The sequence below is a fragment of the Tachypleus tridentatus genome, chromosome 11, assembly GCF_004210375.1.
Source record: "Tachypleus tridentatus isolate NWPU-2018 chromosome 11, ASM421037v1, whole genome shotgun sequence".
In the NCBI taxonomy this organism is placed as follows: Eukaryota; Metazoa; Arthropoda; class Merostomata; order Xiphosura; family Limulidae; genus Tachypleus; species Tachypleus tridentatus.
In genome coordinates, this window is record NC_134835.1 from 83524021 (window position 1) to 83596109 (window position 72089).

The 72089-nt window shown below is 31.6% G+C and overlaps 2 protein-coding genes across 6 annotated transcripts; both read left to right on the plus strand.

Moving 5' to 3' along the window:
* The first annotated feature begins 5254 nt into the window (after nucleotides 1-5254).
* On the plus strand, nucleotides 5255-31801 carry numb (NUMB endocytic adaptor protein). Of its 5 annotated transcripts, XM_076468284.1 has the most exons (12): nucleotides 5301-5440; nucleotides 6319-6436; nucleotides 14108-14206; nucleotides 16056-16107; nucleotides 20857-20993; nucleotides 22162-22233; nucleotides 23065-23142; nucleotides 23921-24061; nucleotides 24370-24556; nucleotides 24729-24962; nucleotides 25758-25919; nucleotides 26995-31801. In XM_076468284.1, the coding sequence occupies exons 3-12, from the start codon at nucleotides 14204-14206 to the stop codon at nucleotides 27453-27455; spliced, it is 1527 nt and encodes a 508-aa protein (XP_076324399.1). In that variant the 5' UTR covers nucleotides 5301-5440; nucleotides 6319-6436; nucleotides 14108-14203; the 3' UTR covers nucleotides 27456-31801. The 5 variants fall into 5 exon arrangements, with proteins under 5 accessions (XP_076324400.1, XP_076324401.1, XP_076324398.1 ...); XM_076468283.1 differs by lacking the exon at nucleotides 6319-6436 and having other exon boundaries at nucleotides 5280-5440; XM_076468287.1 differs by lacking the exon at nucleotides 16056-16107.
* A 4842-nt stretch (nucleotides 31802-36643) lies between these two features.
* LOC143232630 (serine/threonine-protein phosphatase PP1-beta catalytic subunit-like) lies at nucleotides 36644-57480 on the plus strand. The gene is made up of 8 exons (XM_076468288.1): nucleotides 36644-36799; nucleotides 37653-37784; nucleotides 40090-40320; nucleotides 42409-42513; nucleotides 43961-44032; nucleotides 51603-51754; nucleotides 54892-55026; nucleotides 56507-57480. The coding sequence occupies exons 1-8, from the start codon at nucleotides 36748-36750 to the stop codon at nucleotides 56612-56614; spliced, it is 987 nt and encodes a 328-aa protein (XP_076324403.1). The 5' UTR covers nucleotides 36644-36747; the 3' UTR covers nucleotides 56615-57480.
* Nucleotides 57481-72089: the final 14609 nt, after the last annotated feature.

Below are 72089 nucleotides of genomic sequence, written 5' to 3' on the forward strand. Positions count from 1 at the left end.
ACCTACAGACAACAGCAGACTCCCTCTCACACTTGAAAGAACCTCTCAAAGTGCAGGAAGAAGTCAACAGAATGAATTGTAAAGTGACAGTAAATGGAAAGACCGAGTTCTACAATGCCAATCTGTTGAAGAAGGAAAAAGGCATAATGGGTGAAGCTGTTGAGGCACAGATGGATGTGAAAAGTGTAGCTGTCATAGAAGCAGAATTTGAAGACGGTTACTTTGTTATTGAAGATGAAGACATACTAGACCTGAGGTCACTGGGTGGAGATGAAATGTAAAATGATGTCAACATCCACAAAATCCACTGTGACAGTATACGTATAGATCAGAAGACAAGTTGTCTGGTCGTTATGAAGCCCTATTAGACAGTTTGCATGAAGAGGGAGCAATGAAGGAAATGCAAGTGTTGGTGCAGGCCATAGGAGAAGACTTCATGTAGAAATACAAGTGTTGGTGCAGATCATAGGAAAAGACTTCATGTATGAATTGAGAACAGTCTTTGTATACAGTATAAAAATGTTGTAAATATTTTTATTGAAGAGGGACTTATTATTGGATATACAAGACTGTTCAGATTAAGAGTTATCGTTTAGTTTATTTAGTGATTTAATAAATAATGGTTATTTAGCTTTTATAAAAAGTGTTAAAAGTTAATTATTTTAAAAGCATTTTTTTTTCAAGTTTCTTCATGTAACTGTGTGTGAGTCACACCCAGTTTAATTGTTGTTATAGGCTTTTGTAATATTGCTGATGTCATCTTACTCAAAGCTTCCTTTTTTTTTTTTTTTATACAAGTAGTAGTTCAAAAGGTTTCTGCCAAAATAACTTCCTGCTGTTTTCCTTAAGTGTCGCATGTCACACTACCTACCTCAGGGGATCAGCAAACCATATACTTAAAGTGTGGCTAGGATTGTATTCTGAGCCATGTAATACATGAGAAATACTTAAGCTAAATACTTACAAAGTACAAAGATGAATCATCCTAGACCTGCTTTGCAAGAATAACTTAAGGCCCATCCAACTGGTTACAACCACTGAGAATAGTCCAGTTTTTAAAGTTGAAGAAAGCTTGAGCTACTATTCCAGGTTAATTCACCTACCTATTTCTGACTGAAGGGTATGTATACTAGGGACAGCAAGAGCTATTGAAAGGTTTGGAAGCCACTTATTTATTGGTGCAATACTGATTGGAAAGTAATTAATATATTTATGTACTGCTGAGGGTGTGGCATGGCCAGGTGTAAGGGAGCTCAACTTGAAATTTGAGGGTTGCATGTTTGAATCCTCATCACACCAAATATGCTTGTCATTCAGCCATGAAGGAATTATAATGTGTAAGCAAATCTCACTATTCATTAGTAAAAAAGTAGCCTCGCCACGTGTTGGTGGTGTGCTGTGATGATTAGCTGGCCTCCTTCTAGTCTTACACTGCTAAATTAGGAATCTTGTGTTGCTTTGTGCAAAATTGAAAAAAAAACAAATAAACACATACTAATGAAAACGTTATGTAGAAAATCATATCTCAACAGTGAGCACTGAATATGGACAGATGAACTTAACACTTTCTGTCGTACCCAATTCATAACAGTTTAGGAATAGAGAAATATTCTTTGTTTACCAACACTAAGCATTTTGTGGATAACTGTGTCCTTTTTTGTCTCTTTTTGCAAACAATTCACCTTCTTAGAACCTCTAAAAAAAATTGAAGAATGGTAAGTGGAAGGAAATGAAACCAAGAGGCTAACAAGACCAAAGTGTGATGTAATGTGACACAAAGGTGTCTTGAGTAATTAACATCCCCATTTGCAGAAATTTCACCCAAGGAATGCTGATGGCTAAGAAGCTTTGATAGGATAAACTTTATGAGAGGTAATATAAAAGAGACAAGAACTGTCATCTCCATGCCTGATAAATTGCTTAACCTATCTGACCAAAAGTTGAAGAAGATAAAACTTATGAAGTAGAGAGAAATCATCTGGCAGATAATGGCAATCTTGATTGCTTCTTGTGAGATAAGTTGGGTAGCATTGTACTGACCACACAAGACAAATTTTATCAGAATATTAATAATTGTGTAGAGTAAAAATTGAAGTGAAAGTGAATAGATAAAACATCCAATCATTTTCTCAGTGAGCACAAGTACTGGAAAGGATGGAGTGGTCTGAATCAAGTTCAATCTGTTGCATAAAAAAGTGTGTGGAAGGAGTGTAAAGCAAAAATATCATAGTTTATGTCTCTCATATACAAGAAAAATAATATGCATCTTTATATAATAACGATAGAAGGAATAGGTGACTAAAAAATTAAATTGTTAACTTGTGAGAGCCTTGAGAAGTGAATGGAGATTCCAGTCTGGAAGAGGAACTGGACAAGAAACACAAAAGGTCATAAAGACTCTAAGAAACTTTGTAAGAACCAAAGAAAAACATGAAAGATAATTAACAAAATATCTCTGTGTCTGATAATTATAGAAAAGAATAGACTGCTCTCAAAAACCAGGTTAAAGAGTGAGATTAGGAAGAAAGGAGTTGATATAAAGTAATCTCCTTGTGTTGATGGCCAACAAGAAAACAGAGTATACTGTAAGAAAAATTTGCCCATCTTCCAAAGGACTGAAAAAAAGTAAGGCGTGAAAAGGAAGAAATTGCACATCTAAGACTTGTGACCCAAGTAATGGAAACTTGGTCTAGAGGGGAGCTGCAAAGATGTCGAGGAGAGGATTTTCAAAATGGGAATAAATTAGTGAAACTCTGGAGTTGGTGAATCCAATCCATTATATTCAGTTGATCTGCCAATAAGTTCAAAGCCCAGGGACAAGATAGGCTGAAAAACCAGGTATTTTGGCTTTGTGTTTTAAAAAGGAACTCAAGCTAAAAAGCAAAGTTCCACAGAATGAGTATGTCCATGCAGATTAATGAAATAAATTGCAGTGAGATGATCTGAATGAATTATAATGTGGTGTACAGATAGTCGTGACAGAAAATGGTAGCAAGTCCATTAAAATGCAATATCTTGAGGATGTTGATGTTCAGAAACTGTTCCTTGAGAGACAAAACATTGAAAATGAAGTTATTTTAGTTTCATCTTTTAAACTTGAAAGACATGTAATAAGTACGATTATAAAACATGTAAAAAACATTTCTTAGTAATTTTTGCAAATATGAAATATATTTGTTTTTTCTCATGTTAATATTCTCTCAAACACTATTATATGGAGATCGTTGACCTATATGCTATTATTTTTTCTAAACCAGAAATTCTACAAACGAAAGTTAACTGAAGTACATATGCTGTAACTGTTACGTTGTACACAGCAGTTTCCTTGTTATAAGTCCACCAGTGGCACGGCGGTATGTCTGCAGACCGACGATGCTAAAAACCGGGCTTAGACACGCACAGTGGGCAGAGTAAAGATAGCCCTTTGTGTAGCTTTGTGCTTAAATACAAACAAAAGTCCTTGTTATAAAATTTGAAATTGTTTGAAGAAAGTCCAACTTGACATCCACGTTTTCAACCTTGAGACATCTCTTCATTTCCCATTGAAAAAACTGCTGACTACTTTCATACACTAGATAGAAACTTGCACCTTCCTCCCCTGAGTACATCAGGTGTTAACTCAAGAGGAACAATACGGAACAATGGGTGGTTAAAGCGAAACTTGTAGATGCGTAAGATAGATGAAAATATTCCTTATTTCTAGTTACCATAAATGATCGAAAAATTGCAAATGTAGAACCAGGATCAATCAACATATTGCAAGACTTAATTCCCATCAATGTATATTTCGAATCGTAAACTATTTTTTTAAATAACGAGCTTCCAATTTTAGTCGGGAATTTTGGAATATTGTTAACTAACATTTCATGTAATTCTTTTTTTCCGTTGTATGATTAGTCATCTGATCTTCCCTATTTGTGTTCAGATTCTTGGCCTTATCCTCGGGGTATCATCCCTGATGTTTAGTATCAGATGATGTTCGATCATTATTTACAGCAGTTCATTTTTTGTTACGCTTTGAAAGCATTTTAATACTTTTTACAGGTTCTTTTTTTCTGCATATGAACTGTGAAGTGAAGATTTCAATAAATCTAAAATTCAAGATTAAAATCACGTTAATTACAGTAATTTTCTAATGTTTCTTAATTTCCCATTTTAGTTTAAAAATCAGAGGCGTGTGAAAACAATATTTCAGGACTATCTTTTGTCGGCTCCCAGTAGTTCAGCAGTATTTTCTTATTTTTCTTAATTTGCTCAATTTAGTTTCAAAATCAGTGGGCCCGGCATGGCCATGCAGTTAAGGCACTCGACCCCTAATCCAAGTTCGTGCGTTCGAATCCCAGTCACACCAAACATGCTCGTCCTTTCAGCCGTGGGTCAGTCCCACTATTCATTGGTAAAAGAGTAGCCCAAGAGTGGGTGGTCATGACTAGTTGCCTTTCCCCTAGTCTTACACTGTTAAATCAGTACTGGCTAGCAGAGATAGCCTTTGTTGAGCTTTGCGCAAAATTTTAAACAAACAAACAAAATCAGAGATGTGTAAAAACAATATTTCAGGACCATCTTTTGTCGGTTTCCTGTGATTCAGCAGTAAGTCGGTTGCCTTATAATACTAAAAACTAAACTTAGATATACGCGATGGGTGTGTATGTGTGTGTGTTTTTTCTTATAGCAAAGCCACATCAGGCTATCTGCTGAGTCCACTGAGAGGAATCGAACTCCTGATTTTAGCGTTGTAAAATTTGTAGACTTACCACTGTACCAACGGGAGGAACCATGATGGGCGGAGAAAATGTAACCTGTTGTGAAGCTTTTCGCTTAACACCACTACCACAACTATCAATGATAAAAAAACAAAAATAAATAAATTATCTTTTGTCTCTCGTAAGTCAGTGCCAAAGACTTTCGTCAACACCAGAACTTGGTTTTGAAGATTTGATAATTTAAAAGTTTCGCTCAAAGCTACATAATATATTATCTGCAGTAGCTATTTCTCACTTTGAACTGATGGATCATAAAGATTACACCAAATTGTCGGGTAATAGTGGAATGTTTGTGTCTCATTTGTATTGTACATCTACTGCTTAAAAGAGCATGTTTTTGGGCTGGGAACAATTAACCCTAAATTTATAGTTCGAGCACACAAACCACACGACCACGCCCAACCCAGGTGAAGTGAATAAATAAAAATAAGTCGAAAATAACTTTATATTTTAACGAAAGATGGTGCTATAGTCACTGGCGTAAAATTAACGCGCAAGCGTAGTTGACGATAGAGAATGGTAGTTGTATTTATCTTATGATGAGGCTGTTGGTTATGAAAATCGCAGATGTTAAAAAAAGTAGAAAATTCTTATTAATTTCGTTTTGCTTATGATTTTTTGGACTCTCTATATATAAAATTCAAAGAAAGGAACAGTTTTTTAATCTTATTTTTAAGGTAAGTGTTTTTATTCGTATATTTGAATATTTATTGTGCCACACAGCGAACATTCGAACTTGGAAGCCTAAGTCTTACTTGGAAAAATCACACCCTTTGCATTGGAAATATGTAGATAGGTTTTTTTGTTCTTTGATGATTTGCGTAACGCATGTCCCGTAGCCTTTATTAACAGAGCCCTAAAAGTTATAAAAATTTGATTGTTCTGCATATTTTTGCATCTCTAAAACCCGTGTTAATATCTCAATGTAATTTGTAAAAGTATAAAGCTTTGCTAATCAGTTCATTATTTTGTTTTTACATCTATATATGTTACCCTAGTTTTCTACTCAGACAAAGTAAGCTTGTTTAATTAAGTAGTTTCGAGTTTTTAAGTTTTGAAATTGGGCTTTGTTGGCATGATTGTATGCTTGCACACAATTTCTGTTTTGTAACTTGTAGTGTGTTGCCTTAATTTATTTACACAGAAGTTAAATTACTACTGTATGTAGACATCAGTTTGTTAATTATATTTCAGTTATAAAATTGTGTTATGAAATAGTAGGATTTATACTGCTTCCAGTAACTTTTATTGTACAACTGATATCACTATTGAAAGATTTAAATGCACTGTTACAAATTATCACTTCAAACAGTATTAATCTCGTGGTTAAAATGTTATGTTGGGTAATATGTTTTTATTTGATTTATTAGTGAAAGTTTTACTTCTTCATGACTTAGATGAACATGTATAATCTGAAAAAAAATTTAGATGAGTCATTCAGTCAGTTAAAAAAAAAAGATTTTTCTGGAACTAACCTACCTGAGTAAACATTAAAAGGTGATCACTTATGAAATACACGATGTGGTATATTAGTAATGTTTTATTTTTATTGAAGCACAAGCTTAGAACATTTGTAATTATGGGCTCTAGACAGAGATTGAAGTTACAAGGATGATAACAGATAAATCAGCCATAATACAGTTTCTATTTAAATAAAAGGACCATATAATGAGGTAAAGATACTCTGAAGATACTTTGCATTTATATAACCCTAGAGCTTTAGTAATACAGATGTAAGTGTATGTGTGCTATGGAGAATTAAGAGGGTGACAGGGTCATCTGGAAATCTGTGGTTAATTTGAAAATATTAGTTAATGAGAGAACTTGAGGTAGATGATTGGATTTTATTTAAACATAAAGGTTGAATGATATATTGATAGTAGTGCAACATGTAAGATTTTTATTTTGGAAGTCAACAGTATTATTTCTTGAAAATAAACACCTTGATATGAGTGTTTTTTATTGCCATATATACATACATGCAATATTCAACATTAACAGATTTTTTTCAGGATAGGAAAGAAAAAAAATATCAGTCCACAACAAACTTTAGAATTCAGTACAACACTAATGATTGGTATTTTTCTTCAATTTTATCCTGTTTAATCAGTTCCATTAATGAAGTAGTATTTTCAAAAAATTATTGCTCTATTTGTGTTCTTTGTTTGTGTGGGTGTTCAACCTTTTTTTTTTTGTTTACTTGTATATTTAATCAGTGTAAATTGGAGACAGCACAAAGAATATTCATATTTCAAAACTACTGTTTGTATTGCATTCTTTTTCCACTGCTAAACAAAGATCAACAACCTTTTTTGGGGGGTTAAAATAATTTAAACTGGAGCCTTTTGAAAACATTTTTCCTGAGGTGTTCAGTGACTGACATGGGAAAGTGTTATCAGGGGTTGATCTGTCTATGGTTCTGGGTAGAAAATGCCTTTTTACACTGTGCAATATAAACAGAAAGGACAATAAGAATTTCCACAATAATTTCTTAAATCTCACAGTATTGGGATGATTGGATAACACAATCTTCCTTACACTGCTGTAGGTCTTGTATCAGATTTCATTGCTAACTAGTGTTTTGTATTCCTCCACTAAATCAGAATTTGACTGATGTTACATCTATTTTCTTTCAGCATAGATTCAAACTAGATAGTGGGTAAAACAATGCTGACATCATTCTAATGCACAAGATTATCATAATCATTTGGCTATGAATTATGCTTGAAGATTTTGAAGGACATTCAGTTTGTTGCTTCTGGTAACACTATTTTTACCTCCAGTTAAACTTAGAAGACGTTCTTAGGGCTCTTTCATTGTAATATTTCCCAGTTATATGATTTTCGGTGGCAGGCATAATGCTGAGTGCAGTTTGTGTCAAGCTTTTAGACAATCCTGATAACTTTAGAGTTTGAAATGTTGTCCCTATTATAATGCCAAAACATAGGTCATGTCAATTGATAATAAACCAATGGACATATTTTTTTTGTTTTGAGGGTCGAATATGATCAGTTATACTTGGAGGAATGTACTCTATTGATTGACCCTCTAGATATTAATTTATTTAGCTGATGCATTTATCCAAGGAAACTTTCATATAATATTCACAGTACATTCAGTGAATCAGTGTAAAATTCATAGTCTACTCTAACATAAAACTTAATACTAAATACACTAAAAACAAAAATTCATAAAATGCAGTTTGCATGTTCAAATTGAACTGCTTTATTTCCATTGAGTTGGTTATGTTTAGTTCACTATAGAATTGACATAAACACAACTTCATTATCTGAACCAGACATATCATTGGATCCATCCTTCTTAATAAAGAAAATTACTCCTCAAGACTATTGTTTAAGTGTGATTTGGCATCTATCCAGCAGGCATACCTAATAATTTTAGTACGTTTAATGTTAGTGGCATAGGTGACATTTACTTCGACTCCTTTTCTTGTAACTCTGACATTTAATGGTATTTTGTGAAAGAAAACTTTATTTTGGAGTAAAAAAAGTTTTGTTAATTCCATGTTTTGTAAGTTGTGCTTGAGTTTCATGAAATCACACAAGAATTCTTCATTCTTCAAGCTACAATAGCTTTCCTAAAATATGCTGCTGTGACTTGGCATACTTACTGTCATTTTATTTGTAATTCTTTCATAAAAGAGCTACATATTGTTATAAAATCAGTTTTTCTGGCAATGTGATTAACCATAATAATTGAAATACAATACTCATGTTTCATGAACTAACCAATGAAATTGCTGGCAACATGATAGTTAAAATATATTGCTCTTAAATTTTGTGTTTGGTATATTGAGAATGCAAATATTTTGAAGTCATTGGCTCTTTTTTGTCAGAACTTGTGTTTCTCTGTAATATTAGTGACTTGCTTGATTTGTATTCCTGCTGGTGAAATATCTTTTCATTTTGGTTTTAAATTACTAAGAAATAGTATTTTTGTTATTTGTTTGATTCCATTTTTAAGATCTTGCAGTTTTCACTTTCATGTGTTAACCCTGTGCTGCACATTCAGTGGTCTAAACTTCCTGTAGCAACCAAATAACAATCTATGGATAGAGGTATTGGTGAATCCTTTTATTTTAAACATGGATTTAAGGGCATATAAAGAATATAAAAAAAAATAGTAATAATAGTGTAGAAAATACTGGGAAAAGTGGGTGTAAACCAATGAAGTAATTTTCTGTAGACAACTAATAGAACATTTACTGTTGCTTCAAGACAAAAGTGATACTACTTGGAACATTGGAAATAGCCTTATGGATATGTATTTTTAAACAAGGTTAAACAAAAGTGGATACTGGATAATCTTGAACACTTGAGAATAATGATTTTCTACTTACACATTAACTGTTCACATAATTAGGTTAGCAGTAGCATAATCTGGTCTAATCTACCATTCTTAATGCACTGTGCTGTGACCAATTAATATTGTAATCAAAGTAAGCTATCTGTGTAGATCACAACATCCTGTAGCAAATGAGTATAGCTAATAAGTATATTGTTTTAATACTTGTAGTGATTAGAATATATTGTTTTCATGCTTGTAGTGATTAAAATATATTGTTTTATCAGCTGGACAGTTTGTGATATTTTTGGCCATACTCTGATAATATGAAATTGTGTGAATGAATAACATAGTTTTGGGTCTGTACTTTGTGATTTATATGTACAATACCTAATTTGGCATTGTTATCCCAGTGTCCCAAACAAAGTTATAGGGAAATGTCCCAAAGTCAGATTAAGGGATTTGTAAAGATAATATTTCACATTAAGAATAAAATTATAGGAAACTTCTGTGATCTAATTCAGTGAGTTACATTACAGGTTTTGTATGTTCTTTATGTTGTGAATTTTTTAATCTTCCACTAAACCATAACTGAAAACCATTCACAAAGTTTTAATTACTTCCTAATTGGACTAAAATGAAATGGTTAAAATGTACAGGTAGTGAATTGAAATATTATATTAATAACGTTTGCCCAAGTATGATGTGTGAAACATTGTTAGTTTAGTTAGTTGGCTAAAGGTTAAACTTCTAAATGCAGAAATGTAAGTTATTATTCAGTGATGAGGTTCAGAAGCAGTTCCTTACATTTTATAAAAAAATAAAGATTTCTATGTTTTCCATTTTATACAACTGACCTGTTGACATTAGTTATTTTTGAAAAAAAATGTGCTATTGGCTATAGAGATTGATGTGATTTGTTTGTTATTACAATTTTTTTAAAATAGGAAAAACATTGACGTTCTATTGGTTGTGAAGATTGTGATTTGTTCATGAGTATTACAAAAGTTTAAGCTACAAATTTGTTTCTTACAGAAAATGAGAGCAATTGTAGTGTATCACATGGTGAAAGACGGAGCTATGAGACATTTTTCAATAGGGTGTTAGGCATTACTTGTGATAAAAAAAAAACCAACTAGAAACTGACAATTCTACATTCATTTCAAATTCAGTGCATGTACAAATTGGTATCTTAGAAAATTTGTCCTTAAAGGATAAAACATCACATATTTTGGCAAAATACACGGAAATGTTGGCAATATAACTATTCTTCATAAAATGTAAGATTTGGTGGAAAGAGAACACAGACAAACTTGGGAGGTTTAGGTCATGTGAGTTGTAAAAAAAAAAGTGTTTCAAGTCTTTCAGCATTTTTCAACAGGGATTTCCCTTCTAGAATCACATGTGCAGTTTATCTTTGTAATAACTGTACTCCAGGTGCTGCTTTATTACTGCAGTTGTTGAATTAATAGAAGTCAGGGTATACAGGTACTTTCATATTTACACGACATGTAGCATAGTTTGTAACAGTAAAGATCTAGTACAACAAATTATTTGGTTATTACAAGCAAGTTTGTTGGCTCTGCTTCTAGCTGTTGAATGTATCTTAAAAATATTTGTAGGTCTGGGTCCACTTTTCTATAAAGTGAAACACTACAGTCCTGTACCAGTTTTTGAAACTTCCATTTCCAAGATGTAGCTTTGGTTTATTCAAAACCATTCTTCATTTTTCCAGTATTCAGTCATGAAAGTATATAATAAACTTGTTAGTGTAAGAGAAACAGCTATTAATGTTTTTAAATTTAATGGAGAAGCTATGATATGAAAGGAAGCTTTGTTTTGGCTTTGAAGGTTCATGTATTTTTTAGTTAGAAGGTAAATGTGTTGTATTTTTTGAAAGAGTCAAAAGAAGCTGGAATCAGATTTCTTGGTGTTTGTGTGTACAATATCTGCAATGTGCTGCCCCAAACTTTGTGGCTTTATATATTATGTAATTTGTCATTTGTTTTCCTGGCAAAAATGCTCCAGTGTAGTATGTGTCTTCTTTTGAAGAAAATTGCAAAAATGCATCAGAAAATGTATACAAAGAAAACACTAGAAAAAGTGTACAGATATAAACCAATGCATATGGTGTAAGTCGTGGAAATCCTTGAAGTTGTTGTGGGACAAAATTTGAAAGGTCAGTGGGCAATATAATTGTCCCCTTCTTGATCTTGCTCTCTGATGGCCAGGAAGTAGCTGATACCCATAGGATTGGTGATACTCTAGGTGAAAGCTTTTGCCAGGTATCTAGTACTTCTGTTTCATTCTCCACCTACTTAGCTATCAAGACTCAGACAGAGCAGTCACCTCTTTCCTTTTGAGCTGATTATCTCTATGACTATAATCATCCCTTTACACTAGTGGAACTCAAACTGGCCCTTCAATGGTCTGGTAGTACATCAGGTGGACCTGATGATGTACACTATGAAATGTTGCACCATCTATCTCCTGCTTCTCATGTTATTCTTCTGATTGCTTTTAACTGGATCTGGTAGGAGAATGTTCTTCTTGATGCCTGGTGTCAGGCTATTGTACTCCCTTTTCCTGAACCTGGGGAGGATCCCAAGTTTCCTTCAAATGGTTAATGCTTGTCTTGTTTGGTTCCTTGAATCAAACAACCTCCTCTTGCCCACCCAGTGTGTGTTCCGACGATGACCCTCCACCATGGACCACCTGATTCCACTTGAAACATCACTCAGAGAAGCCTTTCTCAAATGACAGCATCTTTGACATTGAGAAGGCTTATGATACAACATGGAAGTAAGGCATTTTGCAAGACCTCCATTTATATGGGTTACGTGGCCATTTGCCTATTTTTATTAAAATTGTTTTAATGGACAGGCAATTCCAAGTTCTTGTGAGTTTGATACTTTTGCATTCATTTCTACAGGAAATTGGAGTTCTTCAGGGCTCTGTTTTGAGTGTCATACTTTTCAGTATAAAGATTAATGCCATCACTAAACACAACTCCCTGTTACTGTTACAAACGGGCTCTATGTCAATGACTTTCACATCTCATGTCAGTCATTGAACATGAGGTATATTTAGCAGCAGCTACAGACTGTCCTCTATTGTTTACTGAAGTGAACCACAGCAAATGGTTTTAACTTTTCTCTCTCTAAAACTGTTTGCATGCACTTTTTCTGCCAGCAGGGTATTCACCCTGATCCTGAACTCTATATCAAAGAAGTTGTGATTCCTGAAGCAAAGTTCTTGGGGCTTATCTTTGACTGAGAGCTGATCTTTATTCCACACATCAAGCAGCTACAGGTCAAATGCACAAGAGCACTGAACATCCTCTCTGTCCTCTCTTCCACTGCTTGGGGGGCAGATCAGTGTTCTATGCTAAAGATATCTCATGCTCTTATTCAATCAATCTAGACTATGGATCACTGGTCTAAACCCCTACCAGGACCTCAGCCTTAAAGATGCTGGACCCTGTTTATCGTCATGGATTTATGCTTTTCACCAGGACTTTCTGCACTTTCCCAGTTCAGAATTGATACAAAGAGTCTCATGAACTTCCTTTGCACCTCTGTTTGCAACTGTCTTTAGTGTATGCAATCGAAACTTCATTCCTTACCAAAGCATCTCGCCAGGGGTTGTGATTTCCTTCCTCAATGTGCCATGCTTTTTCAGAACAGATGATCTACCATTGCTCCTTTTGGCCTACGTATTCAGGAGCAGTTGGATGAATTGGGTCTGTTCTTGGATAATATTGCTGTATCCACTGGTCAGCCTATCCCACCATGGCTTCTTACAGTCCCCAAATGTGACCTATCTTTAAGTCATCTGAGAAAAGCAGACGCTCCCGATTAGAAATACTGTCTGTTATCAGCTGAACATCTTTCAAACCATCCTTCCATTCCTATTTATACAGATGGTTTGAAATCAGGTGACTGTGTGGGCTCTGCCATGGTTTGGTGGTTGTGTGCAGAATCCCTTTGAGTACTAAGCAGTACTCAAATTGCACTATTTATACTGACTCAGTTCTCTACTGGCCCTGGAATCGCTTCATATTATTTCTCACCCTGTTCTCTCTGATATTCAAAACCGACTGGCCCATTTCTCTTTAACATCTACTTCTATCCAGTTTTTCTAAATACCAGGCCACATTGGTATTCTTGGGAATGGGCTCACCAACACTACAGCTAAATTTGTCTGCTATGGCACTACCACTGCTGTACCTATTCCATACATGGACTGTAGTCCTCCATTCAAGGCTTGGCTCTGTGCCACTTGGCAGTCAACTTGGAGTGAGCAATGTGAAAACAAGCTTTTCCACATAAAACTCTCTATTGGACTTTGACCATCTTGCTTTCATAAGGATCAGAAAGAGGAAATTGTTTTAACTAGACTATACATTGGTCACAGTTTTTTAACTCATTGTTTTCTTTTACTGGGGACTGATGCATCAATGTGTTGTCTGTGTAACACTGGAATCAAAATAAGCCACATTTTACTGTCTTGCTGTCATTATGACTATCAATGACAGCACCATTTTAGCACGTTCTGTCCCAAGGTTTATCCATAACAGTAGACATTGTTGTTGATGATGGTGACACTGTCTGCCTTGGAAGTGTTTTTAGTTTCTTAAAGGCCATTATCTTTTTAATCCTGTTTTAGATTTGTAATTTATACATTAGATCTTTTTTAATGTGATTCCCTTTTAAGAATCAAAGTACATCTAGTTTGATTTGAAATTAGAAAATGGCGTTAATGTCAAATAATTTGGAACCAGGACTAGAAAGGCCAACTTCAGGTGACTGATGGTGATTTTTGAACTTAACTGTTTGTCTTCCTGGTGAATTATGATAATTACAGTTATGCTACAGAAAGTCCTTTACAACTTGTATTACTCTAGTTTTTCTCTTACCACTGTAAATTGGATGTAAATATTGATTTTAATGTTAATGTTGTTTTTTTTAAACTTTGCCTTATTTCACCTTAATTTCCTTTCATGAATTTTAATAATTTTACTTTTAACTTTTTACCAGATGTTTGGCACAGATAGCCTAGCTGCTTTGTGCCATAAAACACTAAATCAACCAACCTTCAAGCTGAGTTAAGCAGTATTGTATCTCAAGTATTTGATGGTTAGTACACTGTAGTCTTTTATTATGTTGTGCACCAAATTTGTTTTTAAAATATAGTCATTACATAGATGATACATTTTTTGTACACGTATTAGCTAATGAAATTTTATGGATGACAATTTTCAAAATGTTAGCCATAATAGATGAGTTAAAGCTTTCAATGATATCACTGCTATATTGAAGAAACCTCCTGGGTTAGAGTTATGTAAAATGGTTATTGGAGGGGTCCAGATAACTAATTTTTAAATTTCTGGATGTGAATAAAGGTTATTGCAAGAGACAATTTATTTACTTCTGTAGCAAGAGAAATTTCAGAAACCATTCACCACTCACATATTTTTACATTGTTAAATGTTCTAGCATTTTATTTTTACCATAGTGATTATATATGAACAGAGATTGGCATGTGCTTCTTATTCATGTTGAAAATATTTAAACAGAAATATTTTTTATATGCTAATGTCAAAAACAACAAAAACAGGTAGTATTAGAAGTTTTAACATGTACAGCCCTGAATAAGACTGTGTGTGTAAAGACTGCAAATCCTGCCATAAATTGTAGGTTATAAACAGACCTTTATAATTGTGGTATATATTTCTTACATTGTTAGATGGGGATTGATTAATATTTTGTTTTACACTATAAAGTTCCAGAAAAGGTTAACTGATTATTCATATGTAATTAGGTTTTGCTAGAAGAACTCAGTTACATGTATTAGCATTGCCAAACAAATCAGTTTTTCTCATTTGAGCTGGTTGATGTCGAACAAGATGTATATTTTCATGTTATTACAGCTTTTTAAAATGAGCAGTTAAGATATGCTATGGTTGATATAGTGGTTGATTTTTAGAAGTAACTAAGTCATAAGTTTACTTAGAGTGGTAGGTCATGTTAAAAACAATTTCAGTGTATATCAGATTTATATAGATAGGGGTTGATATTCTGAAAACTGTATTTGAAGGAGAGGGTACCAAGTGGATAGTCTGGATGCACTTGATGTGATAAATATGTTCATTAAATTAGAGTGGTATTTTGAAAACATTGTACATTAATAATCAGAAGACTTTTGAAATAAGTGAAAAGGTGCAATAAATGCAAGTTTAAATTCTTCATATACTGAGAACACAAGTTTAAAATAACAGGAGGCTATCTGACTACTCAATTACTGTATAATCCTACACATTTATCTAACAAAGTAGCAAATGCTCAATGGTGTTGTCTCAGCTATAAAATTACTAGGACTCAAAGATAATTTTAACAACGAATAAGTTAATGTGCAGACTTCTGTGTATTTGTGTATGTATTTGTTTAGTTTTAGTTTTAATATTACAATAAATAATAATTTGTATGTATAGTAAAATATTAATTTTAATTTAAAAAGAATGATCTCTAGTGTCAATTTGTGGCAACAGAGTATTAGTTTCATTATTCTCTTCAGAATAGGAGACTGGGTACAATATTGGTGAAATCAAACACTGTATAAAAACAAAGTTGCATGTTACAGAGAGGGATTAAGTATATATTGCAAATAGTAGTGTCTGTCCAAACATTTGTCTCCGATTTCAAAAGCTGTACATGCAGGCAAAGCTCAATGTCGATATTTGAAATGAAGGAAGAAGTGACAGGATATTCTACACTAAATTGTTAGGAATTATTGACACTATTATTCAAATTTCAAAATGTAATGTAACTCAAATAATAAAGATGTGGATTTAGTTTATTTTTGAGTGGCTCTTTTACATGACTCATCTATAAAATTACTAGGACTCAAAGACAATTTTAACAAATAACACGTTAATGTGTATATTTCTGTAGTTTAAGTCTATTATCCAATTTATTTCATATTCAGGCCTTCATTTCCAAACATTTATTTCTACCGATGAAAGGGACCATACAAACAGGTGATTATTTATTCCCTAAAACCTTTGAGACATTTTTTTATGTTCCATAGAAAATAATCCTAAAATCTTTGAAACATCTTTTACTTTCTTGAGAAAAACAATCACGAGACCTTTTTTTTTTGCCTAAACTTGTTAACATTTCAATAGCCTGTGTCTGTAATCTTTCTGGCAAGTTCACATGCTTTTTCTTTCCTCTTGTAAAGACACCAAGTATGAGGTGTCAGAAAATCATTTTACGTGTTAGAGTGACTCTTACTCAGCAGAATATTAGAATTAAGTATAATTTATGACAAGTTCATGCAAGTTTGGTGAACCTTCTGTAGAATTGAATATCTAGTTTACATATATACTTATCAGTAGATAAATTACAAGTGCATAATCTGATAGTGACAGGATTACATAAATATAGGTTTATGGTTTGATAGCTGTTCAAGGTAGGGTGAGTTACCTGACAAGATTTGAGTGACAATATGATTTTGAACTGATTAACATTTAGAAGAGCACAAAGACAACAAAATTGTATAGCTATTTGTGTATAATTTAAAATCATAATGATATAAATATAGTTGAACATTCTAAAATTACTGTAGTTTATGTGTATCATGAATGTACCATATTTAGCCATATATTTCATAAGACTAGGTCTACAGTGTTTACAGAATTTGATTTTGTGGGATAAGAAATTTAACTCTTAAATGTAAATTCTTAACTTTCCTTTGTAAAATTGGACTTTACTGGTGTTTCTTAAAAATTTTTGCCATTACTTCTGGGAGTATGGATTGCTTCCATACGGATACACTGTGTATGTTATTGAAATGTGAAAGTATTCTCGTGGTAAAAGATATAAAACAGAAGTTTTGTTTAAATTGAGTAACAAAATCATCATCATTGCAGGTGGAAAGGCTGGAATTGCATTGTATTAAATTACCTCAATATGATGGACCTAGTATCTTGTCTATTTGTCTATCGTTAATATCAAAATTATAATTACTAGGCAAAACACTAATAACATAGGTAGAAATAATTGCAGTGTGATGGATTTATTAATAAAGTGTAAACTGATTATAGAAATTGACACACACAAACCAGCTTTGTGTGACAGCAAGAAAGTATCTTATCATTGCTTGAGGCAGACCCTCATAACTGCATAAGTAGGTTACCTTAGCACTTCAAACTGTTGAAGCAAGCAGAGGTTTTCACGTGCTCAGAAAGTTAAATATGCAAATTTCTGGTTGACTGGCCTACTTCTTCCCAGGAAAGGACTGTAAAGTGTAAGCAGGCCAAAGATTTTCAAGATTATCATTTGTGACTCCCTTGTTTAACTGACACCTGTTACACTACCTTTGTTTGTCTTTTATTATTATTATTATAATTTTTATTATATTTTTATTATTATAATTGAAACATCTTGCATAATTATATATTATGACTATGAAAAATTGTAATAATGCTATAGTTTCTTTCTTTTTAATAAATATATGTATCATTGCATAAATAAATAGTTTTAATAACTTCATCCAATTGTTTATTAGCAAGTTTTGAACTATTTTAAAAACATTTTCTTAGCATCTTGTAGCTTTTGTTCCTTTCATTACTTGAGAAAGTGAAATAAGTTTCTGTACTTAGACATTTTTAAGTCAAGAAACAATTGATAAGAACAAGTTTATGTCCAGAAATGTATACTGATTATGTTCTATTTACTTAGAGTACCCAAAAACAAAGCTTTTTACGTGACTTTCTTAGGCCATTGCTTCTATATTTTTTCTGATGTTATTCTATTTTCCTACTATATACTACTGAATAGAAAAGCACTATAGAAAGTGTTTAATTCTAGTCTTAACTTGGAAATATTTATCTATAGACCAGTTTTTCAGGCATCCATTGTTTAAGTTTGATATAAATTATTTCTATTACATCTGAGAAATTAAGATCTGATGACAAGGAATCCATTTTTTAGAAAATAAAGTCATACAACTTTAATGGGTAAGGAATAAAACTATTATAAATGTACAACATTTTGACAACATTATATCACTTAAAGGAGAAAAGAGGTTTCTTGATTGATGATGCTAAGTATAGAATTTCTGATTCTGAAAAAACAAACAGAAAAATGACCATCTTTTTCTTTTTTGATACAAATATGTATTTTATTCTATATAATAACTATGTTAGTAAAGGTATGACAACACTGAAAATAATCCTAATCCACGTATTAATAACTGGCTTGATAAGGGGTTATCCATTAGAATAATATGAAATGTTTGGTGACATATCAATTATTATAAACTGTTTAAGTAGATAGTATTATATAAAGCTAGGTTTACTGTCATGATATGAAAGACGTTTGGTTTAGATATTCATTAATTTATTGTGTGAGTGAATATTTTATGATTGTTTGGTTTTGTTCATAGCAAGAAAGTGAGAAACAATTATTTTAAAGTAACTGTTATGACAAGTGTAGTTACATAAATTGGTAAGAGTCGTTTGGTATTGAGATATAGAATGTTCTGTGAAATTTATTGATGTTGATATATAGTGAGCAGTAAATTTAGTAATAGACCTATGAATAGTATGAGATGAGAGGAAAACAGCACACACACAACACAGAACAGATGAGAAACAAAGTAAAATCATGTAAAAGATGTTTGAACAGAGAAGAAAGGCCTAACAGTTAATACAAGCCTAATGGGAGATATATTACAGTGAGACTAAGACTGTTGTTAAAATGTGGTAGGAAGAATAGTTTATTTTAGCAAAGAGAATTTTAAACTAATTGAATCTGTCTGTGTGGACTTTGAAGAAAAACATAGACAATTATTTGGAAGTTAGCCTGTGTGCAAAAAGCAGATGTTGGTAGTAGGCCTAAATACAAAAAAGGAGCAGATATTCTTGATGACGGGAAACCCACTTGAAACACAGAATATATGAGCGAGTGGATGTAGTTCTAGAAGTGTAGGATACAATCATGATAACTCAATGAAATGTAAGTGAACTACGCTACAATAGTTTGGCAATGGTAAAATAGAAAACAGTTTGGCTTGTCAACTGAAATTCTAAAGCAGTTGAATGGGCCTAAATGGACCTTTGCAAGAAGATGAGAACCCTATAGTGTTTACGCTATAGATGTTCATTTGTATATCGTAAAGAATTTGTTGTACATGTGTTTAACTAGTTCTGAATGTATATATTATTTTGAAAACAAGCAAAAGAATGTTTGTTTTTTTTCGAATTTATTGCTAACAAGTGATAGATACATACTGTAGAAAAAAAACCAACAACAAAAACAACACTGGATATTTTAATTTGTGTATACAAAAAGTAAGTTTCCTGACACCTTATCAACACTCACAATACCTTATGTGGTGATTTCCAATCTTTAGAAAATCAAAAGTTTGAAAACTATTCAGTAAATGTACAATTTCATTAGAAAAGATGAAATTTAGATTAAAGTTTGAATTTAAAGCATCAAATGAAATATAGGATCTAGAGTACACAGTTAAACATTGTCTTTATAATAGCATCAAATGATATGTAGGATCTAAAGTACACAGTTAAACATTGTCTTTATAATAGCATCAAATGATATGTAGGATCTAAAGTACACAGTTAAACATTGTCTTTATAGTAACATCAAATGATGTGTAGGATATAGAGTATGTAGCAAGTCATTCTTTTTTTGGTAAGCATATGTCATGTAATAGAGATGTCAGTTCTTATTATGAACAGTTATAATACAGGTAGTTCTAGATAGGTGTAGGTATATGGACTAGTTATATTAAATTGGTCACACTACCTTGAATGTGCTGTATGATATATATCACGTAAAACCTGAAACATGTGCAACAATGATTTGGAAGTTTTCATACTGAAAAATTACATGATTCTGTATGACAGTACCATTATTATCATTATGGTATTTCACAATGTTTGATCTTTATAATTAAATGAATAATGTCTTGAAAGATGAACATAATCTAATCTGTAGAAAAGCAAGCATATCATGTAACACCATGCTTCATTTGTTGAAATAGTAGAAGTCATAAAAGCCAAAATGCATAGTTTGGTTACTGTCTGCCTATTACAGTTTTACTGACAGAGGTGCAACATGGTTGTAAAACTTTAAGGGTAGTGAGTATTGGTGTAATAAGCTGAAGATTTGGGATTGCCTACCCTTGAGCAAAGTGCATAAAATTTATCACAAAAGTGAATCATTTCTAAATTAAGCTATTTTCTGTTATATCACTAATATTTTCAACAAGAATACAAACATCTTTAAACAGTAGAGACACTGAATTAAGAAATCAATAATTTTCAAGTTTTGTAGTCTATACATTTACTTTTATACGTTCAGTATGGAGACCATTAATAATATTAGGTTATACTTTTGTTGCTAAGTTGCATGACATGAAAAGCAGTGTTATCAAAACACACTGGCTTTTCCATATAAGTTGTTAATCTAGCTGGTTTTTACTAACCATTTTAATTGTGATTGGTTCACAAAATAATTTACCAACATTTACTTGCTTCAACTGCATGTTTCTGTCTTTTTGGTGGCCAAGCTCGATTTTGCAAAACTTCTTTATTTCGGTTAGCTATGAAATGTGAAGTTAGAGTATACTGTGGGATAAGAGTGGTTGTACTTGACCCATCATGTTTAATGGGCTGTATGCTAGTAATTTTTGAATTTTAGTGTGTATAATTAGTTATGCACTTTAGTAACTGACATTCAATATGTACTTTACTTTCTAGTGATGGATAAGTTAAGGAGAAGTTTTCGGGACAGTTTTCGTAAAAAGAAAGAACACGTTCCTGATTCCAGTAAACCTCACCAGTGGCAGGCAGATGAGGTGGCAGTGAGAGATGGAACATGTAACTTCCAAGTAAAGGTTAGCACCATTCTTAATTTTCCCTCTGTCTGATTATTAGAGTTCACTTAATTATAATAATAATAATCTAGAGTATAAAATGTTATGCCACTGAATATGTATTTTACTATCAGCCATGAGCATGTTATGAAAGTGATAGTCAATCTCAGCAAGTGCTGCTGGCTGGTTGTTTTCCCTCTGTTCAGTTTATTGCTCAAAATTAGGGATATTGGGGTCATGATCTGGCTTCTTAGTCCATGTATGTATAAAGTGACACTTAGATTTAAAATTTCAGTCACACTTAAGCTAGTTTCATTAAAGAGGTATCATCAGATTTGTAATATTAAGATATATATATATATATATTAGTGAAAATAATTACATTTTAATGAAATTAAATAGTAAAATAAGTTAAATCATAAGGAAGGACTACATTAAAAACAGCAAATCCAAACCTCTGACTAATTATATTAATTTATTTTATCTTAAAAACAAGTCAAAACAAAAAACTGCATCAACTGAAAAGATCCCAGGGTACAAGCTACAATGTGGGATTATAAAATGTACTCTTGGTTTTGGAGGTGACTGTAGAAGTAAGACCCACGTAGTGGTGGGGATACACTGTCAATCAGTCTTAACCTTCATTTGCCAGTTTCACATAAGAAATAAAGGTGTAGCAAATTGTTAAATGCTTTGTTATTTTAACTAAAAATAAGCTGAAACAAAAACAAATTTAGTAAAAAATGCTGCACCAACTGAAAAGATTTCTGATTTCTTCTACATCTATTGCTATTCTTTATTTCTTATGTGAGACTGGCAAATGGAGTTTAAGACTGATAAACGATGTATCCCCACTTCTTTGTGTGTCCTACTTTTTCAGTCACCTCCAAAACCTAGGGTACATTTTATAATCCCACATTGTAGCTTGTACCCTGGGATCTTTTCAGTTTATGCAGCATTTTTTGTTTAATTTGTTATTGTTTTGGTTTGTTTACACACATGTACACATATATCTTAAAATTATATTATGAGGATATTAAGATGAAGCCTTTTTTGTGACCAGTTGCACTGTTGAAATCTTATTGAATGTATGTATGCATGCACACACAAAATAATCTTATATAGTCATAAAATGTACTTAATTTTTAGATCATTAAATTTTATTTTTATTTCATTGATTAATTTTCAGTACTTGGGTTGCTTGGAGGTGTTTGAATCAAGAGGGATGCAAATTTGTGAAGAGGCACTAAAAGTTCTGAGGGTGAGTTTAATGTAAAATATTTTTAATTAAATTTCACCAAAGCATAATATATGCTGTGAATAATCTATGAAAAGGCAGGAACATTTCACAAGTTAGATTTAATTATTATGTGTATAATGAGTGAAGTAATTTTCTATTTCTGTTGCCTTATTTCATACAAAATATATTGAAAATATAAGAAGGTTTAAAAATTAAAGGGTGAGTTAGACTTAGTTATGTTAAACATAAATATGGATGGATTTTCTGAGGTTAACATTGATACTTTTATATATTGGAAGTTAATACAAAAGCATTAAAGATGGCTTGGATGTGATGTGTTAGGCAAATGATACATTAAGAAAATTCTGAATCATAAAAGTGGGTTTGATATAAAACAAAGATTTTATAATATACGTGTATATAAAAACAGTGTTTTAAAGTTTCTAATGGCAAATATAATAAAGCACATTTGGATGTATAAAGTGAGGAGATAATTTTAAAGTTTTTTTTTAAAGTTGCATGCGAGTCAAGTGTATTTCTATATGTGAGTATTAGATTATGTAACCCTTTGTGATTTTATATGTCAGATTATTGTGCAGTTGATTACAGATGTAGTTACATGTAAACATATTATACTATTCAATACTAATTACATTTCCACTTGTGAGAAAAATAAACTAAGCATCATTAATATGCATTTGTGTGGGAGAATAGAATAAAGCTATTTAAATAAAATATTAGTTTTTAAAAACCATCAAGTTTAATACAGATGTGTGTTAGATAATGTAGGAGTATTAAGTGTCAGATGTGTTTAATACATACGTCATACTTTTATGCTTTTGCTAATTGCAGAACTCCAGGAAAAGGCCAATAAAAGGAGTACTATATGTGACCGGAGATGGGTTAAGGGTTGTTGATGATGACACAAAGGTAATATCGGTTGAGAGTTGTAAATAGTGACACAAATGCGAGATGGGTTGAGTTATATATTAAATGTGACAGGAAGTGAGTTGAGAGTAGAAGCTGATGGTATAAAGGTAAGACAAGAGTAATAGTTAGAAAACCTCCATCATGCCCCAAGTTCAACAGTATGTAGCCTGGCTAACTAATGAACCAATATTTGCAATAAAATTCTTACCAATAGTATAAGTGTAACCAGTACCAGTTTGGCTGCTAATTTTCATGTCATTCCTTTGAGTTGCATGCTCACACCTTTTTCTCTCACCTGTGTGTTTGGTGTTTTTTATTACATTTGTGTAACATAGATCAATGCAATCCATCAATAAACCAAGATTCTTTATTAAAAAAAAAATATGGGTTGCATTGTAAAAGATATTTGTATAGAACACCATGTTTATCTTCCATATATGTCATTATGCTCTTCGATGGTAACATTATTATGTTACCTAGTTTAGGTCATTTGCTTCTCTTGTTTTGTACATGAAAAATAATAAAGTTCAATTAAGTAGGTTGATGTAATTTTTGTATATATATTAGTAAACAGATAATAAAAAATGTTTTTCTTGACAGCATCCACTTGTGAATCATAAAATATAATAGGATGTTACTGTGTAACTAACAGTGATCATGTTTTATATAGTTAGGGATAAATTAACAGTTTAAACATCCAAGAAACTATTTCAGTGAATGTAGCAGTAGTCATGATTAATTTTCTACATAAATGTTCCTTCTGGTTTTTTTTCTTCAGGGTTTGATAGTTGATCAAACTATAGAAAAGGTGTCATTCTGTGCACCCGATAGAAACCATGAGAGAGGATTCTCATATATTTGTCGTGATGGAACCACTCGTCGGTGGATTTGTCATGGTTTCTTAGCCATCAAAGACTCAGTTAGTATAAAACAATCTTTTATTGTTTAGCTTTCGATATACATACTTTTCTGTGTCTTAGTGTGTGGTGTAGGTAACATCATAATGTTTAAAACATGATCCCAAGGAGAAATTTTTGACCCAATAATGAAGGAGTATTATAATGTGGGGTTGATTTTAAACTTCTATAAACAAAGGTTTTTGTAGTGATGCAGAATTTCAAGCTGTTACTATTTAAATGTTTCTCTGCTATCTCAGATTTTTATATGAAATTGTATGAACATTTAATATTTACTTTTACAAGTTACTTTTGTTGTTTTCCTTCAAAGGGAGAAAGATTGAGTCATGCTGTGGGATGTGCATTTGCTGTTTGCTTGGAAAAAAAACAGAAGCGTGAGAAAGAGGCTGTAATGATGAACTTCGATCCAAAAACAGCAACCTTTACTCGTATGGGCTCTTTTAAACAAGCCCCTTTTACAGAGAGGTTGAAAGATCCTCAAGAATGTAAACCTTCAGGTAAGTTAGTTTGGGAATAAACACAGTTTCAAATTATAGGTACTTACTGTTGTCATTCATTTATTTGCTAGATACATGTGTTAATGTAAAATAATTCAAGGAGGTATTTCTTGTAATTGTAAGTTTTACCTCTTAAAATATTTCTTCTATAAATGCATTTTTGCTGTTTCAGAACCTCCACCAGTTAAACCAGTACACAATCCCTATGCAGTGGAAAGACCTCATGCCACTCCTGTCATGCTTGAGCGTCAAGGGTCCTTCCGAGGTTTTTCCTCTCTTAGTCAGGTGACACCCTTCAAGCGTCAGCTGTCTTTACGTCTGAATGAACTACCCTCTACTGTGGAACGTCAGCGATCCATGTCATTGGAATCTACTGATTTATTCTCTCGCCAGAATGGACCAGTAGGTGAGACAGGAAGAAGGAACCAGTAATTAGTTTAAGGATTAATTTGTATAAAAATGAAAATTCATAATGATAGTTTTTTAATGCCTGCTCAGTCTACAATATCATTTTTATGGTCACAGGATTTTTGAAGGTAGTAATTATTGTGTGAATGTCTTTTGAGAGAATAATTTCTGTATAAATATTCTTACTGTTGGATTCATTGCTGTTTAACCTGTTCCTCAGGTTTTTACTTCTTAAACATTCTATAACAAGTTTTCTGTTTCATTTACATCTGTTATAAACAGATTTTTAATTCTTGAAACAATCTTCAGTGTCTCCTCTACAGTTACGTGTGCACATTCACTATTTTACTTGTAAATTTTCTGTAGTATATTCACACCCATTTATGAGATCTTGTACTTCTCAAATGTTCTGTCATTTGTCTTGTAGTTGTAACAACACACTTGTTCCTGAGAGTTTTAAATTTAAAACTTTCTGTGTATCTCCGATAGTTCAATATATATTTCTCACGAGTTTACTTAAACATTATAATGTTTCTTCTGTAGTTTAATATACACAATTCTAGATAGGTACTTCATTGATATTCTGTAATTTCTCCTTCTGAAGATGCATATACACTGTTTTTGAATTTTTACCTAATAAACTTTCTAGAATATCTGCCCTGTAATAACATGTTTAGCTGTTATATTTTTTAATTTTCAAACATTTTAGAAATCCTGCTAGTAGTTGCATGTATATATATATATATATATATAATTTATACTAGTTAATAATTCCAAAATATCTCATCTGTAGTTACACCTATTCCTGAGAGTTCTCCAGTCCCAGAAAAACAAGATTCTATCAGTGCTATGTGTCAACAGCTTTCACAAGGGTTGTCCTTTTTGTCCAGCAGTGACAGTCCATTTATACAACAAGTAACTGAACAACAACAACTGCCACAAGCTCATTCTTCAGGTAAACGAACTTAAAATACTCCAAATCTTTTTTTTTAGTTGTCTAGATACTATGAATATGCTGTGTTGTATAATCCTAGTGTGTGTAACAGAACAAACATCAGCAGCGGATTAATTTTTCATGCTGTATTAATAAGCTAGCATAATAATAGTTTACTCAAAAACCTGAAAAAAGTTAACTTTAAGAAGAAATTATTTTAGAGGACTGTCAGCAAAATGGATAATTTTAAAAGTTTATTTCTTTTGTAGTAAGAGGAGCTGAGAAAAGGTTCTTGTTATCATATTGTTTCTTATTGTTGAGAAAACAGACATTAGTATTATTATTGTATCTTCTTGAAATCATAGCATTTGAAGACAGACAGTATTCTTGTTATTAAGTAGTTTCTTCCTGCACTAAAGTGATTGAGAACAGATAGTTATTAATTAATTTGTTGTTTATAAGTAGTTCAGGTTTGATGTCATTTTTGTTATAAAGTATTTTTTCATTTTTGTACATGTTGGGCAAGACGTCATGGAATTCATTTTTATAAGTAATTCTTCGATTTCATAATTTAACATTGAAATACAGAACTTTTTTATAGCCAAATGTTGCACATTGTTAATTGAAGAGAAAAAGAATCTAGTATATGTATAATGTTAATTTTCTTATGTTAAGTTGATATGGGAAAGACTGTTCATTTTATCAAGAAGTTTCTTTAGATTTTATGTATACCAGTTTTGTATGATATGGAGTTCAAATATGCTTATTGCTGAAAGAAATCTTTATGTACTTTTGCTTTCAGATTTTCTTTTACATTCTTGAAAAAGACATTTTTGCTGCCCTTTATGAAACAGTATTTTTACACAAATCTTTTAAAAAACTGAAATATATTTTTTGTTGATAAATAAGATGTTTTCTATTATCTAATTTTAAAAAAACTTGTGTAAATTTTTGTTTGTATAGGCACATTATTGAAATTTGTTGGTACTTAGCCTTTCTTGTAATTCTACAGTAGCTAACTTAAGGACATTCATTAGGTTATTATCCCTCATTTTATTGTATAAGAAATTACTGAAAATTTTAATTTTTTCTTAAGGAAACCCATGGGTTGGCAACAATCATTCCCAAGAATCACCAGCAGAAGCATGGCTTACATCCAGCACTGCTGCATTACAGGGTAGCCCCGGTAAGGCAGCTGTAAGAAGCCATCCTAACCCTAGTGAGTTAGCTTTGTCTCGCCATAACATTCCTCATGGAATGCCCCAACCCATTGTACCTCCTCGACGTAGCAGCCCCAATTTCTCTCATTTGCGAAGTCAATCACTTGATTCTGCAGATGTTTTTGTCACCCCACCCAGACAAAATACTAGGACTTCAGTTGAGTCTTCTGCTAGCCCCTGGGTAAATGGTAGTACATATCAACCGAACCAGAGAACCCAGTCACATTCTGGAGATCCCTTTGATGCTGAGTGGGCTGCTCTAGCCAGTCGAAACAGTACAAGCACAACTAACCCTTTCTTGGAGAAGACATTTAAAGCTTTCGAAGTTCAAATGTAGGAAATTCATCATAACCTTTAACACTGAAAATATTTAATAATTAAATATTAAAGCTTGCTGCTCAGGCAAGAAGTAATGATATCATATGAAACATACTGGAATTTTTAATGTTATTCGTAATATTTGGAAAACATGTAGGATAAAAAATTAGATACATCATAATTCAAGAAACTTTGATAACCCTTGCAGTTTCAAAAGGTAATTCTTTCGTTGTAGACGTTATGGGAAAACTCTCATGTTATTAGGTTTCTTTAATCATTGTAGTGTTGATGTATAATTCATTCACTGTTGTAATGCTAGACAGAAAGGTTTCTTAAAATAGGAAACATGTTTAATATTGATGAAATTTTTAAATATTTGAATGCATTTGTACTTTGTATAAGTTTGTTGTTTGAGTTATGAAAACCTAAAGCAGGTTAAAGCATATATTTGTGAATATAATCATTTATATAAACTAAAATTTATTGAATAATTGGATAAATATCACAGTAAAATTACATTTGATAATTAACATACTAATTGATGCTAGCTTATCTGAAGATTGAACATGAAATTGCTAATTAATCTGTAAAAATAGTGTTTTCAGTTTCATTAGGTTGTAATAAACTTTTAAGACTTTTAGTTAAATGGTATATTTTAAAAGTTCTAATTGTATATCAGAAATTGAACTTAAAAAGTTTGTTATTATTAATATTTTTGCATAACATTTATATACATTAACATGAAACCAAACATGTTTTCAGGTAGCATGAACATGTCTGTGTTCACTGTTTAGTATTGTAGTTCCATCAACTAACATAAGTTTGACTGCATGTGTAAATTCATACTACTGAATGTTTATGTGCATTGAACAAGACATTTAACATTATTGAAGAAACTAAACAAAAAACTATTTAAAAATTTAAATGAAAGACTTGTGTTCAGTATGTAATGAACATTATTGTTTTGATTCATTCATTGTGGATTAATTACTTCTGAGAAATTGATTCACTGCTTATAATATTTTACTATCTTTCATAAGTGTAGTAATCATATCATTTTTGAGTAGAATCTCATTTGGTGAACAGTCTTAATGGAATCACATGTCTATATTTTGAATACACTTCTGTTCTGTATCTTATCTACTTTGCATGATTTAACCCTCTTAAGTTGCAATGATAATAATTCTTGATAATAGAATTTTCTGTTTCTGAGAAATGAGTGTTAGGTTTGGATAGAATTAGCACATTTTTCATAGCATTTTTAATGTTTATAGAGCTATAGAAAAGTTGTATACATTTTCTGAAATGTAAATATCACTGAAAAAAAAGTGTACAAGTATCACTTCTAAATATTAAGAACAGTTTTTCTTTTACTAAGTATCTTATGTTAAAGTAACAGTCTTATTCTTTAATTATCAGTATGTAATTTATGCAAAATTATTTGATTAAATGTAATGAACTGCATGTATTCGTATGTATTACTTGATATTATTTGTGACTCTTCATAACTTAGTTATTGATGTTTTTGTTATTATTCACTTAGTACAACATAGATATTTGTTAAACCTACATCGAGTTATGTTTTATACAAGTTGTTTGTGTACAAATTTGCAATAGCCCCCAGGAAGATAAATGCTTCTCCTTGATATGCCTATTTAACAGAATCAGACTAAGACTTTTACCCATGTACTTTGGTATGTGTATTTAATAAAGTAGGAAAATATGTTTCATATTGTGTAGTTGTACATTTAGTATGTCTAGTTAATAGAGAAGATAACATCTTTGACATGGAGTTATCCTAAACCTTTATATGTCTGATTGACAGATAGTATCATATTTGACATGAAGTAATCCAAATCTTGATATGTCTAGATAAAAGAATAGATACATGTGTGACATGGAGTTATCCTAAACCGTTACATCTGTGATTAGTAGAAGAAAATCACATGTTCAGCATGAAGTGAGACAAACCTTGTTATGTTTAGTAAACAGAGAAAATGGTGTGTCTGAATTGGTTTAGCCTTAACATAATTCATAAAATTGAGCAAAATGATATTTTTAATGTGCATAGCCTTAATGTGGAATATCTGGTTAAAGCAATATGTTTACAAAGTGTTGTCCTCTTACCCTTGATGTCTTGTTAGCAGTGAACTATAACTTATCTGATTTAGTATATCTGGATAACAAGTGATGGAAGATATGCATGATATGATGTTACCATACCTTTGATGTATTTAATTTAATATTATAAGATAATATCCTACAACATGATTAAATTTTAGTATGAACAAGTTAAAACAGTTTTCAGATTGCAATGTACATAATATGCAACTTAAAATATGCATCAGTTGATAGCTTCAAATCAAGTACACAGAACAAAGTCCTTCCCTTGAAACAACTACCAAAACATTTTTAATGCAATACAGAGGGCATTACAGCTATTAAAACCTAATATTTCAGACTTTGTATGTGTTTGTGTGTATTAATACACACATCTGTACAAACAACCATATGTTGTTAAATGATAATTCTTGTTTGTTTATCTGAACCCTAAGAATATATTTTGATGAATTATGTATTGACCATCCTACATAATTCAGCATTTAAAATTAAAGTATATAGTTAGTGAGTGTATGACATGTTAATCTACATATCATAGAAATAGTATTTGTTCTAATGAAGTGTACTGTAGTACTAATTTACTGAAACCATTATTCTGGGATTAATACTACTAGTATGTTATTGTAAAGGTTTTTGTTAAATGGGTTACTTGAAATTTTGACATTTTCATTGTCAACATGAAAGCTATATTGAATGATTAAAATATTGTAACATTTTGAATCAAATTTGTTTTGGGTTGTAAATTTACTTGCAATGGTCATAAAAACATAAATGTGATTTTACCTTTAAAAGGCTGTAAATATTTAGCCAACATTAAGATAATTAAGTATTATTTAACGTAGTACTTATCTAACCTGAACAGCATTATGAAATTTGGGCTTATAAGGTTATCAGTAGATCATATGTGATGTGTAACAAGAAATCAGCTCAATGTACAGAGGGGAAAGGGATTGTAGTTTACAACAATACTATTTGTTAAAAGATAAAAAACAATACATGTAAAGTTAGCAGTTCATGTGGGATAAGCCTGACCCATGAACACAAAAGGGGGAAGTTATAGTATCATGGACATCAGTTGTAACAACTCATACCAATATGTACACTCACATACAAAGGTGCTAATGCATAATGGTTGAGATGGGTTCTAATTTATGAGATCAAAAACAAACATACATTATGTGAAGCACAATGAACCTGCCAGTGTTACAGGGGCCCAGGGGCATATGATGTTTTCAAGCAAAAAAATGCAAATGTTTTATTGGAAGAGTGTAGATTGTGTGGAAAACGTTGAATGTCATAAACAGCTGCACTGTAATTATATAAATATAATCTTTTATATCACAAAGATAAGTGGTTTGGCCACCCCATGCCTTCCATATGTGATATATATATTTAGTTATATCTTATTTCACAAATAAATCGGTTGTAAATGTTGGGTCTAAACAATATACCTAAAAGTTAGATTCTATTTTATGAAGATAACAAACTGATTGTAGCAGAAGGTCAGACCAGTTTATATATTCAAGTTAGAAACTGAAAGTTACAAGGAAATTTGATTATTTGCAATAGAAAGTCTGAATTGATGTCTCTGTGAGCTAGAAAAATTTTTTATAAAGACATGGTCACTTATAACTAACATTGTAGCTTATGAAGACAATAGTTGATCAGTTATAACAGTAAGTGAACAAAGTATGAAAGACATGACATTGTAGTTTGCAAGCTCATAACAAGTTTGCATATTAAGTTTAAAAATAACCTTAAAGGTTATGTATTCATTAGTAACCCACATAAAAAGATTTCCTTGTAGATGGTGAATTTTCAAGATACAAATTTAGGTTTACTCAGTCACAAGTTCAAAAACTTGAACAACATAAGGAACATTGAAGATTCTAGTTTATAAAGACAAGTGTTGATAATATTTTAGTTAAACTGGGTAGTCTATTAATGTAAGTAGTGTACATAAACTTAAATTTCTCTTGCTGTGTGCTATATATATATAATCGTAAAGGAAGTGTTTTCTTTATATGTACAGAAGTGTTTTGAAATTTGCTTACATAAGCACAGAAGTGGCAAGAAGTAACTCAGGTTAAAGTTATTAAAAGTTTCACTGTTAATTGAAAGCTATATATATGAACCTATTGATGCCAGGTGAAAAAATGTATGTTCAAGAAACCCCAGACCTGTAACAAATTTCTGCCAAAGTGTAAAGAACATTTTTTTTAATAAAACAAAGTCAAATATTCTTATCTAGTGTCATGTTTACAAACCTTTTTATGTATGAGTGTTATTATTAGAGGTTACCATTTTGTAATCTGTTTTGTTAAAAATGTGAATCAAAGGTGATAAGTTAGTGCATGATAAAAATTGAAGTAGAAAAAAATGATATTGCTGAATGACTTTGTGCCTTCATTGTTTCTCTTTTGTTTTTTTCACAGTAAATGTGCTTTTTGTTATAACTGTTCAGCACAAAATTTTGTCTGGACGAACATGGACTAAAACAATTAATGGAACTTTAACATTCAAGTTTAACATGTATTGTTTTGAATGGACAAAAATGATAGTATATACAATTTTCAATCAATTAAATCTTTTACATAAAATAACTAATAGTAAGATAAATTCATTTCTGAATTTATTTGTTTTTTTGAAAGAGTGGAAGGAATAAACTGCTGTATTATTTGTTTTTGTGCAAGAATTATATATGTTTCTTTGACTTTGTACTTAGTTATTTACAAACATTATTATTGGATCAACAATTTTATCACCATAAAATAGTAGTAAGGAATTTAATGGTGAAAGTAATATTATTTGTCTTGTTTTCTGAAAAAGCTGAAAACATTGTTTCAATGAATGGAAGAATGTTTCTATATTGTACGAAACTTTTGTAACACTGGAGAAAAGAGTAAATATATTGAAGTTTCTGTATGATAGATACTAACCATTGAATATGCGAAAACAATGTAACTAGTTCCACTGTTATGTTAACATATAATATTTAAATACTGAAGAATGTTTGTGTCCATTTTCATTATTTTAACGTACTTTTATCTTGAAACTTGGAATTTTATTTTGCATTATTCAGAAAGTTAAAGATATCTGTGAACTGGCTGTGGGTAGCTTGGAAATGGGTTCATGTTTGTTTAACACCAGCTGCCTTAGACATGTCAGAAATGTAAATGGTGAAAACATTTAGTAAGAACATTTTTGAACTGTATGGAACCTGCAGTATCTTCAACCATCTTTGTTTTTCTTTTTTAAACAGTTATAGCTAAACTTGGTGTATCATTGGAAATTGGCAAAAATAAAATCTCGAAGAAAAATATTTTCTTTATTTCAATTAGTTTCATGACGGACAAAATTATAGGATTTACAAGGGACAATGTCTTAACATTTTAATGATTGAGGAAAAATGCTTGTTTTGTAGCAAAACCAAATTGGGTTATTTTCTGTGTTAATATTGGGGAATGGAAACTTGTATTTTAGCATTGTAAGTCCATAAACGTACTGCTGTCCCAAAAGGGGGCAATTTAGGAAAAGATTATTATAAATAAGTATAATGATACGTTTTTGTTTTTGTATTTCATTACAGCCATGTATTTTTCATATCTCAGGAATGGGTATGAACAAAAGGAAAGAGTCACTGTTACTTCACAGATGCTTTTGAAAGAATGTTATTATTTGCATAGATTTGAACGAGTTTATCGTGAACTTCTCTTCGAGGTTACTGAGGAGAAATGCTATCGTTAAAAATCGATTCAACCTAGAAATATATTAAGGGTTTCTTACGACACCAATTTTTATTGCTCCCGTATTTATTTAAAAACAGCATGTCATGGTGTAGACCACATATAGGACGTAGATTACAATTTGTATAACATTTAAATTTTTCAAGATTAAAAACGAGAAAGATTATTTTTAAAGGAATGACCATACGCAAAACGTTATTTTTATCTTAGGGCCGGTCTTACCCAACACGAAAATTGGTTTGATGTCAATAAAGAAACAAATATAAACATTTAATAAACAAATAACTTTTACATATCTTGGATTAAGTGGAGAAAACGAATGACAACAACGTATGATTACGTTCAAGTTTTATGATGAAGCAAAAATTTATTGAATATATTAAACATGTACTTCTAATGTCTCGGCGGTAAATTTATAACATTAGAAATCGGGTTTCAATACACGTAATGGGCACAGTACATATTTTATATTATGTGGCCTTGATTAACAAATAAAAAATCAAATTAAATATTTGCAAGTTCATTATAGCTGTTTGTGCTATACGTATTAAAGATGTATTAAAGGTACACACTCTTCTCAAAAATGCGTGTTACTATTCATTCAGGCATTCAACGGTATTTAAAACTGTTACAACTACATGATCTTCAAATAATCATTAATGGCTTTTAGTAAAGCTAATTTAGTGTAATATGATATTTGGAGGAAAATATAACCTATAGGCAATGAATTTTTTTTTTTTTAAATAAAGATTTGATTTTAACGCTATCCAGGGCTATCTGGGTATTGACCGTCACATTATAACGCCTCCACGGCTGAAAGGGCAAGTGTGATGGGGGATTTCAAACTGTGACCCTTGGATTACGAGTCGAGTGCCTTAACCACTTAGTCATGCAGGGTCGAAAGAAAAGGGATAAAACTTATAGTAAAAGTTTCAAATTCTGTTTATTTTTTTTTATTGATGTGTTTGCAAAATTTCGTTCTTCAAATTAAACGTACGTAAAAAAGTAAATCTTGATATTGTGAGAAAGAAACTATCTCGGTAGTTTTATGAAATGAGGATTTCATGGATAATTAATTAAATTTAATATCGTAATTAGCTTCGAAGTGGATGTATAAAGCATTGTTTGAAGATTGTTTGTACGTTTTAGCTGAAACAATGCAGTTTTAATTGCTTAAAAAAACAACTACTTTGACCATAATGCTGTCTTAGATATTAAATGAACTCTTTATTGTGCTGAGAATAATATACACGGAAAAACAAACTTAAGAGATTAAAAATAAAATTGGGTAAGTGATTAAATTACATTGCATATTGTTAAATTTTCGAAGTTCCAAGCCGGTGATGTTCGAGCCACTGCAGTTAAACTTGTATCAGGCCATCCCTCAAGTAATGCCCGATTTTAGGTTTAGAAAAAGAGAAAGGATTTCAAATGCTTTTAATGTTATTTAATCAATAATGTATGTTCCATTATTATTAATTATTATTACTTCCTGCGAACGATTCACAAGCTTCTGAATGTCGCTTCTATAAAATTCTTGAGGTTTGGAGAAAAATAATGTAGAGATGGAGTTTCCATCAAGATAGTTCTGTAAACTTCGGAATAGATGATAATCGGTTGGGATAAGGACTGGAAATTAAGAAGGATGTGGAAGTTTTTCTCAGACTAACTCTTCAATCTTTTCAGATGTGATCCTTATTGTATAGGGCCGTGCATTATCCTGGTATAACACAACACCTTTATGATTGATCAAAAGAGACCTCTTTTCTTTCGGTGCAACATTCAAGCGCTCTAACTGTTGACAATAGAAGTCTGATGTAATCCTTATATTGAGTGGCAGCAACTCAAACTGGATCACACCAACAATATCTCATCAAACGCTTAACAATACGTTTCTAGAGTGGAGGTCCACTTTGGGCTGTGCGTTAGCTAGTTTACCTGCACTGAGCCATTGTCTGTGGTGCTTAACATTTTTATAAAATATCCATTTTTCGTCTCCAGCTACTAACCTGCCCAAAAAAAGGTGAGTTACGTTCACGAGTGTGCAGAGAAGTGCAAATGCTCTCTTACTCTAAGATTGGTTTCTGTCAAATCATGGGAGGCCTATTTTGTAAGTTTTGACACCTTTCCAAGCTGTTGCAGATGACGGTGAACTATTGAATGGGTTGAATTAAGCTTCTGTGATAGTTCTTCAACTGTTACAGCACAATCGTAATCAAGTGCAACCAGCAGGAAGTCATCATTAAACCCAACAGGATGAACTGAATATGGCGCATCACTTGAGCTGTAGTAACCTGATATGCACTTCTGAAACCATCTTCGACATTTTCTTTCATTGAGAGACTCCACATCATAAACACCTTGAATGTTTCGTGTAGTTTCTACTGCACTATTGCCTTTTTAAAGCTCATAAAGCATTATATGCCTAATGTGCTCCTCAGATACATCAATCTCTATAAGGGTTTATTTGATTAATGATCTGAATAGGTGGAGTTGGGTTAGTTTTTCTTATTTGTCTGGACATTTTTACACACGTTCTACTACATATTTTAGTCATTAAAGTCTTCTACAAAGACAGAAATGATGATGCACTTTCTCTATCAAATTTTCGGACATTACTTATGGGATGACCTGATATATATTTATTCTTTAATAATGCAGATGATGAGAGTTGATAAAAAATAAAACATTTTATTTACAAGGTTTGAACGTTTCGGAATAACTTATTTCATCTTCAGTAATATCTAAAAATCGAGTTATAAAGGCGATTTTTACTAATAAATATATAATACATAACATGAGTTTTCTTAGTTATCAACTGTTATATGGTACACAGTGTTCTCCTAGTTATAAGCCCCCAATGACATAGGGGTATGTCTACGGACTTATAACTCTTGAAACCGGGTTTCAATACCAGTGGTAAGCAGAACACAAATAGCCCATTGTGCAGCTTTGTGCTTAACTTCAAATAAGCAGATTCTTTAATGTAGAGTTTATGTAGAGAGAACATTTAGCAGTATCTAACAGAAACAGCCATCCACTACTTAATCCAGCAAGCCATAGTTAAAGGCCGCGCGACCCTTAATGATTCAAAGCTCTTTGGATCTCAAGTTGTAAATTGTCACACTTAACTCACCAGTTGTGTAATATATATATATATAAACATTATTTTTAGTACATTTACCACTTTTACTAATAACTAAGCACCCTAACGATTATATTTTAATTTTGGTAATAATAACCTTTGTAACACAATTTTCAGATTTCGCTGAAGATAGAATAAGTTATTTTGAAAGTTCGGATCTTGTAAATAAAATGTTTTGCGTTTTATCAACCGTCTTCATTTATTTTTTATCGTTACTTATATATAGGCGGCAACGAATGTACAAATCAACATTTCTGTAGCACAAAATAGCGCTTGCATTGACGTCATCTCTAGGGAAAATGGCAGAGGGTGAACTTAATGTGGATAGTATAATTTCCAGGCTTTTGGAAGGTAAGAAACTAAGTATTATTTTAAAGTAAAACAAATACATATTCTTAAGAGATAAGCAATTTGAAACATATCACCTATATTTAACATATTTATCTAAAAGTGCACCAGAAGGGAAAGGTACTGCTTTGTGAAAGCGATTTAGAATCGTCGTACGAGGCATAGTACTATTGTATACTATACTGAGCGAAGCAAGTTGTACTCGTTGTGTCACGGACTGATATAATGTTAATAGTACGACGTTAGGCTTAAAATGTTATTCATTGCCATTGTTAACTAGTATCAGTATTTACATTGCAAGAAAGATACACTTTGATAAAATAATGCTTGTAGTTTTAAGTTTTAGTGGAACATAATCCGTATAGGAAAAAAAATGTTAGTGTTACAGCTTACAGTGTTACATTATACAGGGTTTTGGTCTCAGTGGTACTAAGTGATACTGATAATTACACCTTGTCTGTTCCTGTTTGTGTTCTTGTTATGATGTCAGTAACACAAGTAGTAGTGTTTGCTTGTTTCATGATTATGGCTGTGAGCGTGAAGGAGTTACATTGTTAATACACCTTAATTTTTCACTAAATAAAGATAAACTTAGTGCTTGGTTTAAAATTATGAAATTATATAGAAAATTATTTTTATAAGAGCTATGAAAAACTCTGCTACTCTTTTTGTAAATTTCTTCTTGAAAGGAAACTATTTGTAATAAAGTATAATAGAATTATGGGTGCATTACTACATTTCTAAAGAATGTACCAGGGCAAATGGTCTCGTACATATTTTAAATTAGAGAGGATAATTTTAGTGATATTACAAAGTGTATATGTAAAGAAAATCCAGATTTTGTCTTATTTTACAGTGCGTGGTTGTAGACCTGGAAAAACTGTACAATTAACAGAAGCTGAAGTTCGTGGTCTGTGTTTGAAATCAAGAGAAATATTTTTAAGTCAGCCCATACTCCTTGAATTAGAAGCACCTCTCAAAATATGTGGTTAGTATAAAGAATTATGTATGTATTATGGCACCAGTTGAGTCTATAAAAACGTTTCATTTAATTTGTTTCCCATTTCCTAGTTATATAATTGTGAAATGTGTCTTCACTCTCAATTTTATAATTATTTAGTTATATGAATTAATATTAAGAAAGTTTACATATAAACAGATTGTTCTAAATTTGATAATAAATTGTCTATAACCCAGTAGAAGTTTTTTGTACAAATATAATACTGTAATAAATATAATACTATAATCCCATTGAGTTTGGCTGGTATTTTTGTAAGTCAAGAAATTTTATATCTGGGTGGCTGGCATTGTTAGCAGTTATGTAGGATGAATATGTTTAGTGACAGAGATTCAAGCTCATGGTCCTCAGTTTGTGTGCAAGTCAAGTGTCCTAACCACCAGGTCTTATTTTGTTTAATATGATAGGCATCCTCTGGTACAATAAACATACCATTGTTAAAATAGTGTATCATTGGTAATTACTTGGACTTGTGAAAAAAGTATTTGTAACCCCAAGATGAACAAAATGCTTCTTGGTTGAAAACATGGATATGAGTGTCTTGTTAAAACCAGCAAGCATGTTAAACTACTTACTGGATGAGAAAGCTTGATATTTGGTGACATCATATGAGAGAGATTGTCAAAATGAACTAAGTACTACTACACCTGTAAAGAGCACGTTACAATTTACATTTAACGGTTTGATAATATTGTTAGAAAACATACTTTTAGAAACTGTTATTCAAAAAAGGATATTGATGTAGTTCCTGTCAATAAACTGAAACAAGAATTAGTGTAAAAATCAATTTAAAATTCTGTTGTTGAAAAACAAATACACGAAATGTATACAGAAATACTGGGAAGCAACATAAATTATCCACTTAGATTTGTACATGATAAAGCCCAATTGTGTTTTAATATATTTTTATATAAGTTAATTAGGATCATTATAATGTTGACCTTTTCCTTATCAGATTATTCTAATCAAAACTGTGTTTTATAGGCAGGCTTGTTACAAAACATGCTTGTTAACAATGGTGAAGATACCTTGATTAATAAACATCCGAGTTGTATTCTCTGAGCATTTTTGGGAAAAAGGCATATAGATTTTAATGTTGGGGCATTATTTTCTAGGGTCAGTCAGAGTACTGCAAAAAGTTGTTTATCTTGGCTTTGTAAAGACTATATTATAGTTATAGCCTATTTATGTATAGTTGACCACAGTGTGTTTGTGATATGATATGATGTACAATGTAAAAAATAATATATATATCATGATTTTCATTTTTTAACCTAATAAAGTGATTGATAATTCCTGATTTTAAAGCTGTTTTAAAGTTTTGTAGAGATAATCTGTTAGTACATTTACATTTGTACTTTATCACTTGGTTAAATGGCTGACACAACTGCGTGGATAGAGTGCCTTTTTGTGTCTGCTTTGCGATCAGAAAGTTGTAGGTTTGATACTGGTCAGTGCTTGTCACAGCTTTCACCAAAACTTCATGAAAGTAAGAGGTTTCGTATTACTAATGTCATATTTATAAAACATAGAAAAAGTAAATTTATACTGTATTTCATACTAAAGAATACAATTATACAAGTTTTATGTTATGGTGTAACATTAAAAAATACAGTTATGCAATTACAAGTTGTAAAATTTACACAATGTAAATTGAAGATACTAAGCTTACACTGTTTAAAACAAAAGTAGCTTTAGTGCAGCCATCTTTCTTTCATTTATTTATCTGTTTAAAATAAGAAACAGTAGTGGATAACCTTTGTAGATTTTCCATAAGTAAAGAAACCAATATGCTCCAAGGCTGAAAGAATGGGGATGTTTGGTGAGAATAGGAATTGTGAGAGCCTTAGTCACTGGGCCATGACTGTCCAAATTACATCTTTAAATATATAATTTTCTCTAAAAGTGGGTTTTCTCGTCATCATGGATCATGACAGTCCAAAGCTGAACCATTTTGAATTTTAAAATGATAATTGCTGTACTTCAATTGCATAGATAGTTAAATAATCAGAAATGTTAATATGATTAGCTGACTGTTTTTCTAATATTTAATTGATTTAATCATCAAGCTCCACTTAATGTATGTCTTAAAATGCTTTTGTTTTTATGGTACTGTAGTAACTATTTAAATATATTCTGAATAGTTTTTGAGTAGAATCTTTTTTTTTCTTAGACAGTAAGTTAAAGTAATTTGTGAAATTTATTTTTATCTTATAACTGGAAACTTTCTCATATTTAATACTGAAGCTACATATCTTTTATTTTTATCAAACAGGAGACATCCATGGACAGTACACCGATCTTTTACGTTTATTTGAATATGGAGGTTTCCCTCCAGAAGCCAACTACTTGTTTTTAGGTGATTATGTTGACAGAGGCAAGCAGTCTTTAGAAACCATCTGTCTTCTTTTAGCTTACAAAATCAAGTACCCAGAAAATTTTTTTCTTTTACGGGGGAACCACGAGTGCACAAGTATCAACAGAATCTATGGATTTTATGATGAATGTAAGTGTTTGGAAGAATCATTTCTTGTTAGTATTTCATTTTTTAGTTGTTTTCACAGATGGGTTAGTAAAAATAATTGTTCAAGTGACTGTATTGTTTCAAAAATAATTTAATATGATGCTCATAATTTTAGTTTAAAAATACAGCAAGAATACTGAAATATATATATTGGTAGTAGTTTTACTAACATTGTATTTGTATAATATAGAGAAAGCAAATTTATACTTTATTTAATACTAAATAATACAGTTGTACAAATTATGGTGTAACACAATGTAAAGCCAGTAATTTTCTCCTGATTCAACAAATACAGTTATGCAATTACAAGCTCTAAAAATTACACTGTAAAAAGAAAAATGCTAAATTTATAGTGTTTAAAACAAAAGTAGCTTTAGTGTTGGCACTAGGTTTTGTTTTTATGATTGGTAACATCACTCGAATTTTCTTTTTCCTTTTTTAGCTTTGTTCATTAGTGATTAATTCAGGGATTGTGTGTAGAGCAATATATTGTTTGGAATTAATGCATAAAACTTGTATATTTTTATGCATACAATATGTATGTATTTGGTTTTCACTTGTACAATGGTTTAAGGAAAACCTGTATAGCAGTTTTTGTAAACAAACCATAGTTTGCCTTGTATGCTTAAGTATTTTATTATTGTTCTAATTAAATTTTAACATTTTTTTAAAAATAAAATCTCTAAAAGTACATCAGTTATGATCTTTTAATGTTTTTATACTAGCCATAAAGTTGATATGGAAGTATACTAAAAAGAAATCTTTACTGCATTGTCATTCAATTCTGACAAAGCAATTAAACATTTAACAATGCAAGTCTATTAGCATTAAATTTGGTACTCATTTTATAAATATTCATAGTAAGTCACTGTTATGAAAAAGTTTTTCTGGTGTAATATTTATTTTTTGGTTTTTGTAACCATTTTTTTATATTAACATAAAATACTGAGCTCTTAGTCTTTTATTTACAAAACATGAGTTTATACAATGACCTTTTATTGCAATAAATATATTGTGTTTGTTAAGATAGTGTAGTAAAACTTATTTTAAAATGTTTAATTTTTACATATTAAAACAGTTTGGACTTGTTTGATGTTCATCAGATTGTGTTTCTGTAATGTACTTTACCTGTTTGGGCAGCAAATTAGTTGCAAAAGCAACCAGAACTGCTACAAAATTGTTATATTTACCTGTTGTGAACTTGAAGTCTGATTTGAATCATTCAGTTAAACCTTATTTGTGAGATGTATTGTGATTTAAGCCTAATATTTAGTTTGGTGTTAAATTACTTACTCTTTTATCAAAGTACAGTATATTTTTAGTAGTAAAATGGTTTCAGGCAATTATATGAGACCAATACATGCCATGAATTCTGAACCCTGCTTTGTAATTACACATTTTACAATTCATACCCATAAAGAATTTGGGGGGGAAGACTTCTTTTGAAAAATATTTGATCAATACTTAATTTCAGGTTATTGTATCAAATGTAAAAAAAAGTTATATAAGTTTGTATATATTTTTAAAAAAATTTTGTGTATGGTACTGCACTAAGATACATTAAACTATGGTACTTGTAGCAATCAAGTTACATATTTTGTTTGATACTGTGAAGAGTTTAAGACACATCCAAATAGTGTTTTTGATCTAATCTCTAAGATGTATTTTTGTTTCTACATTTTCATTTTAAAATTTAATTGTTGTTTAAAATCAGAAAGTTTGCAAATAGTTTTGCTGATGTATCTCCACTATAATGACATTATATGAAATAGTTTGTCCATATTTTGAAGAGAATTACTTGCACATTAGGTGAAATGCCAGTATAGAATGGCAAGTCTTGAATTAATTTTGAAAATTTTAATATTTTTTTATTTTCAATCTTGGAAGTTTAATAGAACTTTGAGGGTAGTAAAGTTTTACTTGATAAACTGTAGATGTTGGAGAAAAGGTTTTTTTATGAAATAAAATATTTTAAAATGAAATACATTTACTTGAAGCTGTTCAGTTACAGGTGATATGTTTTTTTCTTAACACACTTGGAGATGATTTTAAAAATATTTCTATTTCTAGGTAAAAGACGTTATAATATCAAACTTTGGAAGACCTTTACAGACTGTTTTAATTGTCTGCCTATAGCAGCCATCATTGATGAAAAAATATTTTGTTGTCATGGTGGTAAGTTGTCATTCTTGTTTTATTTTGCTTGGTTGTTTAGAGATATTAGTTGAAATGTGTGTGTATGCATGCGTGCGTGCTATTGTGAGCATGCACACGCATGATATATTTTCATATATACAAATAACTGTGTATGGGAAAAATGTATACATTTTGATTAAGTGTGGAAATTCACAAAAGAGAAATGTTTTAGTAAAAGCATCCTTTTGTAGAAACTAGTTATGTATTTCATGTGTATTAATAAAATAACTTGTATAGTAAAATATTTACTGTAGTATAAAAATTTCACATTAGAGTTAAAGATAACTCAATATTAGTCTTAGAATAAGTATGCATGATTAACCTTGCAATTATGGGTTTATAATAGTATATTTCAACATTAATGTGTAACAAATCGTTTCTGGTCCTGGCATGGCTTGGTTAATAGGGTATTACACTTGTAATCAGTCTGATTTTTCTAGAATCAAAACCTGATGCTGAACATGTTTGTCCTTTCTTTCATGGGGGTATTATAACTGATGGTCAGTACTGGTATTTTTTGTAGCAGAATAGCCATTAATTGACAGTAAGTATTTCCAGCTGATTGCCTTTCTTCTGGTCAGCAGTTTAAAATATAGGGATAATGGCAGGTAGTTTTAGTATCACTGATATAAACAGCTGGTATACTATTAATTTTGTACCAAAACACACTTGTATGCAGGTCAGAAATTTCCAAGCAACTGGTTAGTTCTTTCATGATTCAAAGTTGTAGCAAAATGTTAAGAGTATTTATAAAATAAGTTTATTTATTAATGTATGTATAGGGATGAAAATGGAAAGTGTTAATAATTAGTGTTTGTTTTGGAATATTTTTATTGTGTGTACATTTATGTAATTGTTGAGTGTGACTGTTTTGCTGTTTGGATAATATTAGGTCTATAAGATTAAAAAAAAAGTACTTTAAGAGCTTATAAGTTTTCATCAGATTATAGTTATCTGTGTTTCTGTATTAATGTCAATAATATTACTGCTCAATCAGTCATGTTCAGCTCAGGTTTAAATTTGTTAATATTTCTTTCTCTTCCAGTACAACTACAATAACTAAGTCAAGATATTAGCACCATATTCACAACATTAAGGGTCCTTCTTTTCAGAAAAACAGTAATTGAATTAAGGTGCAATGAATATGCTGTTAAATCCAGTAAGCCAATGATTTTAAAAATCAAATAATTTATATATATATGTGCATGAAATTTACCCATATACATGAGCATTTAAATCATTTTACTTTATGACTGAGCCTGAATTTATTGTCTTACTATGTTTTATGAAGTGGTCTCATGAAAGGTTTTACTGTGATATTTCTTTTAATTTTTTTATGGATTATAGATTAAATTGAGGTTCAAGATACTAAACAACATTAACAATTGTAAAAACTTAAACTTACAAAATTCTTTTGTTTTCTGAGGTCTTTCACCTGATCTGCAGTCCATGGAACAGATAAGACGTATTATGAGACCAACAGATGTACCAGATACAGGTAAAAAATGCTTATTAATTTACTGATGTTATTTTTAAAACAGTTAGTCTTTACAATTATTTTTTTACATGGATATTTATTATCAGAAAAATAGTAATTTTTTTTTCACCATTAATATTTTGTCTTGTGTGTTTGAACACAATAATTAATTCATAATTAAGTTTCTGACCAGGAAGTTTTTTGTAGCTAATGTAGAGTGTATTGATTCTTTATGCCACTAAAAAATCCAACAAGTTTATAATTATAATGGAAACAGACTATGCTACATGTTTAATACTTTTGGTTTTTAGTTACCCATATGTCACACCAGTTAATCCATTTGTTTGTTTCAAAATATTTTTATTGTGTGTACGTTTATGTAATTGTTGAGTGTGACTGTGTTTTGCTGTTTGGATAATATTAGGTCTATAAGATTAAAATAAAAAGTGCCTTGAGGACTTCTAAAGTTTCATCAGATTATAGTTATCTGCATTTCTGTATTAATGTCAATAATATTACTGCTCAATCAGTCATGTTCAGCTCAGGTTTAAATTTGTTAATATTTCTTACATACAAGGCTTTTTAATTGTGTCTTGTAATGAGAACATTAAATGCACTGTGACATATACCAATATAATATTTATCAAGCTTGTGATCCAGTATACTAGTCTTATCTTTTTGTTGCTGTAGTAGCATGTCCAATCATCTGATTGTCAAACAGACAGATGTAGAATTACATCTGGGACATTTAAAATTAGGTATCACTTTAGATGTTTTTAAGTATGAAATTCCATCTTTACAAGTTTTGTATTTTGTTCTCAGGTTTAAAAGCTACTCGTGAATCATTAATTGTAGAAATAAGTTTATATTTTTTTACATACATTTAATATATGTTTGCACCTGTTTGATAATATTGTAAATTGTTTTTAAGTACTGAAATTTGTTTGTTTGAAATAACTCCTTGTATGTAATACTGTTTGTCATGTTATTGGAAAGCCATTTTTGTTTAGAAACATTTTATTTTGTTTAACTCCTTATGAAAGTGTAAAAGTAGTTTTACCTTCTTTTTCTCTACCATATTTCAAAATGGGATTGGTCAATTTGACCAACCCCATAACCAGAAAAGAAAATTTAAATTACGCTATTTTTCTTGATAGAATGACATTATATTGTAACATGAAACTACATTCATTTATCCTAAGGAGCTTAAAGCTCATAAAAATATTTTTATTGCCCTTTTGATAGCTCTGTGAACTGTGACTAGCTACTATTCTTGCCATTATAAGATGAAAATTACTTGGAGCATGTGCAGCTTGTGTTATGCTATTAAATTACATTACCCATGAGCTACTACAAGCTGCTTGTGTGTGTGCCTTGTGAAACATTTATTGTATTATTATTACTTATTTTACTTAATTTAATCTTAACTAATCTAAAAAGATCCATATTTGTACATTTTAGTTACTTTTGTAATAATAACTAAAGAATAACCATGGAAAACAAGTACTTACCCAAACGTTTTTTTTTTTTTTTTTTGCTGTTGGTTGTTGGTGAAATTTATCTAAATAAAGCAGTAACGAACATAGACTAATAACATGAAAAAAAGCAGACATTTTTCTGACTTTCTAACTGTGTTACAAGAGCTGTTACAAATTCACCCAAGTGGCTGTTGTGATTCCTGAGGGCTCCAAAGTTGTATTATAAGTGAAATTGACACATATATTCAGAACACTATGTAATATATCATTTGACAGATGAAAACCTTCATTTTCTGTTGGTTATAGGTAATGTATAATTAAACATGAGAGAACTATTAAGAAATCCTGAAAGAAAGAATGTGACAGGTGGGTGTGACAGTAAGGGTCTGATTTTCTTTTTGACAGCTCTGTAACCAAACAAAATTGAAGACTAGAAAAAATATAACTTGTTTGAGCAATGATGATTTTACAGTGTGTAATTTACATTTAATTTCATACTTTTCGTAGGGCTGGTAGATAAAATAAAGTAGATAAGATGTCTAGAGAAAATGTTACACTAGGTAAAATTCAGGATTTTTTAAAAATATTGCTTTTGAGAATTAACAACTCAAAACTTACTATTAAAATTTTGATTATTGGTTAGATTTTATATGTTATACTAATTGAAATAAACAGAAAGTAGTTTAATAAAAGTTTGAATATAAGCCACTAAAACTGTCAGTAGAAAAGGACACCTAGGGTAAGGGTGTTAAGTAATTTTGTAGAATTTTGTTGTCTAACTCTTATGCAACATGGCCATACATTTCACATCAAATTGACATGAACCTTTATGCAATCTACACATGGTAACTCTGAGATAGCCTCCAAAACCTTGTATCTTGAAAATGACATTACTTTGTTTGTCTTTCTAAAAAAATATATACTATTTATCTTTGTATTATTTGCACTCAAACTCTTAGTTTCAATTTGTATATTCTTTAGAACCTTCTGAATGAACATCAAAAGTTTTCTTTTTGAGTAAAATATTTGTAGTTTGTTTTATTTTCTCTACCATATTGTTAACTAACTATTACCATCAATGTACAATGCAATGAAATGATTAACCCTTAAACAGCAGGAATGTTGTAGATAGCAGCATCTGATGATGATGGCTGCTGTTTAAGGGTTAAAATTAAAAATATAAAAAAGTACAAACCTATTTTTGTAGAATATTTTAAAGTCTTCTTTTGGTTATATTTGTAATGAGGTCTGTTCCTTTCCATGTATAGTTAATTTTTAGTGTTTTTATTTTTTGTTCTATACCATTATTATTCATCTCGTCACAAATTAACTGTTCCCTCTGGCAGAGATACATAACTAGTGTAAAAATTTTCAAGCACCTCGTAATATCATTAGCTTTGAGAATGGATGCAAAGCATGATGTATGCTTAAATCTTTCAATTATGCATTTTAGAACATAACTAACACATAAATAACTAAAATATTATACCAAGACCTAAATACAATTTAGACTATCTCTCACTATTACATATTTATGTAAGAAACAACCATAAATGGTGTAGTCGATTAAGCAGGTACATGCACCCTTTTATGAAAACTGCATGCCAGTTACAAAATAACCTCTTGGATTATAGTGTAAAATTTCTTTTTTAATGAGTATATACATGTGTATGTAAGCTCTAGAAGTAAGCTATAAATCTCGGACAAATCTATTGAAGGTGGATGTGGCATTAGTCAGGGGTTGACAAAATTTTACTTGTTTCAACTGCATTTATCCAGAGAACTTGAAATGTATGCATCAGTAGGGTTAAGTAAATGTCTTATTATCTAGTTGTTCCTCTACATAACTGCATTACATAACTACATAACAGTGCTGAAGTTGAGGTTTCATAATATGTGGACCATGTGACACTACATCTGAAGTTTTCTTTTGAAATAAAGGACTTTAAACTTAGATAATATAAAACTTTGAATCATAATATATATTGTAATGTCACTTTCACTCACTGTGGTGCTGCAACATTCCTACTGTTTTGGGGTTAAAGGTGCACTGATGTCAAAAGTTTTAAAAGGTTTGTTGTGTAGGAGGGGGTATATTGTGATGTCTAAGTATAATAATTATATAATATTTAATTATCTGTTTTAAAAATGTTTTGAAATTTATTTGTCAATGCAAATGAAAGATGGTAGTAGGGTTTCTCATAAGATATAGGAAATATCTTGCTGAGTATATACTCTTCAAAAAAAGAAACCGCAAAAGGCAAAATATGAGACAAATTGTTAACAAGTTTATTCCGGGTAGTTCTGTATGACATGTGTGAAACTTTGCACATTCACTGCTGAACATCCAAAGTCTGCAAAGGCGAAGTCCACGCTCACTAGGTGAAGTTTAACGTCACTCAACGTCAATAACGAGTATGCCCCCGTGAGCATCAATAACTGCTTGGCATCTCCTGCCCATGGAAGCGATGAGATGACGAATCACATCCTGTGGAATGGCTATCTACTCAACCTGCAAAGCTGCTGCAAGCTGAGGTAGAGTCTGCAGTTGAGGTTGTCGCCGTCGCAGACGTCAGTCTAACTCGTCCCAAAGATGTTCGATGGGGTTTAAATCTGGTGATCTGAAGGGCCATGGAAGAACTTTGATGTTGTGGTGTCTCAAGAACACAGTGGTGAGTCGGGCTGGTGAGGACGGGCATTGTCGTGTTGAAAAACGTCATTGACGTTCACCATGATGGGTTGCACATGTGGGCTAAGAATCTCGTCGACGTATCATTGAGCAGTGAGATTCCCTCGAATGTGCAAAAGGTCTGTTCTGGCATTGTAGGTGATGGCAGCCCACATCATGACGCTGCCACTACCAAATCTGTCAACATCCTGCACACAGTTTGCTGCAAAACGTTCACTTTGGCGACGGTAAACACGGGTCCTTCCATCCTGCCTATGAAGCATAAAACGTGATTTATCGCTGAACCAAACATGCCTCCATCGTCGATGAGGCCATACCCGATGTGCCCGAGTCCACTGCAGCCGTGCTTGACGATGTTGCTGTGTGTAGATGACTCCTCTGACTAGGCGTCGAGGTCGGATTCCTGCATCTCGTAGATGGTTGCATACGGTCTGATCGAAATCCCTACGCAGCACTGGTATGGTTGAGGCAGTAGGCGTTGCAGTGGTGGTCCTATCCCAAAGGTGGCGTAACGGATGTTGCGATCTTGTGCGGGTGTGGTCACACGAGGTCTGCCAGATCGTGAACTGTAACGAGTTGACCATGTTGTTGGTGACGATTCCATAGCCTTGTGATGGTGGTTGGGTGGACATTCACAGCTCTGGCAACATCTGATCAAGATTCGCCTGCTTCCAAGTGACCAATAGCGATGTTGCTTTGTGCTTCAGTCAGTCTTGGCGTAACTGTAATGCGTGTCGGTGGCTTAACACTGAGCTATGGAAACCGAGAACCCATCACTTTTATAGGGATTTTGCACATGTTGCACTTGCAGAACATGCAGATCTCTCAAACAAATTTATTGGACACGCATGCGTTTGGCGAAAAATCCGATGTTTTCAAAGTGTATAACTTTTATTGTCAGTTTGGTCTGACAATCAGTGCCTTAACATGTAACATCACATACTCTGAGCTTGTAGCGTTATTGCATACATTTCTCTTTAAAATAACAAAATATCCCTTTTGCATTTCTTGTTTTGAAGAGTATACATGGGGTCAGTATTGGTCTGACTCTATATTAAGAAAGGAACTTTGATTATAATTCTAAGTTAACTGCAGTCATCTATGTAAATTGTAACAAATTTTTTGGTGAAATGTTTAAATTTGTTGTCCACAAAAAAGTTAGATGTGTTATAATCAAGATATCTCAGTGAATTGACATCAGAGTTACTCTTACAGGGTGCAAGGAACTTTTCCTGTGAAAAAAAACAAACTTTTACTATTCTACAGCTTACATATGTCATTTGCATAGCCTTTAGAACCTCCAAAATGCATATCTACAGTTTGTTTTAGTATCCCTTTGATATTGCATATTCATTCATATATGGTCTTAGCATAAACCAGAGTATTGTTATTTGACAAACAAGACAAGAATAATTTATAACAAAATTTTACACTGTACTTCATTTTAAAAATAGTGAAATAGCATTAGATTTTTTTGCCATTTTAAATGTAGTTGATCTGTGACATGTTAAATTCATATTTGATTCAGTGAAATGTGTTGAGTTTGGGGGATTTTAGGTCTGTGTAATACTTTATTATGTTATACCTGTGAATTTATAGTTACAGTCAACTCTGCTAGGTCTAACACAGAAAATGTTTTAACATTCTTTGACACCTACTTTTCCAAGCAGTTTGAAATTTGAGAGTTTTGTGTTACTGCATTGTGGAAAGAAAAGTCTGTCCTATAAGGTACTTCTGTCTTAAGTGTAGTTAAGCTGATATGTGGTTATTGGTGGCCTACAATATAAAGAAAAAATAAATTTGCTATTTTTTCACATGCTTGATCTTCATTTAAATATGCACCTTTTTTTAAGTTCATCAGCTTCCACTTTTTACTTGTATTTTCAGAATATTTGAGATTTATATCTGGGTCTGTTTTTGTTCATACAGGGAAAAATATTCCTGAGTTTGTTTTTTATTTTACTAACTTAAGTTTTGACTCAACAAAAATTTTGGAGAAAACTAGGAATAAAGTGTTTATTACGTAATTAAGAATAAAAAATGTACTTGTTCATAAAAAAAAATTATAGCCTAATAGTATCTAGTTTTTACTTAACATAAAATTTAGTGTTGAATTGTGTGTTTTGAAGAATTTCATAAGGAATGTGATGTGGTTGATTTTTTTTCTAGGGAAGGAAAGATAGAATGTATTTGTAAAAGAAATCAGTAGTGATTTTGCATTGGTCGGTTGGTGTCCGACATAACATAGGTTATTGTTTGAGAATGTGACAGGGTAGAGTGACAGTTTTTTTTTTTTTCAGTGCTGAATAACATGATGTGATCTTTAATAATTCATAATAGGAATGTATTTGTGAAAGAAATCGGTAAATTTAATGTTTGAGAATGTTTTTTAATATTCCTTTTATAATGAATTCATTTAGTTTAGTCAAAGGCTAAGGCTGTTGTGTTACTTTTGGGTTTTATTTCTGTACAGTGGTTGTTGGATAGGTTCATTATCTTCTTGAATATATGTCTTTAATGTGTCACTGTTTATATGTTCATATGATCTTTTGAAGAGCTGGGGTTCTTTAATGAACTTGCTGCCATATTCAGGACTTCTTTTAGGATCATGTGTTATGGTTACATGATAGATGAAGTTTCAGCATTAGCCAAAGGACAGGCTGTTTTTCCTGTAATTATGAAGTTCTGTCAAAGCATAGTTGTCATTGTGCATTGATTTAGTATGATGACTTCTTTGCTTTCTAACCACTGACCACAAGGAAGCAGTTGTTAGAAAGATCTATTTTATTTTTTGTGTTATATGTATGTATGTTGTATATTGCTTATTAATATGATTGTTTTTACTTTAATTATTATTAACAAATAAACACATAGCATGAACAACCTGGTTTATAATTTCACACGTTAAGGAAATTAAACAAGTTTTGTATTCTCAGAAGAATGTGAAATCAGAATATTTATAAGAAATTAAAAAGAATATCTATATTAAACTAGTCATTGAAGATAAAAGCTGCATGTTCAAATTTGTTTTTAATTGTGCATTGTAAAAGTGAGGTAAATTTTCAAAACTTTTTTTAACATTGGAAAGCTATTTATATATTGGAATAAAAGAGTACTTGGGTATTTTGTTTAATATCATGTGTGTGTGAGTATAAGTGATTAACAGTTAGTATTAATTTTCAAATGTGTAGCTTTTAATGGAATCTCTAAGCCTTGTTCATTATTATTCAATTTACAGAAACTTTTGTTGTTTAAGAGCACAAAATATTAGTTAACAGAAGTATCTTGTGATTCTATCTTTATTCATTAAGTTGACAATAGCTTCTGTTTTTCTTAGCCTTTTTTCAAGAAAATGAGGTAATAATATTAAGGGGTAACATTTTGGTCCTCCTCTCATTTGTTATATTAAACATATCTTAAATAGGGTTATTATGTGATCTTCTCTGGTCTGACCCTGACAAAGGCGTAAATGGATGGGGAGAGAATGATCGAGGAGTTTCTTTCACATTTGGTGCTGATGTTGTGAGCAAATTCCTCAACCGCCATGACTTAGATCTAATTTGTAGAGCACATCAAGTAAGGATTTTACAAAATTTGTTATAAATAATTTACTGTTTGATATCGCAAGATTTTATATACAGTATTGACTGTTCTATAAACAAAACGTGTTAACATGTTACCTCTGATTTATGTGGTGAGGTCATCTCTTGATGACATTGACAGATCCTGCAGTTATCATGTTATTTAGTTAAGTTAGATTATTATACTATTAAAACATTTGATCATCTGTATAAATTATTCAAAACAAGTTGTGAGTTAATGAGTGACAAAAGGTTATTTCCATAATTAAGCATATAAAAATTTGTAATTTCACTTGAACTTTTATTTATTTCAGGTGTTGTTATAAAGAATCTTAAATTGTTAGTTAGAACAAAGATCATATGCTTTCATCCTACATGCATGGCATCTGTCATGGATTGATCTTGTATTGGAAAATTAATGCTTACCATAATTTTGAATTTACTTTGCGTATCTTCATGAAATACATTGAGCTTTAAATGAATATTACAAATATTTTGTACACAAAAGAAATCATAATTTTAATTCTTAACTAGTAAGGTGGGGTCAAAATGACCAACTTTGATTTTTCGTATTGATATTCCAACTTGGCTAGTGTTCTGTACTTGACATTTCTGTACTCTATTTTTAGTCAGTTCTTGAGTGTTGAGCAGAGTGTACTTATGATGTAAAAAAAAATTGTGCTTTTATTGTTAAACACTGTAAGCAGTTGTGCTATAACATTTTTTACATGATTTAAGTTCTTCTGATGAAGCATTAGCATTTTTTGGCTTGAACCCATTGCTTGAAGTGGTTACTGTTGACACTGTAGTTTTAAGCCCAAAACCATATTGTTGCTGTCAGGTTTCATAGGCTGGATTCTATACTGTATGTAGATGTGATGATTTGGTGATAAATTTCAACAATAAACACCAACAGTCCATTTGTTTTAAAATATTAAAACTTGTTAAATTTATTTGTACAAATAGTCATTTCACTCTGGTTATCACAGTTGTATCCAGAGCTCTAAATGATTCTCTCTCTTTTTTGTTTGGAAGTCTGCACTGTCTGGTTTAATTATTTTAGAAAATTATTGAAAAGATGAATTATTCTTCTCTGCTTTGTTATTACAATACAGTTTGTGATACTTTCACTTAAAAACTACCACTATATTCTCTTTATTGCAAAACTCGGAAGCACTCAGTCTAGACCTAAATAATAATATTTCAATGTATGTTTATACACTGATAGAAGTCTAGAACATTCTGTGTCATACTAGGTGTTCTGATACTATGATACTCAATTAAAATGAAAAGAAATTCAGAAAGTTGTAACACTAACTTATAACAGTTGAAGGTATGTGTTACACAACATATGATTCATAAATAATTGCATAAACAACCTTACCATAAACTCACTTCAGCAAATAACTAAGTGTGACATCTACAGTACATAAATTATCAGTTTCATAATGCATGTATAAATGTAAACAGCAATGTATGTCTGTTGCTACATGTTCTGAGCATAAGCAAGCTTCATAGTCTCATGGAAATAGAACTATAAAGTGATAGTGGGTTTGAGATTTAAGCATTTTAGTAAGTTTTATTTTTGTACAAGGAAGGAGCTGAAAATTGTACTAATTTTAAACCCATTTGAAAATTACCTGCTATACAAGTAAGAGACTTACTTGCATGACTACACAGGGTACAATATATAAACTAGATTGTAGATATATAAGAATTTTTTTCCAGCAAAACAAAAGGACTGGCACATTATGACCAAGGCTCAGTACTATGTAGCTTTGCTACTTTAGTTGTATAGAGTTTAAATTAGTAATGTAGTTTAATTACTGAGCTTGTAGACAGTACAGTACTGTATTATAACACGTCACATTTATGTTAACTTAAGCCTATTTCTGCATGCAGTGTTACGATTTGTTTACATTGGATGTTTGTAGATCTTTTTTGAACATCCTTGTAATTGTTTTATATCTTCAGTTTTCTATGTCTGAAGAGCACAATGACACATAGCAAACATTACATAATCACATTTGCAGCTTCAGACTTGTACACTTGTTACCTATTCCTAAAGTATTTTTTCTCTAAATCTGTGTCAATATAAAAATTTTACATTTCAGATATGCATTGTAAAACATAACTATAACATAAATCATTAAAATGAAATGTACAAAAACAAGTTTGTCTCTCTAATTAAGATGTAACTAGGATATAACATTAAGTGCTATGAGTGACATTTTTCCTTTATTCTAAGGTACAAAATCATGACATCTTGTTAATGTATATTTACCTTCAATTTCAAGAGGATCATTGTTAGCTTGTAAGATGAGCTCTTTCTATGTTATAAACAAGTAAGATGTTTTGAAAGAAACCTTAAAGTTAAGAACACATGGGAGGAGTTTCTGTTTGGTTGAGAAAAGTTATATTTCAGTAAATGGAGCTGTTAGCAAATTTTAGACTTTGAAATTGTCCATAGATTATAACCAACATTGTACGTGGGAGGAATTTTGAGTTGTACTAACTGAAAGAGGGAAACTTGAGAGGTTATTTTGAGTTGTACTAATTGAAAGGGGGAAAAGTGAAGATTGAATGAAATTTTTTAAAAATGTTCTTTTGAAATTAGAACTTACATAAATATTTGAATTACAAATTACATTCTTGTGATAATAGTATTGACTAACATCAATAATAAAGCTGTTTTTTAATTTTTTGAAGTAATTTGGTTTACAATTTGTGTTATGAACATAAAACCAAAGCTGTCCACTTAGGGATAAAGTAGGTGTATTTCCTGTGATTATGTGTGTGAAAATAGAAAGAGGGGGTTAAAAAAATAATAGTGAAAAGCAGTTTATAATGGTACTACCACTATAAATTGGATTATTATTTTTTAAGCTTTAAGATTAAATGACATAGAAATGTGTGTTCTAGTAGTGTTAGAACTCATTCATTTTCATGACATAATAAAGTTAATTTATTAATAATGAATTCTCTCTCTTTTTATTATTATTATAGAAGTAACAACTGAAATCTTTTAGGCCAACTGTGTACTTGCTTGGTACTTAAAGTCGAGATAATTATCCTGTGACACATCTTTTAATTGCACACCATTCTGATGGAATGTTTTAATTCTGTTTCTAGGTTGTAGAAGATGGATATGAATTCTTTGCAAAGAGGCAGTTAGTTACCTTGTTTTCTGCTCCCAATTATTGTGGTGAATTTGATAATGCTGGAGGAATGATGTCAGTTGATGAGACATTAATGTGTTCATTCCAGGTTTGTATTATAGCTTTCAGTTTCCTCACAAAAGTTCATTAATTAATTTTTAACTTAAAAAAAGAAAATAAAATGAAAATTGAATATCTGATATTAAAATGATTTTATAGCCTCACCATGTTGCTATAATCCATGTCTCCATGCCTGGTTATGCTTTAGCTAATGGATGTGTATTTTGACAATAGCCCTGCATCATAGTTTCTATTATAAAAATATGCTTTCTATTATAAGGTTTGTCTTAGGACTGTCATATCCACAGCACATCTCCTTCTCTGAAGACTTTACATAATCCATCTAATTTATAAAGACAGAGGTTTTCCAGCATCTGCTTTAACAGTTTGATTATACAATAACCCATAGGTGCTGACTACAGTATGTTTTTGTCAATGAATATCAGTTTCATTCTCTAGCTACTTGAATATATCATAGTCAACTTAGGTATACAGAACTTCTGTAGGTTTCCCAGGCAGAGATGGTTCTTGGATATCTTGCTTGCTAAAATTTCCAGTCTAAACACAAATTTACAATGTAATGATTTAACTAATTTACATGGAAAGGATTCCCAAAAGCAAACAAATTTCAGTGCATAACACTACCTCTGAACATGCTGTTTCACTGTAACTTTGTATGGTTGTGGTTGTCACATGATTATTTTTCTGTTGTTAAAAATTAAATTAATGTACTCAGTCCTTTGTATATCAAGAGCTAATACTGAAAGATGTGATTTTTTCCTGAGTTAAACCACTGCTGATGGATATTGACTGATATTAATGAACTGTAATCTCATATGAAACCAAAATTAATTAATGACTTGGAAACTTCTGTCCAATGTGGTTTATGCTGTGAAATGCATGAAATGTCAGTCACTATTGTTTTAAGAAGGTGCTTAAACATTTACTAGGCGAAGAAAATAAAGGTACTCAGTTTTTGTGTGGGGTTCATTAATGAATTGGTACTTTCTTTTATAAAAACTTAATATCAGCAAAAATGATGTTGCTGTTGTGTCTCAGAGCTTGGTGATCCTCTGAAACAAAGTTTTGACAATACTTTTATCAGCTTTATATTGTTGAAGTCCTAGACAAAACTTGGATGACAAATTTTGAGATACATACATTGTTGTAATGGGTAAAAACAACTTTTGAATAGAAACATGATGGTTGGTACAGCATTAAAAATATGCTTTCAAAATTTTATGTTTATGGTCTCATCTAACCAAGGTCCAAACAAAAACATGACCTTATTATGTAGACACTTTCTGCATAGTTTAGTAATTGCTGTAAACTTTAGAATTAAAGCACAATTGAAACTAATGTTTTTTAAAAATACATGTTCCCAAGTTAAATGTTTGTGATCCAATTGTAAGTAGATAATTGATAACACTAAGTTACAAGCACTTAGAAACATTTCTTAGACAGAATCATATATGTGGTGACCATAATTATTTTTACTTACTGTTCTTTTTTTTTTCTGAAATTCACAGATACTTAAACCATCTGAGAAAAAAGCCAAGTACCAGTATGGAGGTTTGAATGCTGGACGACCTGTAACACCACCACGTGGACCTGTCAAAACAAAAAATAAGCACTAGTTAAAATACTATATGGTGTTTTTCAGATTTTTTGCATTATCTTTGGGATCCTACACTGTCCACATAGAGATCATATATAAAGTATTGTCTACATTTTTTTTTTAAATTCAATCATGCTGTTTAGTCTTATCTTTGTGTTTCTGTTTTTGTTTGTGTTGTCCACAAATATTTGAACTGTCAATTTTTATAAATTCTATCAAAACTAATTCTGGTGGAAGTGAAACAGCCTTTATAAGTATGAAATTCTGCTCTTTTCCTTAGTGATGACGTATAAAGTAAGTGAATAAAATATCATTGTTTTTTAAGAAATCTTTGGATTTACTCAGTAAGTACTTATGTATAAGGTTATGTGTCTGAACATAAATATGTAATCTATTAGCAAAAACAATAGTAAAATACTGTGACTGAACTGTGCATCTAGTGACAACAGAATTAGGTCAGACTGTGAGAGTGTGTGTGTCCAGTAACTCTAATGAAAGGTTTCAGAAGATATAAAAGTGTGATACAAGAAACAACCTTTATGAAGTAATGATTTAAGCTAATTATTTTTATATACTCCCTTATTTAATGTTTGTGATACATCTAAAGCTTAAATGGGTAAAGAAGGGACAAGATGTTTATGAGGTAATTAATGCTTTAATTTTTCAGTGTTTGTCATTTATTTTCTAATTCTACTTTACAATAGTAACTTCTGGAAGATTGTATCTTGTGTATATTTAAAGTGACACTGACAAAGGTTATGTTTCAAAAGGAAGTTGTGAGACAAACTTTTCAGCACATCATCTCATCAAATACATTTTGTTGGTGTTTCTCAGTATTTTTTATTAGTGTCGGTGGAATATTTCATTAAAGCGATATAAATGTTATGTGGTTCAATTTTCTTTCTTTTTATACTCTCTAACAGTCTTGACTTCACTTGATCTGTTACATCTGAATCATTAGTAACATCAAGATTTGGAGCTGCACAGTAAATATGTTGTTGTTCTCTAGTTCAGACAATGCTGAATAACGTCACTAAACCCTGAATCTTTTCCAGTAGAAACAGCTATGGTTTCACCAGTTTGTCAAGTTCTCTAATGACACCTGAACTTGAACCAAGCTAAATTTGCTTAATATATTCAATTTCCAAAATGTTTGTTACTTCAGCTGTGAAAAGTAATGTAAAGACAGTAGCTGAAAAATGTGCAGTGAAAACACTTGTTTCATAAATAAATATAAAATATTTATTAGTAATAATGGTTATTTGAATATAGCTCTCAAAACACAAAACTAAACATAATACTAACAAAAGAGTAGCATTTCTACTTGAATGATTATTGAAAACAATCCATTGATTGGCAAATAATTCAGAAATGCAGAGGTATAAGAAAACAGTGGAATGATGTTTAGTGTATATACCTTGTAGTAAATTGAGGTCATCTCTTCAGTGGCACAGTAGTATGTGAAAACCTACAGAGTTAGGAATTGGGTTTTGATACTCATGGTGGGCAAAGCATGGGTAGCCCATTGTATGCGTATCTGCAATCAAACAAATAAAATATTTTAGTACAAATTGTCCCTAAAACACACACATGCACTTAAATTATTTTGCAGTACTTAAGTCACCCAAGCTTCATCCTAGTTGTGATTCAACTGAACTTTTTTTTTTTTTTTACATTATCAGTTGAATTGTAATGTTATTAAAAGCATAATCAGTTCTGTAGAAGTGGAGTAAGACTGATCTCCAGATGTCAGTTGTGAATAAATATGTATCAGTTAAACTGTAACATTTTATACAGATATTTCTCTTATCCTTTTTTTTCACATTGTAGTTGGAAAATTACTAATTTATGAAGAAAACTTTGGTTGTTTGCAAAAATGAATTGTACATTTTATCAGTTGTACTGAATATATAGTACAATAAAAAGACTAAATGTAAACTATTTCTATAAATGTAAAATTAAGTAAGCCACTGACACAATATCCGTAATACATAGAACTCTGGTCTGGTGTGAATTTGTCATTACATTTTTGTTGTTTAATATCACAGCCACTTAGTTTGAAATCATGTGTTCTGTATTAAAAAGAATTAAATTTGATGTAGTGATAGTATCTAACCTATTGCCCATTTGTAGCTGCGATGCCAACGGTTATTTTTCATGATTGGCTGCCAAAATGATTTTCAGAATGTGTAACTGTGTTGCTACAACTTCGTTTAGAATACATTAGGAAAGTGTACAAGTATTAGTTTCGTTTGTTTTCAGTGACGATGTTATATTAGCTGAGATGAAGGCATGTTGTTATGATAAAAAATTAATAATTTTTGCTAAAATCTATTATATGATTATATATATATATATATAATGTATGAACGTACATATAAAGAATTCTGTTCGATATTACAACTTCTTGTAAGGGACCAACTAAACCAATTGTAATGAAATTTAGTACATAATTTCAGGTGAGCTCTTTAAAGTTTGGGTTTATATGAATAAGAAATTGGATGTAAACTTTGAGTTTGGCAAACATTTCAATTTCACTGCTATAGGTGATGTTTCAATTGAATGAGGAATCTCAGTAAATGAAGCCAACACTAATCAAAAGTAATTTTTAATTCTATGTATAGAAGAAGTACTTTTGAAGTAAGTGGATGGCAAGTCTGGCATATTATAAGGTGCCTTTACTGGTAAGTTATAAAGGCTTACTGGTATTAACAAATATATTCTGTCAGAAGCAGGGGTAGACTTCTGCTTGTAATGAGTGCTGTAACCTATTTTTTAGGGCAGTATTTAATCAAGCTGCTTTGTTGTTTTTTATGTTTATACAGTTTTTTTTTCTTTTTCAAAAATTTTCACCCAGCTGAGTACCTCTACGTTTTTTTCTTGATAATTTCAACCCTGGTCAGAAGAGAATCTTAAATAAATTTAGTCTAATAAGAGTTATGTCTCAGCTTACTTATAGTTTAACTACTGTATGCATCCATGAAGAAGCTACAAAATTTTGTCACAATGAAAAAATTTAACTGTTTACTGGCAATCTGTTGGACCCTGAGACGTGTGGATTAATAAACAAGTAACAAACCATACAGTTTGGAACTCTTAGTTTCATTTGATAGGTTGTTAGCTCTATCTTCACTTATTTTAAATGCCTTGTTTCATGCTAAAAGTATTATTTCCATAAAAACGTTGTGGTGAACAATGAATTATGACCTGTATTTCATAATGAGCGAAGGATTCTTTTTCAACATTCTGTTGCAGACTTGGTGATTCTGAAGGAGATGTGGTGGTTCTTGAGCATGGTGAGTTTAAAGAAGAAATGTTTGAATCAGTCTGAAGTATGCAGTAGCACTTTTTCTAAAATACAATAAGAACTTTCATACAGAATCAGTTAATTCTTTGTGTGACTCTGCTTCAGCAAACCAAGAATGGCCTATTAAGCTGGACATTTTAGTTAACAAGATTAGCTTCAACTCTTGAACTCCCATTTCCATATACATGGGATTGAATGAAAGCAATTGGCTAATAATATCAGCAGTATTATATCATCTCAAGAACCAGGTGAAGGATGTTGAAAATATCTTTGGCAGAAATATGAGGATGTGCACTTTACAGTTGGGGCAATGATTGTATGGTGGAGAAGCAAATTCATTACTGAATTATTTGGAAGTAATTTACATTATTTATAAATGATTTTTTAAAAGTTCTGATTTTGAGATGTGGTAAACAAAGAACAAAACATCCATGGCCGTACTAATGTATATATAATTTAAACAATTAAAATAATTGGATTTTGTAGCTACAGGTATCTTGAAAGAAAAAAACACAAAGCCCTTTCTGTGTTGACTGTGGGAGATGAACTGTATTGTCATCTATGATTTTACCAAAGATGGAAAAATACCAGTCCTTATGCAAATTTAAAGGTTTTATTAATGTTGATAGACACTTAAAACAATTTAGGAAGTACTAAAAATTTTGCAATTTCTTAAGAAAGTAATGTATAAATATTCATCAGAACCTGAAAGAAAAGTAATTTTGTTCTATCAATTCACTTTTGAACTTCAGTCATGGAAGGATTCAAAACTGTGTTTTAAAATTAGCTAATTACACACTTGTACAAATTAATTGAAACAAGACAGAAAATTATGATTTTTTCAATTTTTTTGCATTTTATTTCTGAGAATCCAAAAATTACTCACAAATTAATACATGATATGACTGCCTTTATTTTTCAGAAGATCATTAATCCGCTTTGGCATCGAGTCCACGAGTTGATTGCAATCTTTACTAATTTTTGGATCACGGTACCTCAATTAGCTTGTCTTTCATAGTACAGTCATTTCCCCGAAGTCTTTCTTCACAAATTGCTCAAAGATTTTCAATAGGATTTAAGTTTGGAGAGTTTCCAGGCCAGTCCAGAACCTTTATTTGCATTGTAGTCATAAAATTCTTCACAAGTTTTGATGTGTGGCATGGAGCCAGATCTTGCTGAAAAATGCCAGATCCATCTGGAAATCTCTTGTAATTCTGGAACGACTTTTCTCTGCAAAACTTCAATGTACTGTGGTCCTTGCATCATACCTTTTAGGATATGTAAGCCTCCGACGCCATAGTAGCTGAAAAAGCCCCAAAACATCTTCAAGGGATGTTTTACGAACTGATTGATGTGAGATTCTTGAAGTTTTTCACCTGGAGATCTGTGAACGTGCAGACCTCTTTGACCCTGTACGAAGAAATGAGTCTTGTCACTAAATAACACCTTCCTCCATTGTTCTTTCATCCAGTTCTTGTATTTCAGACCTTATTGATACCGTTTTACTTCATTGAGTTGGTAAGAAGTTGTTTTTGACTGGTCTTCTTGCCTTTCTAATGCAATTTCAAATGGCGTAATATTCCTCAAAAGTTCGTCATGTATACCAAAATAGGTCAACCATACTGCAAAACACAGCTAATGATGCCGTCTGTATGAAAAAATGACTATTAAAGGAAATCAGCAGGTCCAGGAGCCTACACTGGCTGCCATGCTGAAAGTATTGTAAAATGACCATTTGTTTCAATTAATTTGGACAAGGATGTATATAAATAATATCAGTTAATTCCAAATCAAACTGTTCTATAGTCAATCAAATAATTATTAAGTAACTGATAGATCTCTAACTACCTTTGATTTTAAATTCTTACCTTTAGTACAAAAAAATTGAAAACGATTTGGCAGACAATAATGTATTTCTTTCACTTGACATCTATGCTTTGTGTTTTTAGAGAGCCAAGGATAAATTTGTTGTATAATATTTGCGTATGATACAGTTTCAGATAATACTTCTGTTCCTGAAAACTGTTAAATGCAGTAGTCTAACATATTTTGGATACTTGCACAATTTTTTTCTCCAGTATTTTATAGCCATTGGAAGAAAAAAAACATTTGACAGTTTTGTGCCTCTTTGAGGGCCATCCATAATCTTTTTGAAAGTTGAAAAGATCCTTGCTTTTTTTTTTGTGGCATCTTTTGGAGAATGTTCCAGAATATAATTTGTAGGGAGCTTGGCCAATCACTTGACCTGTTTACTTTACAAATGCAAATAAATATAGTGTTTAAGAATTTTCATAAAATCAATAGTGTAGAATAATCAAGATAATGCATGATGATATAGTACAGAGCATCTTTACAATCATCTATAGAAAGCTAGGTTAAAACTATAACTATTTTCTCAATGTCTCCATCCTTTATCATTCAAATGCTCATAGAACTGTAAGAGTTATTGAAAACATAAATAGGAATAACTGTACAAACTAATTCAAATTATTGAAATATTTCAAAAGCCTTGACACTTTCACATCAATGCTCTTTTTTCTCTGCTATGTTTTCATTACATGATAATTGGTAAAATACTTTGCTTAGGAAAATAGGCTTTTTCTTTTTCTTTTAAATCCAGAATCTATGTTCTGTGAATAAACTTGGTGGTACAGAGACTATCACCATCTGTTTCATCACATTTTTTCACAATTCAGTCATATTATCAAGTGCAGATTTTCTTTCAGTTTTAGTGTAATTAGAATTAGAAGTGTCAAGGTCACAAAATATATGTGGCTGAATGCTGCAATTAAGTATATATGGTTCTTGAATAATTCATCATTTTGGGCTTTACAGACTAATACATCCATTTTATTTAGAAGCTTTGAGAAAAGAATTATTTTGTGCAGTTGTTTCACCTAAATTTCTTCACCCTTGCTTTTTGTCATTCCATTAATTGTTTTTAGTTATATGCTGCCAATATTTATTCATCTTATTATGCTTGAAAGGCTAATATTTTTGACTGATGTGGATAGTTACCTTAAAACTGTACTATTATTTTGATTTAACATGATTTATGCCAGAACTATTTAACAAGTTTTAAATATTCAGTCCTAAAGTTTTTGGTGACCTCACAGTAACAAATCCTTGTGCACATGAAATAAACATCCAGAACTAACTTAAACTGTCAATAAGGACTGCTGTCAATCTTACATGAAATCTGTCTATTCAGAACTTATGATGGAATCAAAAACATAACTACAGCTTCTTACAGAAACCTTCAGTTCAAGATAAGTATTTTATTTAGTCCTCTCTAAGTTCTCTTGTGTTATACAAAAAACACATGATGCATTGGTGTAGGCTGCACTAAATAATTAATTATCATTACAGATTTTAATGATTACTTATATTTATTCCATTTTCCTTACATTGTATAGATAAAATAAATTAAACTATTTGGTCATTCCTTTAAAAAAGTTTTATTCCATATTTGATCTCCGGTTCACGCGGTTAATTTATGGAAGTCAAAACAAAACGTACAAGGCTCTGAAATCGTCTGACAAAATTATACCCACTTTCAGTTACTCTTATTTTTTAGAACGCACAGTGATGTAATTAACTGATGAATCCTTAATCAGAAAGATTAATTAAGCAAAATGATTTTATATAAATATGAACCAACATTAGTAACACATGTAAAGGCTTAATACTAAAACCTAAACAATTTTCGTAGAAGATCAACTTTAACATAAGGTATGATGTTACTATAGCACAAAGACACTCTTTAAGTGAATCATTGTAAGCTGAAGGGTTTATAAAGTTAAATTCTGGGTGCAATCCCTGCAATTGCCACTGCGCATATAGACCATTGTATAGCTTTGTCCTTAAATATGAACAAATGGAAGGCTCAAAATAAATTTTATATTCGCTATAAGCAGTTATTTTATTGTTGTTTAGGTTTTTCTATACAACCTGTATGTGTATAGGCCATACCATGTTCATACCACGTTCATTGTTTAAAATGTAGTATCCTGAATGAAAAAACACAGCGGATTGACTTACCATAAAGTCCAGTTTATAAAAATTGACATAAGTGAGTATTATGGGGTAGTGTAATATTTTCGTAAGCATGGCTTTTAAACTACTTTATTTGAGTTTGTATTACTGTGTTTGTTTTATACTCATATATCATACAAATCTCATACATAGTATAAGAGAATAATCATTAGTACATATATTTATGAATTAACTTGTTACAGTGAATTAAGTTGGGCTACCATAAAAAACAAGTAGCAATAGATCAGTTTAAAGTAAAGAATAAACAGTAATTAGGTAAGGTTTAAACGTTTAGAAGACTGATTTTAAACAGTAATCTAACGAATTTAAACAGTAACGACAGGTGCGTTTAAACAATAGCTAGACGAGTTTAAATAATACATGTTTTAACATAAACTACAGGTGAGTTTAAAATAGTAGCAACTAATGAACTTTGAAGCCCGGCATGGCCAGGTGGTTGAGGCACTCAACTCCTAATCCGAGGGTCGTGGGTTCGAATCCTCGTCACACCAAACATGCCCGCCCTTTCAGCCGTGGGGGCGTTATAAAGTGACAATCACTTCCACTATTCGTTGGTAAAAGAATAACCCAAGAGTTGACGGTGGGTGGTGGTGACTAGCTGTCTTCTCTCTCGTCCTGCACTACTAAAATATGGACGGTTAGGGTAGATAGCCCTCGTGTAGCTTTGCGCGAAATTCAAAAACAAACGAACTTTAACCAGCATTTATACTCGTTTTTAACAGACACTATAGGGAAAAAATTAAACATTTATTAAGCAAGTTTTGAACAATATAAATTGTTTAAAAATTAAAATACTCAAAATATCGTATACGTGTTTTTATTTAACTAAATCATTTTGAAGTAAAATAGAACTGTGATTAACTAAAAGTCTAATACGTGACCTAGGAAAACGAGAAAACGCCAATCCATAAAACATTCAGGTTTTTTTTTTAGCATTTCTTGAAACCTTACTTGATTTAAAGTATACAGAGTTTGTATAATTTAAAAACATTTGATTCCCAGGCTGAGTAGAGCAAAATAAATATCTGAAACTTTTATTCAGGTTAACATACAATTGTGCAATTCATTTTTTAAAGCCTTAACGGATTAGAAAAATCAAGTAATTATACAACAGTTCTACATATAACTTATTTAGGTATAATGCGATACTAGATTTGTTTCGTCCCTAATTTTGAAGTCGTAGACAAGTATAATGTCAACTGTTCCGGCATGCAGTGCTAACTTTTGGGCTTCGACTAATCGAATAAAGAATGTTGATCGGCAGTCTTACGTAGGATCCACGGCCATAAAGTGCGGGCGATATTTAGCAGCAAAGAATCTCGAGCCATAAATCCTTGGATTCACAGACCGGCACGTTATTCATTAGACAACGTCAAGCCCATGATAATGGAATATATTACTTAAGTTAAAGTTGGTCTGTCACGTCTATATGCAGGAAACTTTTTAACCTTTACCTTGGTAGATGAATGACATTTCCAATTTTCCGGAACGAGAATTTCAGGAAGGAAAGAATTTTAAATTCCTACATAAGAGTTTGCGATGTTATGCATCATATTTTTTATCTTCAGGTGTAACTTACAAAATTCTTTGACTGCTTCTGGTTATTATAATGAGTGTTATCAAATAACTTACAGAATTAACTTGAATTTCGTTAAAGTATTAAAACCTGTATTTAGTTTAAGGAAAATATTTCATTACAAAGAATGTATGTGGTGTGTGTGTTTTCCTATAGCAAAGCCACATCGGGTTATCTGCTGAGTCCACCGATAGGAATCGAACCCCTGATTTTAGGGTGGCATTACAAAGTAAAACATTCTTGTATGCATTATTTCATCAGTTTTTTACCGTAAAGTCTTTTGAATATCAGTTACATTTTCATATTGCTAGAGGTATCCACGACTTACATGTTTCACCCGGGGGTCAGCGATAAGTTTAAAGACTCACACGTTGAAAACCGGGACTTAAATCCCTGTGGTGGACAAAGCACAGATAACCCATTGTGTAGCATTGCACGAAAACAACAATGTAAACAAACTACCACGACTTATCGCTTCTTTCGCCTCTAGTACCGATCACGTTAAAACGTCATCATAACAAAATATTTTTCAATTCATCCATTTGAAGCTGTGTTTTAGAAGATTTATAAGCTAATGTGCTTCAATTAACATATTTTATAAACAACTTACGATTAGTCTGCACCCTTTGCCAATGTATGGAACAAGTAGAGCTAGGAAACTGGGCAAATATAAATAGTTTTCACAACATCAAAGCAAGAAAACCGTATGAATGTTCTCTGCTTACTTAATCTGCTTAACTCACATGGCGTTGAAAACGTGACTCGTTTTTTGTCGGTTGCCTCGACTAAGTACGGGCATCAAAACACCAGGATCTGCAATGAATTCAACCAGCTTATAAAAATTCAACAGGAAGAAAATCTTTGGGCAATAACGACCGAACTTCTTAATTTCCTGAAGATGATGTCAGCCGTTGATCATATTTTTCTATTAATAATAAACCTAAGTTTCCGATTATAGCTTTATTCACTGTGACCTTAAACACATAATTTCCATGTGCGTGACAAAAAACTTGTATCATAAAATTTCATAACCACGGATGGTTCTAAACTGTGTGTTTTCTCTATTCAATAAACATGAAAGGCTTTTCTGTGTGATTGTATTTGAAATGTTTAGTCAAATTTTACCAAACTTGGATTATTAGCTAGCGTACCGAACTTGGAAGCAATAGGGGCGTTATAATATTGACAGTCAAATCCCATGGATAAATTTCTTTGTTTGTTTTTAAATTTCGGCCAAAGCTACACGAGAGCTATCTGCGCTAGCCATCTCTAATTTAACAGTGTAAGATTATAAGTAAGGCAGCTAGTCATCATTACCCACTGCCAACTCTTGAGCTACTCTTTTACCAACGAATAGTGGAATTTGACCGTCACATTATAACGTCTCCACGGCTGAAAGGGCGAGCATGTTTAATGTTTAGGGGATTCGAATCTGCGACTCTCAGATTTGGAGTTGAGCGCTCTAACCACCTGGCTATGCCGGGTCCCATAGAAAAAGAATAGACCAATAATTAATAGTGTTGACTGTCTTGCCTTCCCTCAAGTCTATCACTCAAAATTAGGTCTTGTAACAGTGTAATTTGAAATATCATAACAAAAGAATCGACACAATAAAACAAATCGAGTTTAATACACTTTGGCACTAAATAAACACAACTTATTCATAACAGTGTATCGCTCGGGTATTTATGTAATTCTTAACATATTACAATTTTTCATCTTCGAGATTTCAATAAACAGTAACGAAATTTGTAGTATTGCAAACTAAATTATTAAACTTGTTTTTGTGTGATATTAGATTATAACATTATATTTATTGTAATAATATTATCTTATAACATGATCTAAATGTCAAAATTGATTAAAATTATGCTGCGACTTTCAAAATCAAATATTCTCCAAAACACATTGTTATAACATTGTTTTCTTAGGACCTCACGTATAGAATGATGGGTAAAGACACACGCTAAAAACTGAGTTTCGATAACTTTGGTGAGAGCAATACAAATAGTCCATTGTGTCACTTTTTGTTTAACTGCAAACAAACATAAAAAAACTTTTCCTAGAAAGAAGAATTAAACATGTTCTTCGCTGGTTTTAGTGACTGATTTGAAAACTTCGTACTTCGTACATTTTAGTTTCATAAAATGTAGTTGGAAGACTGTGGTTAATCCAAAAAATAACAGAATATTGAAGGACTGTAGTTTGTTTATTTTGAATTTCCGCAAAGCTGTACGGGGACTATTTGCACTAGTCGTCCCTAATTTAGCAGTGTAAAATTAGAGGAAAGGCAGCTAGTCATCACCACCAACCGCCAACTCTTGAGCTACTCTTCTACCATCGAATAGGGGATTGACCGTAACTTATAACGCCCCCACGGCTGAAAGGGCGAGCACGTTTGGTGTGAGGAGGATTCGAACCCGCGACCCTCAGATTACGGGACTGTGGTTAACCCGAAAGATAGCGGTTGGAAGAGTCTGTTTGACCCAAAAGATAACAGTAGTTTTTTCTGTTTCTTTTTACCTTCCATGCTGCCAACATAAATCTTAATCTGCACCTGATGAAAACTTGCTCTACCTCATCAAAACATTATCAGTGTATCATTAGAGTAGAAGTTTGTTCTGTCACAATTAACTTCCACGTCATCATTGAGTTTCGATCACTTATAACATCTCACAATGGTCGATCTTTGACGAGCTTCTCACTGAACCACAGGATACAAAACACTTTTACAGAAGGTGAAACTCTCAGTCATTGTCGGCATTTTATCAACGTTTTTCAACTTTGTGACACACAATGGATTGATGGTAGTGGCATGACCGGAAATAACACCGTTATTTATAATCTTAGTAAGTTGTGTTCATAAATTTGTCACAAAGTAGAGGTTCTCCACTTCATATTTAAATAGGTTCAGTGACAAAACTTACAGCTTTCTTAAGTTTAAAAAGTTAGAAAATCTGAATTTCTTTACATCGGTAGAAAAAGTCTAGGAAACATTTATATTTTGAAGTTCACACCTCTCTACACCATATTTCACCTCATACAGTTGAAAGAAGATTTATGGTTTCACATTCTCTGGCTGAGCTATAACGGTGATAACCTCGTGAGTGTGTCCGTGATTATGAAAAGAAACATTACAATTGATTCTTTCTTTATTTTTAACTACATCGGATGTACTGGTTATTATAAGGACCCAACTCAATTATAGACCCTAATGAGATGTGGGAGCAAACGATAAGTGACATTCAATCACTAATATCACTCAACTCAGTGATAAATTAGGCTGAAATCCCTAACCTCTCATCAAGTTATGAGTGTCCTTCAGTCAAAGTGATAAATGTAGCTTTTCTTCAAAAACTGTCTGAAAATCATCACCTAATTATTCGACGAAATTAATAATAAAAGTAAATATCGATGAATTAATATGATAACGGTTTGGGGATTATCACAATATTTTGTGACCTGATCTTTACGGACAGGAGTTAAAATACTTGTCTTGTTATTAATTACTACACTTTGCCAGTTTCTGACTTACTGTTTAATAGCTCATAGCTTTAATTAAATACAGTTTCTTAGAGAAAGATATGACTTACAATTTTCACAATGTTATTTTTATTACTTTTAGTTTTTAGCTTGGAGAGTTATTATTGTTATTTAACGCAAAGTTACATCAGGCTTGGGGCATTATAAAGTACGGTCAATCCCACTATTCGTTGGTAAAGAGGAGCCCAAGAGTTGGCGGTGGGTGGTAATGACTAGCAGTCTTCCTCTAGTCTTACACTGCTAAATTAGGGACGGCTAGCGCAGATAGCTTTGCGCGAAATTCAAAAACAAAGAAGAAAAGGAAGAATATGACGGAAGTACTTTCTATTAACTAACATTTCAGTTATCATCAGTTATCAATGTGTTATCTTCTATTATTGATGAGGAAGATTTGGTTTAACGTAATTATTATTTTATTTCTCGTGAAAGTTTGTTTCGGAAATATGTGTAGAAATACCCAATGGCAATCTTTACTAGCTGTCCCTAATTTTGAACCGATATACTAAAGGGAGATAATGAATCTTGTCACCATCACTGCTGCCAACTCTTGAAATACTTTATAATCGAATAACAGAACTTAACTTTAACCCTTATAACGCATCCAGGGTCACAGAGTAGGAAACGCACCGCCAACTCTTGGGATACTTTAATCGAACAATAGAACTTATTCTTCACCCATTTAACGCATCCAGGGTCACGATGTGGGAAGAGCTCAGTCAACTCTTGGGGGACTTTTATTGAATAATGGAACTTAATTGTCACTCTTATAACACATCGAGGGCCACGAAGTGGAAAGAACAATTTTATAGGTACGGGACGCAATCAATATTAGGTTTACTTATAGGTCACGCCTGACTCATTTTTTCCGAAAGAGACTTTAAAGTATTTTTGTTTAGATAATAAAACAAAGGAAAAACACAAGGTAGGATCAGAATACAAATATTAAATATCATGGTATCTAAAGTGATTATTCAAATTTAAACTGTAAAGTTATTCCAGTAAATTTTAAAAAAATATGGTAAAATTAATCTTAAATATTAAAATGAAGGGACAAAGAGTAGAATATTGGCCATGATGAACTATTCTCGTATTTATTAATACAGTATAATAAAATACGGTTGCGTTTCCAAAGAAAAACACATTACATGCTTTAAATATATATATGTGAAACAGGTCGTTCGTATCACGACAGGGATTCGAAAAATGGTTTTCAAAGTGGGAATATTTGGAGGCAAAGGGGAAAATATTAACACCAGGGGATCTTAACTGATGAATACGTTATAGATGAACACAGGAAATGTATTTCTATTCGTTATTAAAAATGTTATAATGTTTGAATATCCTCATGTGGGAACAGAGCTCAGAAACAAACCCCGGATTTTAACGTTGGAAGACCGTATACTTTCTGCCGATCTACTTTGGGACATTCTGACACAGAGAGATATTATGTAGCTACCAACCTGTTTAAAATTATTGTAGTTTGAACCAAAACAGTACTTGTCTATTATTTACGTAAATTTGATGCAAAAATAGAGTAGTGTTTTGTTTTCTTTGATAAGTTACAAGAATGAAAACAAAACGGAAACAATATTTTGCGTCTGAAATAGCAAGTGTTTGGAGGAATCCTTTTCGCTAGCGCTTGAATTAAAAACAAAAGAAGTTCCCGCCTCTATGTCATTTTTGATTGTTAACGCGTGAAATATTTTGAATGCGTTTGTGCACGTCTGCATATTTCCTCGACTGAGACCAAGGTTCGTTAGTAACTATTTCAACGCAATTCAGTTACTTTTAATAATTGTGGTCGTTTTCGTAATGAGAAATCAAATATAGGCGTGATACGCTTGCGCATGTCTTTTGATAAAGTAGATGAAAATCAGAACCAGAAAAAAGGGAATGTCTGGTAGCATCGATTGGTTTATAATATATAACACATTAAAAAACTGTTAAAAGAAGCCCGTTGTATTTTAACTACATACAAAATTAGTTTAGATTTCATTTCCTGAGTGTCTCTTGATATTTTTGTATTCGAAATGCTTAGTTAATTACGAAAAAAAAATAATGAGTCCATTGCATATAAATTAAAATTATGTGATGGTTCTTCTTATCTGAGAAAAAGCTATTATAACATTTAAATTGTTTTACCAATTAAATATTTCAATTTGAGAATCAATAGTGTAGTTTTATCTTTCAAAGCTGTCCCGGCATGGCCAGGTGGCTCAGGAATTCGACTCCTATTCCGAAGGTCGCAGGCTCGAATTCCCGTTACACAAAACAATAGCGCCATTTCAACCGTGAGGGCGTTATAATGTGACTATCAATTCCACCATTCATTGGTAAAAGGATACCCCAGGAGTTGGCGATGGGTGGTGATGACTAGTTGCCTTCCATCTAGTCTTACACTGCTAAATTAGGGAAGGCTAACGTAGACAGCCCTCGAGCAGCTTTAAGCGAAATTCAAAATCAAAACCAAACCTTTAAAAGCTTAGAATATATATATAAAACGTTTTTGTTTTTTCGAGCCAAACAAAGTAAACAAACAACAATTCAAATATTATTCACATTTTTCCTTGAATAATTTAGAATAGATTTTGTCACTTGAAACACGAACGCGGTCTAAAGTATGATTCCTAATATAAAATGAGTAATGAACTGCCTTGAACACATCAGTTCTTAGTCGGAATGAGTAACTTTGTGAGACAGCTACCGAGTCGAAAGAAGGCTTGTGAGGAAAGAATTTATTAAAAATTTAGATTTATAAAAGTACTGCTTAAATTTTCAATAGGAAAACATGTACTTTAGCTTGTGTGCATATAGTCTGTGTGCATTTTCGTGAAAATCACTGATAAGCTAGCATGAAGAAACTGAATCATGAAAAGGTGATATTACACACACTTTACTCATGCACATGTAATAACGTTTCGATCATGCGCATACCGTACCTAAGCCTCTTGTGTTATTTACACTGTGGTGAGTTTTACCTTAGAAAAGTGGGTAGAAATTTTGACAGAAAAT

Coding starts and splice junctions, on each gene's coding strand:
- numb (XM_076468283.1), top strand. Junction 20,994..22,161: donor CATGTAACTTCCAAGTAAAG/GTTAGCACCATT, acceptor ATTAATTTTCAG/TACTTGGGTTGCTTGGAGGT. Junction 24,557..24,728: donor TCAAGAATGTAAACCTTCAG/GTAAGTTAGTTT, acceptor TTGCTGTTTCAG/AACCTCCACCAGTTAAACCA.
- LOC143232630 (XM_076468288.1), top strand. CDS start 36,748: ATGGCAGAGGGTGAACTTAATGTGGATAGTATAATTTCCAGGCTTTTG. Junction 40,321..42,408: donor CTATGGATTTTATGATGAAT/GTAAGTGTTTGG, acceptor TTCTATTTCTAG/GTAAAAGACGTTATAATATC. Junction 42,514..43,960: donor AATATTTTGTTGTCATGGTG/GTAAGTTGTCAT, acceptor TTGTTTTCTGAG/GTCTTTCACCTGATCTGCAG.